The sequence below is a fragment of the Oncorhynchus nerka genome, linkage group LG11 (assembly GCF_034236695.1).
Source record: "Oncorhynchus nerka isolate Pitt River linkage group LG11, Oner_Uvic_2.0, whole genome shotgun sequence".
In the NCBI taxonomy this organism is placed as follows: domain Eukaryota; kingdom Metazoa; phylum Chordata; class Actinopteri; order Salmoniformes; family Salmonidae; genus Oncorhynchus; species Oncorhynchus nerka.
Genome location: NC_088406.1, coordinates 62732217 through 62801682, shown reverse-complemented (window position 1 = coordinate 62801682; position 69466 = coordinate 62732217). Strand labels below are relative to the sequence as shown.

Genomic DNA, 69466 nt, shown 5'->3' with positions numbered 1-69466 from the left:
CCATGAGGCCAACTTTAAAACAGTTACAAAGTTTTAATGGCTGTGATTGGTGAAAACTGACAACATTGTAGTTCTCCACAATACTAACCTAAATTACTTGAGTGCAAAAAAGGCACTTTTCTGCAGGAGAATTACCAAAAACACAAGGCGAAATATACACTGGCGTTGCTTACCAAGACTACATTGAATGTTCCTGATTGGCCTATAGTTACAGTTTTGACTTAAATCAGCTTGAAAATCTATGGTAAGACTTATGTAAATACATAAATATTGTAGATTCCATTTGTACAGATTTTCCCAGAAAGGCTCACAGCTGTAGTTGATGCCAAATATGATTCTAACAGGTATTGACTCAGAATGTGGATACTTATGTCAACGAGATATTTTTGTATTTCCTTTTTAGTAAATCAGCAATCATGTTTTCATTTAGTCCTTATGGGATATTGCGTGTAACACAACAAAATGTGGAATAAGTCAAGGGGTATGACTACTTTCTGGAAGGCATTGTATAATGAAATAATCCTATTATGTCTCATGTCCTTTCTTGAACTGACTTGATATCCTTCTGGATTGATTTGGCAGATATAAATTAATGATGTTAGAGGCCACATGTCTACTTGGTGGCAAGATCATTTCATGTGATATTATTGGATTGGTAAAATATCACTCACTGATGTTGAAAGGCATTTCAATGTTTTAGTCTTCATTACTAGTGTGTAATTTCAAATACATTTCTGTCAAATACCCATTTTGATGACATATGTTGATATTAAGAATTCTTATTCTTTTTCACTCATTTGTTTTTATGGATTTTAAATGTGGAACTGCTATTTTTGATGTTCAGATATATGTGTGTATAAAGTATGCACATAAATAAACAATTGATTAAAATGATGAAATACACAAATACTGTCATGACAATTACATTAGTTGGCTAATGATAGATAACTTTATAAAGTAATGCTATAAAACTAATGCTATGGCACGTTATTTAAGTGTCAGCCATTGTTGCCAGAATGACACAATTTAGCACAATCTGCCACCATCTACCACAAACAATCATGGCATTGGCTCAAAACATTTAAAGGAAGAACAACTGTATCATTCTAACACTAAATTCAGTACCTTGCATGCCAGATTCCACTCACCTGAAGTTGTTGAAATAAATCAATGAAGTTCACTTGAAATTGTATACCGAAAGGGGTCACGGGGTTATGGTCAACCAGGTATACAAGTTGAAAAGTACAGCGTCTTCTCTCTCTATCACCTCACAATCAGTAATGCCAGTAGGACAGGAGGATGCAGGTATGCTCAATCTGAATCTCAGACCATATTTAAAGCCTTACTGTGGCAATTGCTGATCAGCGGGATGGGTGGCGTCTTGTGTTGTTAGGCCCTCTTTATAGGTGACAAAATTCCTAAACATTCCTCCACCCCGGCAAATCCATCTACCCTACCACACTGTGGAAAGACATCATCAATGCCATCCGCCTATCTGTTGTTTTTGTTCATTGTCTGATTGCAAAAGAGGTATCAAAATCATTTTCCATACCGGTTATACCACAAGTCACAGATGATTGCACATAGGACTGGCAATACAGAGATGTATCTGTTACTCACAGATATCTTGGAGGAAAAAAAAGGTAAAGGCGTGGATCAGAAAGCCAGTCAGTGTCTGGTTTTACCTCTGCTTTGTTGATGCAGAGCATTTCGATCAGGCTCAATGGGTGACATGTCTGGTAAGTATGCACGGTAGAACACTGGGACATTTTCAGCATCCAAGAATTGTGTACAGATCCTTGTGACATGGGGCCGTGCATCATCATGCTGAAACACGAGGTGATGTAGGCGAATAAATGGTACAACAATGGGCCTCCAGATTTTGTTTGCGGTATCACTCTGCATTCAAATTGGCATTGATAAAATGCAAATGTGTTCGTTATCCGTAGCTTATGCCTGCCCGTACCATAACTCACTCCCACCATGGGGCACTCTGTTCACAATGTTGACATTAGCAAACCACTATCCCCATGATGCCATAAACGTGGTCTACAGTTAAGGACGTTTAGACTTATTGCCAAAATCTCTAAAATGACCTTGAATGCGGTAAAGTTATGGTAGAGAAATTAACATTCAATTATCAGGGAACAGCTCCGGTGGATTTTCCTACAGTCAACATGCCAATTGAACTCTCCCTCAAAACTTGAGACATATGTGGCATTGGGTTGTTTGCCAAAACAACATATTATAGAGTGGCCTTTTTTTTCCCGCCACAAGGTGCACCTGTGTAATGATCATGCTGTTTAATCTGTTTCTTGATATGCCACACTTGTCAGGTGAATGGATTATACTTGCAAAGGATAAATGCTCAATAACAGGGATGTAAACAAATTTGAGCACACAATAAGATAAATAAGCTTTTTGTTTTGTATGGAACATTTCTCGGCTCTTTTCTTTCAGCTCATGAAACATGGGACTATCACTTTTTTTCAGTGTAGTTAATTACCACCAACCCTGTTAAAACCTGTGGCTAATTATGCGTTTTAGATGGGGTATGCAAAAATTGAAAGACGGTGACAGCAAAAGCAAGCCAGCACGACGGTGTGCATCACTATGGGGTTTTCAGAAAAATGATCTGTGCAAATCAACATCCTCTAAAAATCAACCCTATGGCAGACGACAAAACTATTTTAACTCTGCTGCTGCAGCAGCTACACTTTGACTTTCTGTCTGTTCTGGCCTCTCCACCTGATTCACTGCTACCTGTTCATGCTCTTACCTGTCTCCTTTGGATGAAGTTCCAAAATCCACAGCCAAATCAAATCAAATGTTATTTGTCACATACACATGGTTAGCAGATGTTAATGGGAGTGTAGCGAAATGCTTGTGCTTCTAGTTCCGACAATGCAGTAATAACCAACAAGTAATCTAGCTAACATTTCCAAAACTACTACCTTATAGACACAAGTGTAAGGGGATAAAGAATATGTACATAAATATATATTAATGAGTGATGGTACAGAGCGGCATAGGCAAGATACAGTAGATGGTATTGAGTACAGTATATACATATGAGATGAGTATGTAAACAAAGTGGCATAATTAAAGTGGCTAGTGATACATGTATTACATAAAGATGCAGTAGATGATATAGAGTACAGTATATACGTATACATATGAGATTAATAATGTAGGGTATGTAAACATTATATTAGGTAGCATTGTTTAAAGTGATATATTTTACATCATTTCCCATCAATTCCCATTATTAAAGTGGCTGGAGTTGAGTCAGTGTGTTGGCAGCAGCCACTCAATGTCAGTGGTGGCTGTTTAACAGTCTGATGGCCTTGAGATAGAAGCTGTTTTTCAGTCTCTCGGTCCCAGCTTTGATGCACCTGTACTGACCTCGCCTTCTGGATGATAGCGGGGTGAACAGGCAGTGGCTCGGGTGGTTGTTGTCCTTGATGATCTTTATGGCCTTCCTGTGACATCGGGTGGTGTTGGTGTCCTGGAGGGCAGGTAGTTTGCCCCCTGTGATGCGTTGTGCAGACCTCACTACCCTCTGGAGAGCCTTACGGTTGTGGGCGGAGCAGTTGCCGTACCAGGCGGTGATACAGCCCGACAGGATGCTCTCGATTGTGCATCTGTAGAAGTTTGTGAGTGCTTTTAGTGACAAGCCGAATTTCTTCAGCCTCCTGAGGTTGAAGAGGCGCTGCTGCACCTTCTTCACGATGCTGTCTGTGTGGGTGGACCAATTCAGTTTGTCTGTGATGTGTACGCCGAGGAACTTAAAACTTACTACCCTCTCCACTACTGTTCCATCGATGTGGATAGGGGTATGGTCCGGGCTCTGACTGGGAGACAAGCATTTGCTGAGTGATGACGTTGATCACTAATCACAAAGGTATGGTGATCTGGGTAGAGTCACTTGGATAGATTAGTACATTGAACGTAGGCTGACGATGGAGAAGCAAAGGATAGAGTCGGGGAAGTGCTATCTCGTAAAATTAGGTTTTATTAATAAGATGCAATGTAGTACAGCAACTAAGGGAGTGAAGTGGTCAGGGAACGTTTTAAACACCAGTAGACCACAAACAACGTCTAAAAGTCAGAAAACACTTGACATATCTCCCAGGAGACCGGGTGACGGTAAACGGAAAGTGTCAGAAGGTGGCTGCTTATCAACCGTTGGGACCCAACGTTTACACTGTAACGGGGGTGTTCACGAACGGGTGGGGTGTGGATCGGCCTTGGGATGAGGGATGTGTACCTAAGTTGAGCACATGGAAGTATTATCCACAGGTACCGACTGTAGCAGAACACAGGAGGTCATTGGACTTGTTGGTGGCTAGGGAACCGGGTTTGAGTTGGGAGACATGTAGGGAGCATCTGAAAGGTTCAGTCCTAACAGTGAACAGCGAAGATAATTTTTTAGTTATTTATTTATTTTATTTCACCTTTATTTAAACAGGTAGGCAAGTTGAGAACAAGTTCTCATTTACAATTGCGACCTGGCCAAGATAAAGCAAAGCAGTTCGACTCATACAACGACACAGAGTTACACATGGAGTAAAACAAACATACAGTCAATAATACAGTAAAAAAACAAGTCTATATACAATGTGAGCAAATTAGGTGAGAAGGGAGGTAAAGGCAAAAAAGGCCATGGTGGCAAAGTAAATACAATATAGCAAGTAAAACACTGGAATGGTAGTTTTGCAATGGAAGAATGTGCAAAGTAGAAATACAAATAATGGGGTGCAAAGGACCAAAATAAATAAATAAATTAAATACACTTGGGAAAGAGGTAGTTGTTTGGGCTAAATTATAGGTGGGCTATGTACAGGTGCAGTAATCTGTAAGATGCTCTGACAGTTGGTGCTTAAAGCTAGTGAGGGAGATAAGTGTTTCCAATTTAAGAGATTTTTGTAGTTCGTTCCAGTCATTGGCAGCAGAGAACTGGAAGGAGAGGCGGCCAAAGAAAGAATTGGTTTTGGGGGTGACTAGAGAGATATACCTGCTGGAGCGTGTGCTACAGGTGGGAGATGCTATGGTGACCAGCGAGCTGAGATAAGGGGGGACTTTACCTAGCAGGGTCTTGTAGATGACATGGAGCCAGTGGGTTTGGCGACGAGTATGAAGCGAGGGCCAGCCAACGAGAGCGTACAGGTCGCAATGGTGGGTAGTATATGGGGCTTTGGTGACAAAACGGATTGCACTGTGATAGACTGCATCCAATTTGTTGAGTAGGGTATTGGAGGCTATTTTGTAAATGACATCGCCAAAGTCGAGGATTGGTAGGATGGTCAATTTTACAAGGGTATGTTTGGCAGCATGAGTGAAGGATGCTTTGTTGCGAAATAGGAAGCCAATTCTAGATTTAACTTTGGATTGGAGATGTTTGATATGGGTCTGGAAGGAGAGTTTACAGTCTAACCAGACACCTAAGTATTTGTAGTTGTCCACGTATTCTAAGTCTGAGCCGTCCAGAGTAGTGATGTTGGACAGGCGGGTAGGTGCAGGTAGCGATCGGTTGAAGAGCATGCATTTAGTTTTACTTGTATTTAAGAGCAATTGGAGGCCACGGAAGGAGAGTTGTATGGCATTGAAGCTTGCCTGGAGGGTTGTTAACACAGTGTCCAAAGAAGGGCCGGAAGTATACAGAATGGTGTCGTCTGCGTAGAGGTGGATCAGAGACTCACCAGCAGCAAGAGCGACCTCATTGATGTATACAGAGAAGAGAGTCGGTCCAATAATTGAACCCTGTGGCACCCCCATAGAGACTGCCAGAGGTCCGGACAGCAGACCCTCCGATTTGACACACTGAACCCTATCAGAGAAGTATTTGGTGAACCAGGCGAGGCAATCATTTGAGAAACCAAGGCTGTCGAGTCTGCCGATGAGGATGTGGTGGTTGACAGAGTCGAAAGCCTTGGCCAGATCAATGAATACGGCTGCACAGTAATGTTTCTTATCGATGGCGGTTAAGATATCGTTTAGGACCTTTGACGTGGCTGAGGTGCACCCATGACCAGCTCTGAAACCAGATTGCATAGCAGAGAAGGTATGGTGAGATTCGAAAAGGTCGGTAATCTGTTTGTTGACTTGGCTTTCGAAGACGTTAGAAAGGCATGGTAGGATAGATATAGGTCTGTAGCAGTTTGGGTCAAGAGTGTCCCCCCCTTTGAAGAGGGGGATGACCGCAGCTGCTTTCCAATCTTTGGGAATCTCAGACGACACGAAAGAGAGGTTGAACAGGCTAGTAATAGGGGTGGCAACAATTTTGGCAGATAATTTTAAAAAGAAAGGGTCCAGATTGTCTAGCCCGGCTGATTTGGCGGGGTCCAGATTTTTCAGCTCTTTCAGAACTTCAGCTGAATGGATTTGGGAGAAGGAGAAATGGGGAAGGCTTGGGCGGGTTGCTGTTGGGGGTGCAGTGCTGTTGACCGGGGTAGGAGTAGCCAGGTGGAAAGCATGGCCAGCCGTAGAAAAATGCTTATTGAAATCCTCAATTATGGTGGATTTATCAGTGGTGACAGTGTTTCCTATCTTCAGTGCAGTGGTCACATCTCAGTGCATGGATTTGGACTACGACGCAAATGAGGGATTGTGAAGAATTCGTCATGGGCAGTGTTAGTAATAGCAAGGGTTGTTACTTTGTTGGGATATCATCTTCTGAGGGCATTGATGTTGAAACATATATACAGTGCTGAGTTACCTCAAGATGAGATAAAGTTGATATATCAGGTGCCTATGGATAAGGAAGGAGATGGGGAGCGAAGTGAAAATGAAATGGCTTGGGAACCGCTTTTGTGGCCGGAGGGGGAAGACCGGATGAAAGCATGAGGAGGTTTCTTAGGGCCTTCATTTTTTTGTGGAACCCAGCAGAAAAGTATCCTGAAGGCATAGTCAGGCGAAGAGAGAGTGGGAATTGTCATGTTATCAAAATTTGGTTTTGTCTTTGCATATCTAATTATGCAGAGTTTAACACATTATTAATGCTGTTATGTTTGTTTTGTTTTATATTTTCAAGTCTTGTGCTGTCACTCTCTTAGAAACCAAAAGCACCAGCTGAAATGGAGGAAGTCAAATGCTCCAGCTGAAATGTCATTCTGTTGTCTGACGAGAAAAGGAAATTAGAGTGTGCATAGTGTGATTTTAGAATAGAGGTCATAAGGCCTGGAGTAATAAACATACTAATCAACTGTGAATGTTAATCATGTGGTATTTTTTTCTTCATGTTTTATTTTGTGTTCCTTTATAAGTAGTTTCCAAGTTTAAATAATGTTGAACGGTATGGGTAAATCTTCAAATGGGGGGGACTGATGGTATCTGACTTGTAAAACTGAAAATATGAAATATCCTTAGTCATGGCATTTATTTAACCATTGATTCTGTTCTTTGTTAATATAATGTATGAATGTACACCAACGTAATTATTTGTCATGCCTCATCTTAGGAGGATCAGATGGTGATGGGTCTCTGCAGGGTCAGGTCACCAGGGAAGAACAGTCTGTGACGGCACTGAGGTGAGCTTTTGCAGATACAGCAAAACACTGGACAGAAAACATAGGACAAGCCAGAAGCTTGATCTAAACCATTTTAAGATAGTTTGACAAACCTCTACAGTTGATGGATGGCATAAATGTAAAGTTATCACTAGATTTTGTTCATTACAATATTAAGGGTGTACTGTGCAACTGGCATATCGTCTGAATGACTTATTTGGAATACTGTATGACAAAAGGAGTCTGTATTGAAAACATGTCCACATCAGGGGAAATACCTATTTAAGCAATCACTAGTTGCTGCGCTGCTCAGTCCTGGCCCTGGGGTTGGTTGTCACTGGCCTTGGCCTAACACACCTGAAACCAATAATGAATATTTCACTAAGATCCTAAAGCTGAGTGGGATGTGTGGGGTTTTGGAGCTGCAGGGCTGTGGACCCCTAGCGACAGGACAGGGCGATCCAGCTACAGTATATTGTGTGCAAGTAAAAAAGAGGTATACTGTACAGTAGTATTAGGCCTTTGATAAAAAGTTCAGTGCCCCCTCATAATTATTTGGACAGTGAAGCATTTTGCTTCTTCTTTTGACTCTATAATCCAAAGGTTTGGATTTGAAATCAGACAATGAGTGTGAAATTAAAGTGCAGTCTGTAAGCTTTCGGGCTGTTTCACTGCCTGGTACAGCAGCTGCACCGCGCCCAACCGCAAGGCTCTCCAGAGGGTGGTGCGGTCTGGACAACGCATCACCAGGGGCAGGAAGGCCAAAAATATCATCAAGGGCAACAGCTTGTTGCCACTGCTTGTTCACCTTGCTACCACCCAGAAGGCGAGGTCAGTACAGGTGCATCAATGCTGAGCCTGAGAGATTGAAAAAAAGCTTTTAGCTCAAGGCCATCAGACTGTTAAACAGCTGTCACTAACACAGAGAGGCTGCTGTCTACATACAGACTTGAAATCATTGGCCAATTTAATAAATTAATCACTAATCAATAGTTAATGATGTCACTTTCTTCTTCACCACACTGTCTGTGTGGGTGGACCATTTCAGTTTGTACGTTATGTGTACGCCAAGGAACTTAACACTTTACACCTTCTTCACTGCTATCTTGTCGATGTGGATAGGGGGTGCTCCCTCTGCTGTTTCCTGAAGTCCACGATCATCTCCTTTGTTTTGGTAACGTTGAGTGAGAGGTTATTTTGTTGACAGCCCACTCCGAGTGCCTTCACCACCTCCCTGTAGACTGTCTTGTAGTTGTTAGTAATCAAGCTTACTACTGTTGTGTCATCTGCAAACTTGATGATTGAGTTGGAGGCGTGCATGGCCAAGCAGTCATGGGTGAACAGGGAGTACAGGAGGGGGCTGAGAACACATCCTTGTGGGGCCCCAGAGTTGAGGATCAGCGAAGTGGAGATGTTGTTTCCTATCTTCACAACCTATGGGCGGCCCATCAGGAAGTCCAGTACCCAAATGTCCAGGGTGTGGTTGAGTCTAAGGGCCTCTAGCTTAATGATGAGCTTGGAAGGTACAATGGTGTTCAATGCTGAGCTATAGTCAATGAACAGCATTCTTACATAGGTATTGCTCTTGTCCAGATGGGTTAGGGCAGTGTGCAGTGTTATGGCGATTGCATCGTCTGTGGACCTATTGGGGTGGTAAGCAAATTCAAGTGGATCTAGGGTGACAGGTAAGGTGGAGGTGATAGGATACTTGAGTAGCCTCTCAAAGCACTTCATACAGTCGTTTTTGCTCATCTTTATCAAGGGTGCCAATAATATTGGACCTGACTGCATGTCATACTATATGTAACTGACATATTTCAAATACTTCCGATATTTGACATGTAACTGACACATTGTACATCACTGATGTGATGTACAACTCTAGAGACTCTAGAGAAAACCCCTTACCTGAAATAGAACTATAGACCAATATGCCAGCTTATAGGTTACAAAAAGGTCAAATGCCTAGATGTCAGCATTTTTATGTTTTCCAATAATAACATGTTGGAAAGTACGTTGACCTAATTGATAGTCAAACAGGAAACAGAAGCATAATATCTTAAAACCCACATTCAAATGTTCAGTTTAAAGGTATAATAAAACTTTATAGTCAAAGCTGAATGTTTTAAGAAGTCCTGAATAATTTAACAGCGATCTGGTATGTCTATCCGCATTCCTCTCAAGGTAAACTGGGCGGTAGGTACCTAGTTGTGGTTTCACTAATTGTTGGCTGACAGTGACAGTGTCTCTGTTCCACATTTGTGTTTCTCACGAAAGCATCTAATTGATAATCTGCCAGATCCTGATTTTACTTCCTCAATCCTATCAGATCATTACACTTGGCGCTTAAATACAACATCAAGGTCATTTGAATAGTACCACATGAAAGTAGAAGCACAGTTAAACATGTCTTCCAATATGCTGTGTCTACAAACATGATTATCTTGGTTTGACTAAGAAATAAAGTCAATCATATACATCATGTTTCTATCTGCAACTTTCAAAGCATTGCAACTAAAGGAAAAGACCACTGGGGTATTTTCAGATGAGGACAAATGTTGCAAACAATTCAGAAAGTAGAACAGGAGGCTCTGCATGTCTGTCTTTGGCATGCATTCTAAGAATGCAGTTGCAGATATTGGAACACAGCCATTTCCGATCTTCAACATACAGTTGAAGTCGGAAGTTTACGTACACCTTAGCCAACTACATTTAAACTCAGTTTTTCACAATTCCTGACATTTAATCCTAGTAAAAATGCCCTGTCTTAGATCAGTAAGGATCACTACTTTATTTTAAGAATGTGAAATGTCAAGATAATAGTAGAGAGAATAATTAATTTCAGCTTGTGTTTCTTTCGTCACATTCCCAGTGGATCAGAAGTTTACATACACTCAATTCGTTTTTTACCAATGTTTTTTACTTGCGTCAAAGGTTTTGGGTAGCCTTCTACAAGCTTCCCGCAATAAGTTGGGTGAATTTTGGCCCATTCCTCCTGACAGAGCTGGTGTAACTGAATCAAGTTCATAGGCCTCTTGGCTCACACACGCTTTTTCAGTTCTGTCCACAAATTTTATATAGGATTGAGATCAAGGCTTTTTGATGGCCACTCCAATACCTTGACTTTGTTGTCCTTAAACCATTTTGCCACAACTTTGGAAGTATGCATGGAGTCATTGTCCATTTGGAAGACCTATTTGCGACCAAGCTTTAACTTCCCGACTGATGTCTTGAGATGTTGCTTCAATATATCCACATAATTTTCCTGTCTCATGATGCCATCTATTTTGTGAAGTGCACCAGTCCCTCCTGCAGCAAAGATGCTGCCACCCCCATGCGTCACGGTTGGGATGGTGCTCTTCGGCTTTCAAGCCTCCCCCTTCAATCCTCCAAACATAACGATGGTCATTATGGCCAAACAGTTCTATTTTTGTTTCATCAGACCAGAGGACATTTCTCCGGAAAGTACAATCTTTGTCCCCATGTGCAGTTGCAAACCGTAGTCTGGATTTTTTATGGAGGTTTTGGAACAGTGGCTTCTTCCTTGCTGAGTGGCCTTTCAGGTTATGTTGATATTGGACTCGTTTTCCTGTGGATATTGATTTGATCTTTTCGCACCAAAGTAAGTTCATCTCTATGAGACAGAAGGCTTCTCCTTCTTGAGCGGCATGATGACTGCATGGACCCATGGTGTTTATACTTGTTTACTATTGTTTGTTCAGATGAACGTGGTACCTTCAGTCGTTTGTAAATTGCTCCCAAGAATGAACCAGACACAGATTACAATAAGAAAACCAGCCCCGTCGCGGACCAGGATGCCTAAACAACTTCTTTGCTCACTTTGAGGACAATACAGTGCCATTGACACGGCCCGCTACCAAAACTTGCGGACTCTCCTTCACTGCAGCCGATGAGAGTAAAACATTTAAACGTGTTAACCCTCGCAAGGCTGCAGGCCCAGACAGCATCCCCAGCCGCGTCCTCGGAGCATGCGCAGGCCAGCTGGCTGTTGTGTTTATGGACATATTCAATCAATCCTTATCCCAGTCTGCTGTTCCCACATGGTTAAAGAGGGCCACCATTGTTCCTGTTCCCAAGAAAGCTAAGGTAACTGAGCTGAATGACTACCGCCCCGTAGCACTCACTTCCGTCATCATGAAGTGCTTTGAGAGACTAGTCAAGGACCATATCACCTCCACCCTACCTGACACCCTAGACCCACTTCAATTTGCTTATCGCCCCAATAGGTCCACAGATGACTCAATTGCAACCACACTGCACACTGCCCTAACCCATCTGGACAAGAGGAATACCTATGTGAGAATGCTGTTCATCGACTACAGCTCGGCATTTAACACCATAGTGCCCTCCAAGCTCGTCATCAAGCCCGAGACCCTGGGTCTCGACCCCGCCCTGTGCAACTGGGTACTGGACTTCCTAACAGGCCACCCCCAGGTGGTGAGGGTAGGTAACAACATCTCCACCCCGCTGATCCTCAACACTGAGGCCTCACAAGGGTACGTTCTGAGCCCTCTCCTGTACTCCCTGTTCACCCACGACTACGTGGCCATGCATGCCTCCAACTCAATCATCAAGTTTGCAGACGACACTAAAGTGGTAGGCTTGATTACCAATAACAATGAGACGGCCTACAGGGAGGAGATGAGGGCCCTTGGAGTATGGTGTCAGGAAAATAACCTCACACTCAACGTCAACAAAACAAAGGAGATGATCGTTGACTTCAGGAAACAGCAGAGGGAGCACCTCCCCTATCCACATCGACAGTAGTGGAGAGGGTAGTAAGTTTTAAGTTCCTCGGCATACACATCACGGACAAACTGAATTGGTCCACCCACACAGACAGCGTTGTGAAGAAGGCGCAGCAGTGCCTCTTCAACCTCAGGAGGCTGAAGAAATTTGGCTTGTCACCAAATGCACTCACAAACTTTGACAGATGCACAATCGAGAGCATCCTTTCGGGCTGTATCACAGCCTGATGCGGCAACTGCTCTGCCCACAAGTGTAAGGCTCTCCAGAGCATAGTGAGGTCTGCACAACGCATCACCGGGGGCAAACTACCTGCCCTCCAGGACACCTACACCACCCGATGTCACAGGAAGACCATAAAGATCATCAAGGACAACAACCCCATGAGCCACTGCCTGTTCACCCTGGTATCATCCAGAAGGCTAGGTCCGTACAGGTGCATCAAAGCAAGGACTGTGAGACTGAAAAACAGCTTCTATCTCAAGGCCATTGGACTGTTAAACATCCACCACTAACATTGAGTGGCTGCTGCCAACATCCTGACTCAACTCCAGCCACTTTAATAATGTAAAAATTGATTTAAAAAATGCATCACTAGCCACTTTAAACAATGCCACTTAATATAATGTTTACATACCCTACATTAATCATCTCATATGTATATACTGTACTATATACCATCTACGTCAATTTGCCTATCAGAAGCTTTTTCTACAATGTAAATTAATAGTGAAGACATCAAAACTATGAAATAACATATTTGGAATCATGTAGTAACAAAAAAAAGTGTTATAAAAACAAGTCTGAATAGATTTTAGATTTTAGATTCTTTGAAGTATCCATTTGCCTTGATGACAGCTTGGCCCACTTTTGTCACACTGGTACTGTGTGTGTATGTATATATATATATATATATATATATATATATATATATATGCAACGTTTTTTTTCCCTTTTTTTCCCGTATTGTATTATAGAATTTATTTGGTATTAAATGCACTATTCTTACTGTTGTCACTGTTATTTTCATAATGTTTATGTGTGTCACTTTGCTTTGGCAACGTTGACCTTGTCATTCATGTGATTAAAGGATATTGAATTACAGAGAGAGAGAGAAAGAGAAAGAGAGAGAGCGCGAGAGAGAGTGTGAGAGAGAGAGAGAGATGGAGGGTGTGGTCACCCTGAGGCACAAGTGTGTTTGTCGCATCTTGGTTGTTGAGAAACCAGCCCTCCCATGTGTACTTCATTATATCAGAATGTATACTGGAAAACAATGTGCAACCAGTGGCGGTCGGTGACATTTAAGATGAGGGTCTTATTTCTATTACAACATATTGGGTGACTGTCATTCATATTCCATTCACCTAGCTCAATGTAACATTGTTAGGTTTAGGCTACTACATGATACTCAAATTTTCCCTATACCCATTATGAGGTTGCTACAACCTAGACTATAAATAAAAGTAGCTGCACAGGTCAAGAGAAAAATGATAGAAATCAAGGTGACGTAGCTGCACAGGTCAACGTAGCTGCACAGGTCAAGAGAAAAATGATAGAAATCAAGGTGACAGACAGTGACACATTCAATACCGCCTTGCACACTCTTGCCTGCATATATAGCTGATCTAGGGTATAATCATTAGTCCAACCGTTGCAAACGAGAGTTTCTATTGGACAAATTCAGGAATGTTTATCCCCATTTCGTTCCGTTTGCTTCCATTTAAGAAACTTTTTCCCACATAATCGGCGGAATGAAAACACACCTGATCACAAACAAACACAGTTCACTTTCATAGCAGCCACATAAAAACATAATGCTAATTTTGTATAAGTCTCGCATCTACTTGCTCTCCTCCTCTCAGCTTTTCCCTTGTGGACTTCAGAGGACAACATATCAGCTGTCTGTGACCAGACCAAAAATCATTGTTGTCACCGTATTAGCTAACGTCATAATCAACATCAGACCAGAGACTCGTGTGTCTCATGGTCTGAGAGTCTGAGAGTCCTTTAGGTGCCTTTTGGCAAACTCCAACTGGGTTGTCATGTGCGTTTAGTGGCTTCAGTCTCGCCAATCTACCATAAAGGTTTGATTGGTGGAGTGCTGCAGAGATGGTTGTCCTTTTGGTAGGTTCTCCCATCTGCACAGAGGAACACTAGAGCTCTGTCAGAGTGACCATTGGTTTCTTGGTCACCTCTCTGACCAAGGCTCTTCTCCCCCGATTGCTCAGTTTGGCCGGGTGGCCAGCTTTAGGAAATCTCGGGGGTTCCAAACTTCTTCCATTTAAGAAAGATGGAGGCCACTGTGTTTTTGCGGACCTTCAATGCTGCAGAAATGTTTTCGTACCCTTCCCCAGATCTGTGCTTTGACACAATCATGTCTCGGAGCTCTAAGGACAATTTCTGCGACCTTATGGCTTGGTTTTTCCTCTGACATGGACTGTCAACTGTGGGACCTTATATAGACAGGTGTGTGCCTTTCCAAATCATGTCCAATCAATTTAAATTTCTACAGGTGGACTCCAAGTTGTAGAAACATCTCAAGGATGATCAATGGAAACAGGATGCATCTGAACTCAAATTCGCATCTCATAGCAAAGGGTCTGAATACTTTTGTAAATAAGGCATTTCTGTTTTTTATATTTAATACATTTGCAAAAATGTCTAAAAACTTGTTTTTGCTTCGTCATGATGTGGTATTGTGTGTAGATTGCTGTTGATTATATATTTTTTATCAATTCTAGAACTTTTCACGTAACAAAATGTGGAAAGGGTCAAGGGATCTGAATACCTTCGGAAGTCACTGCATGTGTTTATCATGTAGTCTTAGCTTCACCACAGCTGTTTTGACTGGGATGTTCCTGTGGTACTTTTTGGTGAACTACTTGTTCTGTGGTAACTGTAACAAAATAAATAAGTTACATTTAAACCAATAAAAGCAATTGAAATTCTGTATTTTACAAATATGATGTATAAAACAAGATTGTAAAGAATGAATTAGAACAAAGTCTAAGAAATTAACTCTTAATATTTTTCAGAGACAAGCATTTCTGGTGGGGTTGAAAATGTGTCACTCTGGCAGCAAGACTCCCTCAAGGTCTCCACCTCTGGATGCAGAAGCATTACTTTCTCTGGAAATATAAACTAAGACCGTATATAGATCAGGATTCATACACATTTTGAGAGATGGAATTTCCCTAGCTAATCTGGTCTTTCTGTCATTCAGTGGGAGGTTTGTTGGGGAATGTGCACTTTGTGACTTCAGGGCAACACATGGGTGTCATTCACAAGAGCTCATGTACTGAGAGGATCGGTCAGATTACTAGGGATGTTTACACCAGTTTATTGACAAAGTGGAGTCTTGTGCATTCCAAATATTCAAAAGGTGTAAACGTCATGAAACTACTGATGCTCTTGGTCGAGCTATTGTTGGTGGTGATACTGTATATGTATAACAGCACAAAACTATGACATCTCATGGTGGTAATTTCTGTAACCTGAAACCACATGCCTTGCTGAGAAGGAAATAGACAACATTTTCTGGATCAGGACAATGGCTTTCACTTTGTAAATGTGGAGTAGGTTGTGTCGATCAGTGAAAAAGCCCAATAGGAACTATAAATAGATGTTCTGTCTGTACTATATTATCTACATCATATATTATACTGTATTAGAATACATACATACATACTTTATTTGTCACATGCGCCGAATACAACATGTGTAGACCTTACCGTGAAATGCTTACTTACAAGCCCTTAACTGCACAGTTCAAGAAAGAGTTAAGAAAAAAATGATCAAATAAACTTAAGTAAAAAATCATTTTAAAAAATACAATAAAATAACAATCACAAGGCTATATACAGGGGGTGCCGGTGCCGAGTCAATATGCGGGGGCACAGGTTAGTTGAGGTCATTTGTACATGTAGGTAGGGGTGAAGTGATTATGCGTAGATAACAAACAGCGAGTTCTTATATCTTTAGATATTAAGCTTTAAAATAATGATTCAGCATTCAAGTGTCTACAATTCTACCTCCAAGTGCTCAGTAGGCCTCTGCAAAGAACTACAAGCAACTACAAGGGGTGTACTGTTGAGTTAGATTAGATAGAACCCGTAGAGAAAACACCACCAGTGTTGTGTGCACACACTTAAGGTCTGACACTACTGACCTGTAAGTATGTCAACAAATAATGTAGACTGATATTTTCTTTACTCAGTTAGACAAATAGTTGTATAGAGTATAAAATATAACTTTTATTGTCAGTTATTGATAGCACAGTATGATATCAGTTTATACTCTTTTGTTGAATGGGGGTAAAAGGGGAGTAGTTGTGAAAATACTTCTTACTGTCGCTAAATTGCGTAAGGGGTTCGACAATTGCTTATGACAATAGAGCATGCACCTCAGAATCATAAAACAGGTGACGAGATGTTAAAAACTGAACATTGTGCCAATAGATGGTATGCACTCACATGAGATTTGCCGTGATGTTGACAGAGTGGCATGGGAGGTTTATTTCTTAGACTGTGTTAAGATGTCAATTTTGGGACACATCCTCAGTAGTGTGCCTTCGAATCAGTGGGTTTTTCGGCCTTTAATCACTAAACACCCTCATCAAAGGTGGCCAGCTAAAGGGTGATAAAGCCTTAGCTTTGTGACCCATGCCCAATTAAGATTTCCTACGGGACTATGCAAGGCAGGGGCGTCCTCTTCCCTGAGCCAGCCCTACAGATGACCGCATACCTCATATGCGCTCCTCAAGTTGGAGGGATCTGAATTGGGTTCTCAGGTGGGGGTGGGGGTCATGAAGTTATAGCCCAGCAAGGGTCCTTCCGTTTGATCCAGATCCACTGGCTGCCTCTTTCAGCTGCTTGAGAATCTGCTCTGACGGTCTGCCGCAGAGCCTGTCCATGGATTCCAAGTTCTTTCAGCAACCTGATGGTAGAAGAAGCCACGAACCCTCTGCATCCCACTTCAAGTGGCCAGACTTTTACATTCCAGCCACGCTGAGTTGCGTCTGCTGCCAACTCTGTGTAACGCAGTTTCTTACGCTCGTAGGTCTCTTCAACAGAGTTTTCCCACGGGACTGTGAGCTCTATGATGTACATAGCCTTTTGTGAAGGGGACCAGAGTATCATGTCTGGCCTAAGGTTGGTAGAAGCAATCTCTGGTGGAAAAATGAGTTGCTGGCCAATATCGACAAGCATGTTCCAGTCCCGGGCCATGGCTTGGTATCCAGTTTCTGGCTTCGTAGGAGGATGCTTGGGCCTTTTCTATCCCTCCCGGATGAATGTTGTTGTTTTGACGGGATTGCTTGTTTTTGGAGGTAATGAATTGGTTGCACTCCTCTTGTGCTGCAGCCAGGCTCTTGAGGACCTGATTGTGCCTCCAGGTGTAGCGGCCTTGTGAGAGGCTGGTCTTGCAACCTGTCATTATATGCCTGAGAGTCGCTGGAGCTGGGCAGAGGGGGCAGGTCGGGTCCTCGCCATACCATTGATGTAGTTTTTTTTGTGATGGAAGCACATCATAAACAGCTCTTATGATGAAGCTGATGTTGCTTGCCTCCATTTGCCAAAGCTCACTCCAGTTGATCTTTCTCCTCTCCAGGCCTTCCCACCACATCCATTGCCCTTGTTTAGCAAGAGAGACAGCCTTTGCACTTCTTGCTGTCTCCTCCTGTCTGCACACCTCCTCGACCACCAGCTTCCTGCGTTCAGATGTTGTTGCCTTATGGAACGTTGGTTTGCTTGCTGCCAGGCCAAAGCCTCCTCTTCCATGCTGGATATTCCCCACAATGTCTTGATGTCTCAGGGCTGATGTTGCTTGCTGCACAGCCTTGGATGATGTCCATTTCCGTCCAGTTTGTAGGGGAGGTGCAGCCTTGCTAATGGTCTGGTCTTTGGAGTCATTCAATGTCATCTGAAGTCTTACTTTAGAGCACTTGTACTCCTCCGTTAGACTTGTAAGAGGTAGTTCAAGGACCCCTTTGCCATAGAGGCCGATGTTCCTCAGGCATCGTGGGACACCTAGCCATTTCTTCATGTATGAGGTAATGGTTTGCTCCATCTTCTCTACTGTTGTTATTGGGACCTCATAGACGGTGAGTGGCCACATTACCCAGGGGAGAAGTCCAAACTGTAGGCACCAAAGCTTGAGCTTCCCAGGCAGTCTTGTTGATTTTCTCAAGACCGTCGGCGATGTCCTGCCTACTTGCTGCACTTGATCTTTATCCCGGAGGCTTTCGTTGTACCATCTACCCAGGCTCTTGACGGGTTGCTCAGACACCGTTGGTATCGGGTCTTCTCCAATGCAGAACCTCACATCTTTAAGCTGTCCCTTGACTATGGAGATGCTTCGAGATTTGCTTGGCTTGATTTTCATCCGGGCCCACTTGATGTTATCCTGCAGTTTTGCAAGTAGCTACCTGGTACATGCTGCAGTGGTGGTCAGTGTAGTCATGTCATCCATGTATGCTCGGATAGGTGGGAGACGGAGCCCTTCCTTAGTTCTCTCACCGCCGACCACCCATCTCGATGCCCTGATGATGACTTCCATGGCCATAGTGAAGGCCAGAGGTGAAATTGTACAGCCTGCCAATATGCCTACTTCCAAGCGCTGCCATGTTGTTGTGAAGTCAGGTGTTGTGAAACACAATTGCAGGTCTTGGAATTAGGCCTTTACCAGTGTAGTGATGGGTTCTGGTACGTGGAAAATGTTGAAGGATTCCCAGAGGAGTTCATGGGGAACTGAGCCAAAGGCATTGGCCAGGTCGAGGAAGATGACATAGAGGTCTCTCTTGTCCTTCTTAGCTGTTTGGAGCTGGTGCCAAATCATACTAGTATGTTCCAGGCAACCAGAGAAAGCAGGAATGCCTGCTTTCTGTACATATGTATCAATGTACTTGTTCCTTTCCAGGTAAGTGGACAGCCTCTGTGCTATTAAACTGAAAAATATCTTCCCTTCGACGTTGAGAAGGGAGATTGGTCGGAATTGACTGATGTCTGTCGCATCCTTCTCTTTCGGGATTAGCACACCACCAGCCCTTCGCCATGCCTTTGGTATTATTTCCTTCTGCCACACTATCCTCATGAGCCTCCAAAGAAAGTGTAGAACATCTGGGGCGTTCTTGTAGAGCATGTATGGTACTCCATTAGGCCCAGGAACCGAGGCCGCTCTTGCTCATCGGACAACGTTCTCTACTTCCTTCCATTTTGGAGGGTCAGTGTCCAGATTGAATTCTGGTGGTTGAATAGGTGGGATGTCATGTGGGATGATTATCTGCTCATGCCTTTCCGTGTCCTGGTGGACCTTTTCCAGATGTTCTTCCAGTTCTGGCTTTGGAGTTTTTAGGATTCCACACTTTTCCTTTGCGACGAGGTCTTTGACAAACTTAAAGTTTTTTTATAGAACCGTGTTCTTGAGTGTTCCTTCTTCCTACGAAGTTTCCTAAAGTTTTCCGCTCTTTGCAACGTTCCCAGCCGACATTTGATGTCTGCTTGGAGTAGACTGAGACCTTCTCTCTCTGCATCAGAGGCCTTCTTCCACTGCTTTCTCAGCTGCCTTCTCACCCTGACAAGTATCTTGATCTCTTGCTGCCTCCTAGATTTGGCTGGCGCGGGTGGTGTCTTGCCACTTCTCCTTTCGTTTAGTCCAAAGCGCTCTTCTCCGTAGTGGTAGATAATGTCTCCCATCCTTTCAAGCTTTTACAATGCTGTTCCTACCTGTTGTTCCAAGATTTTTGGCAGGTCGTTGTTGATTGTTTCCCACTCTCTCTTTTCAACAGCTTTGGGCCACTTCACACTCGATCTGTGCCCTTTGATCTTTTTCTATTCTGTGCTTGTGTTATCCTCTGTTACAGGGGTGCTGATGCTCTGCGAACTTTGGTTTGCGTCCCGTCGCTGTGCTTCATTCGACTGATTTGACTGGCTGCTTCGTAAGAGGTACGGGTCAATGCGAGGTCCCTGTCTCTGCTCTCCCAAGCACCTTTTACTCCCTTGATGGATCCTTAACCCACTTGCCGATGTTACTCTCTCCCAACCACAGCTGCACACCTGAAGTGTGTGTCCTGCTGCTGTTATGGTTGTCTCGTGTGCTGTGTTCCTACTCGTGGTCGTTTCCGTTCCTGGGTCCGTAGCCGTGTGTTCAGTCGTTGAGACATCTTGCGCCCCAGCTCTCGCAGGCTCTACGGGTATGTTCCTTTTTTGACTTTCAGTAGTTCTTAGCGGGAGTCTCCAACATACTGAAGCAGCGTCGGAGACTGCCAGCATGGGTAGCTAGCCCATGACAGCCCCAGTGGGGTCTATTCCCTCCGGTCAGCTGTCTCTCCAAGCTGTCACATAGACTTTCCTATGTTGTCAGCTGTCCTTTAACAGCAGTCACTGGACTGGTGAATCAGAATCATAAACACGCGTTCTGCTAAACGCACTGCTATTTCTGCCTTGCGCGTTTCAGACGAAGGTAGGCTCGGTGATTACCAATTTCTCGAGCGAGGACAAAGAGCCAGCCGATTGAAATTCAGGAGATATAAGCTTGACCAGCAATATATATATATATCTCTGTCTCTCTCGCAGTAGACCAAGGCGCATTTCGTTGTTGCCGCGTATTCCGGTTAAAACATCGTCAAAAAAACGCGAAAAGGGTTTGAACATAATACGTTATAAGTAAAACCCTTCCCCTGCCAAGGGAATCTTATGTGCTATGTTGAAATTCCTCCCCCTTCTGGAACAGAAGTCCCGCCCCGGGTAGTTACGTTTGATTTCAGCGTGTGAAATCATTGACTGCTGTAGTGTGCCCAGTATATTCGTTCATGAAAAATTATTCAGGTCACACTCAAGTCATTACTTATGATATCCAGACGGATATCAATGTCTTATCCAATTGAAATAATAAGTGTAAATCTGGAGTTTTCTAAATAGGACATTGTAAACTTTTTCCAAACTAACCTAGATGAATCAACGTCTCAGGTTAATTAAAGTTTAATTCCCAAATAGCCTATACAGGTCTGAAAAACCATTCAGTAATCCAGTACTGACAGAAGCCCCGCACCAGCGGGAATCCCATGTGGCTTCAGCCTTAGGGAGAAGTGTACCATAGTGGTGGTGAATGTTCCCAACATTTGATCTACTGTTTACACTTATGATATCCAATAATCAATGGAGATTGTATGGATTATCGTCTCATTCAATTTAATACATTAAATTGTTGAATATAACTTAATGTTCTTCCAATCTCATGCCCTCTTCACAACTGTGTTGATGAGTTTGGACCATGAAAGGTCCTTAGTGATTGGACTTTGAAGAACTTGAAGCTATCGACCCACTCCACTACAGGATGCCACAATTGCCTAGTTAGAAGTTGAACACATGGGCCTGAAGCTCCTAACTGTCCATATACTTCTCTTGGCTGGGAGGAGGAGGCCAGGATCAAGGGGTTTACTGGTGGTGAGAATTGGTGGTTTCATCATTGAACGTTAATTTGCCCAACAGTTTTGATATATGTTCATCATAATCCATTACACCCCATATTATGCTACTTAGTAATAATATAGAAATATACTTTTCATGCTACAAAAACAAGCATACAACGTTGTAGGAGATTTCTGAACTAAACTTTATTTTCAATTGAAGAAACGTCTTTTGTAGAGTGATTGATACTACTAAAGGACAGAATGAAACTTAAAAACAGACAATTTCATGCCATTAATTAAGGAGCTTGATGGAGGTTTGCTATATATATATATATATATATATATATATATATATATATATTGCGTTTTTGGTTTTGAATAAGAGAGATCTATATCTTTAGTGTTCAGAAGCTATATAGTGTTCATGCAGTGTGTGAGCGGTGTATGATGCAATGTGCTTCTCATTTCTTCCTTTGCATTTTCCCATCTTGGATATATGGATCTATCTACACACTTTCCCCTGCTGTCGTTGATATCCCCATATATTTTTGTACTCCATATGTTGCATTAGGTATTGTATAATTTGAATGACCATATTGCAAAAACACCTCACACATTTTTTTAAACTAACTTGAGGTATTATTCGTATTGATGGTATCGCTCAGAATATGAACTGGTATTTTTCAATGTTGAGTGCAAGTCACCATTTTCTACTGCGTTTATAAATTGGAACACTACTTTCTCAAAGAAAAAAAAAGATTTAATGTTTCATTCAAAACGTTTATTTAATGACAGATAAGTAGATAGATTTACAGGAATACTGAACAAACGTATAAATGCAAGATGTAAAGTGTTCATATGCTAAAACTGTTATGGGGGGGTGGATTATCTTGGCAAAGGATAAATTCTCACTAACAGAGATGAAAACAAATTTGTGCACAACATTTGAGAAAAATAAACTTTTTTCAACCGAATTACATGACCCAAAATAAAATTATCATAAAGGTATTTGGTCTTGGTGAATTTAAAAACAGATATAAAGTAGTTACAATAAGTTAATGATTAAAAATGCAACTATGATCAAATAACACAATAAAAAAAAAATTACAATAGGATTTGGATGTCACATGTTGTAGGAACGGTTTTCTAATCTTTCAGTTATTTTCCGTATTAATCTAACAGATAAAACATGTGCAAGCTGCTATGTGCAAGATGCAAATAAATAAGTAATGTCTATATGGTTAAGCATAAATACAGTCACTTGTAAGCAAAGGTATATGCATTTAAAATTCATTAGCAAAACTATATGATTTCTTAAGGAATGTCACAAATATCATACTTGACATCAAAATGTACAATTAGGTGTGTTTTGTTTTGTTTGTGTATGTACTTGGGGGAATGTACATGAAATACATATATATTTAGCCAATTAACACAGGCACAATCCATTGTGTATTCTTCTGCCAAAGCAGGTCCTTAATCATAAGGCTGTCTCTATGAGAGCTGGAAAACCATTCATTGGTGGAAAAAATGCCATAGGAGCTATGACACAGGCTATTAGTTAGCCAGCAACTGTACCATTAGCAGTGCCAAAGTGAGAGGCAAGAAAGCCAGACAGAAGGCAGTGGGTCGGGGTGCACTTCCTGAATTGACTGATGACTCTGAAAAAGTAGGAAAAATAAAGATATGATTCAGTGAATGATGAAAGTAGATTGTCTTTTCATGTTTCTGTTCAAATGTTGACTTTGCTCTTACAGATGTGTAGGTGTATTGTGACAATTAATACATACCAACATTGACGCTGCCCGGTAGGATGTTCAGGGAGGTGGAACTGATGGTGAAAGTTGCCTGTGCGCTGCATGCGCTGGGAACCGAAGATTTGTTACTGAACACGAGAGTCATGTTGGTAACTACAGATCCACTCCTAGGAAAGAAAATGGACAACCCACAGAAATCATTATCATCACTGTCATAATCAAAGTATTCAAGTCGGTAATGAGAATTCATACTTACTTGAATGAGTTGACAATGGAACGAAGGAAGCTTGGGGTTCTAGCAAAAATCTTGTTCACCTGCATTGAAATATTAAAATATGATTACCAAAGCTTAACATCATTTGCGTAAAAATTAAAACAGGGCCAAAACTCAGAGTCAAAACACCAAGCGCTACAAGAAGGTGCCCTAGACTCTTCTGCTAATTGGGATACTTTAGCTGTTTTTTTCTGAGAGAGGGAAATGGTGTAAATCAAGAGGAGTTAATGTGTTCTGAAAATGAGATGTTGAGGATTATAATAAATAACGCTTTGATGTCATAGAACAAAGCCCAGACTGCTCAAGATTGACCTTGAAATTGGATGCCTGTCCATGTCGTAAAGACATCGGGAAATCCCATAATCCCATAACAACAGATACAAAGGTTGCAGGTTCAATACCAGTTGTAGACACTAGTTTATTATGTTTTTGTTTCAACTCTATCCCAAACATTAACCCTTAAAACCAGTTAAGACTTGGGCTGAATACTGCCCCCTTTGGAGGAAGTGCGTGCCCATAGTAAACTGAAAATATTTTTTCCCAAAATTGCTAATATATGCATATAATAATAATTATTGAATAGAAAACACTCTAAAGTTTCTAAAACCGTTTAAATTATGTCTGTATGTAAAGCAGAACTCTCAGGGCAGCCATTTTCCCAAACTCTCTCTTGGCAACAGAAAAGTTGGGTCAACTTTGACATCATCTCCCCCACCCTTCCCAAGCAGCTATCGATCTGGGAACAGTTTGTATGTGTTCAGCGCGATGTCTGCTTTCAAATGGCGCGTTCATTGTGAGAATCTCGCGCGCCCTCGTCCTTTGGCGGGCTAAAACGTTCGGGTCACTCTCAAATACATGCACTCTATTGCGCACGGCCGATTTGGGGCACTTTCTTTTCCAAGAAACACCAATTGATGTCGGTTTGTCGGTTCGCGCTGATCATTGTTTTACACGTTAAAAACATCATAATGCTCGATTCTGCACTTAGTTTGACCAGTTTAGTCGACATATAATATGTCATTTTGAAGTTTTGATGCGCAAGAGTGCGGGACCAGAAGTAATTTTGGGTGCATTTCAGTTGAAGCTGTTAGCATATGCTAATACAGAGACACACAACTTGAAACCAAACGATGTATTGGGTAAGTATGACTCCTTCTACGTCTTCTGATTGAAGAACATCAAAGGTAAGGGAATATTTATGTGGTTATTTTGGGTTTCTGTGGACTCCAAACGTAGAGGAGACATACTGCTAATATCTGAGCGCCGTCTCATAGTATAGCCTAGTGAACGAATTCTGTAACGTTAAAAATAAATGTAATACAGCGGTTGCATTAAGAAGAAGTGTATCTTTGTAACTATATGTAGAACATGTATATTTAGTCATGTTTATTGCTTGTTATCTGACGTTATCTGTCAGAACTATCATCATTTCTCCGGACATTTGAGTAGCATTTTTTGAAAATGTCGTCATTGTAAACAGAGATTTATGGATATAAATGGCATATTATTGAAAAAAAAATGTATTGTGTAACATGTACTATTACTGTCATCTGATGAAGATTTTCAAAAGGTTAGTGAATGATTTATTTTTTAATAATTTTATATTTTCTGGGACAAAATGGCTGCCTCGTCTTTTGTTTCGGTGGTGGTCTAATATAAATATGTGGTGTGTTTTCGCCGTAAAACATTTTAGAAATCTGACTTGCTGGGTAGATGAACAAGGTGTTTATCTTTCATTTGAGCTATTGGACTTGTTAATGTGTGGAGGTTAAATATTTCTAAGAATATTTTTTTGCATTTTGCGTTATGGTAATGAGCTTGAGCCGTAGTCACGATCCCGGATCCGGGATGTGTGGATCAAGAATGAATGACCTTTCGGAATGAATGCCTAAACATACTGTTTTAACCCTATCCAAAACCTTAACCATTAACCGAAAATCTGTCATGCTATACATGAATGCTGACATGCAATACAACGTCAAATTTCAAAGTTAGGAATACGCCACTCAAAAACAGTCTTTTAGTGTTTGTTTCATAGTCCATTGTTGAAATAATCCCCAAAATGTTTTGAAGATATTAAACATTCAAATACAGAAACACAGCAGGTATGATCCATTTTGCATCATAAGATGCTGCGTTTGCTTCATATGATGCTAAATTCATCACACTGGCTGTATTTCTGCATTTGAAAGTTGTTCAATATCTTAATGACTTGACTACTGACATGCAAAACTGTAAATATTTCCCATGCTGTGCACATTGTACTCTCTGTTGCCCATAACAGCTGTTAGGCAGGCAGAAGGGTTCATAGGCAGGCACATGGGTTCATGTCCACTAAGAAGACCGTAAAAAAAGTCTGGACATTGTTCTCAACAGGGAGGTCCCAGAGTACGATAACTTTGTACTGAATAATCTTTGGTTCATTTTAACAATAGGATGCCAACTCATATCCAGTTTCGTTCCTGTGGTGTGTATTGATGAAAAGGCATTTGGATACTTACCTCTGAGACCACTTTGCCAGCCAGAGCCTTGAATGCTGAAGAGGACGGGTTGGCAAGATCCGAGGTGAATTTCTCATCGAGACTGAACCGAAGAATCAGGGTTCCTTCACTAGAAGATGGAGGGTTAGTTAGTGCGACTGCAGTGGTGGTGGCTGCTGCCGGAACAGCGGTGGTGGTGGTTGCTGCCGGAACAGCGGTGGTGGTGGTTTTGGCCACTGCCGGAGGGGTCGTGGTGACATCTGCAGTTGGAGCAGCAGTTGTTGCAGCGGAGGTGGTTGCATTAGTCATTGTAGTAGCACCTGAAAAATGCAACATTCAATGCAATGTTTACATTTTGCAATTATTAAAATAAAATACACATTTTATTGGTCACATACACTTGTTTAGCAGATGGAGCAATATCTAACAAGTAATATCTAACAATTTCACAACATATTCCGCAAACACACAAATCTAAGTAACGAATGGATTTAAGAATATATAAATATATGGGAGAGCAATATCAGATTGGCATAGACTAAAATACAGTAGAATATTATAGAATACTTTTATAAACATATGAGATGAAATGCCTGATCAGTTGTGTTTTGGGATCTCATGAAGGACAGAATAATAACATAACTGTATCTTTGAATGTATATACAGTATTTCCCAGTTGTCAGGGTTATACCCACATTTTGGGAACTGACATGATTCAATTTGAAACCATTTGTGAGAAGATGTAATGTGATGTTAGACTTCTAAATTAGAGAATTGTTTTTCATATGAGGTCTTAACCAAGCCAGTGGCCACGCCCATGTAAGTACAGACATTACGACAAAAGGAGGGAACACCCCTTTTCCCCCGCGTGCATAAAACCCACTCGTGACAAAATGTACAATTAGTCAAGAAAACGCAGGGACGGCAGTCCCCACGTTTAAATGGAAACTACTCTACAGAACAAGCAGACGGACAGTGTTGAACCGGACGTTGCGAATAGTTAGGAAATCTACAAAACTAAAGATGCACACATTCACAGTCTGCACTCTATATGTGGAATAGTCTAGGAAACTCGACCCGAAGACGAAAGGAGAACATTTCACGATCAAACGACCGAATTGTACTCTGAAAGATCCATTCTGGAGAACATTTCCCTATAGAACGACCATTGGTACATCAGACGTATCCATTGTAACAGAGCTACAACTATGAAAGACTGATCTCTGGTGGACACAGCCAGAAAATTTCTGTCGACCAACTGTCCAGCAGACAGACCGAAGATTTAGTCAAAGAGACAAGAAGACATACGGCGTGAATATATATATTGCAATTATTTTCAAATGAGTTGATGTTCATGTGAAAAGTATAATCATGTCAATGAGCCTAGTTATCAACTGTGTGTAAGTGGGTCCCATTATGTCTTTCCCACTCTTTATCTGTCCCCACCCCTGTCCATGGTCTACCAAGCCGTCATATCGGTTTAGTCCACTAGGGACCCTTTATTGCATTGTGTTAGTAACCAATAACAATATGTCGGTGTCCGCAACATGGCTGGTTTTCCTTTTGTTTCCTCTGTTTTTCCTTTTGTAGTCCATGATTGTCTGTAGACCCTGCCACATACGTATTGAGCCGTTGAATTGTGAATCCACTTTGTCTCTATACTGACGTTTTGCCTTTTTGATTGCCTTGTCGGAGGGAATGACTACTCTGTTTGTATTCTTCCATATTCCCAGTCACCTTCCATGTTTAAATGCGGTGGTTCGTGTTTCCTGTTTTGCACGAATGCTGCCATTTATCCACGGTCTCTGGTTAGGGTAGGTTTTAATAGTCACAGTGGGTACAAAATTCCAATACACTTCCTGATAAACTCAGTTATCGTTTCAGTGAATTCATCCATATTATTCTCGGAAGCTACCCGGAACATATCCCAGTCCACGTGATCAAAACAGTCTTGAAGCATGGATTCCAATTGGTCAGACCAGCGTTGAATAGTCCTCAGCACGGGTACTAACAGTTTGAGTTTCTGCAAATAGGAATGGAGCAGAAAAATTTAGTTGTGGTCAGATTTGCCGAAAGGAGGGCGGGGAGGGACTGGTATGCATCCCGGAAGTTGGAGTAACAGTGGTCTAGTGTTTTAGCAGCATGAGTACTACAGTCAAATTGCTGATAGAATTTAGGCAGCCTTTTTCTCAAATTTGCTTCGTTCAAATCTCCAGCTAAAATAAATGCAGCTTCAGGATATGTGGTTTCCAGTTTGCATAAAGTCCAGTGAATTTCCTTGAGGGCCATCGTGGTATCAGCTTGAGGGGGGATATACATTTGATTGTGAGCTATTCTAGGTTAGGTTGAGTGAACAAAAGGACTTGAGTTCCTATATGTTATCACAATTACATAATTTGTTGTTAATCATCAAACATACATCCCCGTCCTTCTTCTTCACGGCGAGATGTTTATTACTGTCGGTGCGATGTACTGATAATGCAGATTGCTGGACCAACTCCGACAGTATATCCCGAGAGAGACTTTTTCCGTGAAACAGAGTATGTTGCAATCCCTGATGTCTCTCTGGAAAGAAACCGTTGTTAATCAGGGACTGAACATTAGCAAATAATATACTCTGGAGAGGTGTGTCATGTGCGCGCCTTCTAAGATGGACTAGAAGAACTCTCCAAGTACCCCTTTTTTGCCGGCGTTGTTTTGGGTCAGCCTCTGGAATCAGTTCAATTGCCCTCGGTGGTGCAAACAAAGGATCTGCTTGGGGAAAGTCGTATTGCAGGTCGTAATGCTGGTAGTGCTGGTGAGTTACCGTCGCTCTGATATCTAATAGTGCTTCCCAGCTGTAATAAATAACACGTACATTTTCTGGGCTAACAATGTGAGAAAAAATACAGAAAAAAACTAAACACTGCAAAGTTTCCTAAGAACTAGAAGCGAGGCAGCCCTATCTATCGGCGCCATCTAGTGTTTTGAGTGTTTAAGAATAGGTAAAGCGATGTGTTGATGAATTGTCTTACGTGTGACCACAATGGAGGATGAATTGATAGGTAAGGTCAGGCCAGACGTGTTGGAAGTAATGGCAGTTTGTAAAGTTTGTGCTACCAGGCTATCGTTAGGCACTGAGCTGATGTTGTTGAATATCAACGTAGAATCCACCACAATTGACCCTGACCTGAAAATAATATGAGAAAAATGTTAAGAACTTTTACAAGCGTTACTTCAGTAACAACCCACTCCCAAGGCATACTAAATAACAATGCTCATTGAAATGTTATTTTTCTCCATCATCCACACTGTTTCAAAGTCATTCAGATGATAATTATGTACCCACCTGAAACTATTGACAACAGTTCGAAAGAATCTGGCTCCAAATTGAGCCTTGAACAAATTATCCAGCTGAAAAAAAGTGTATACAGAATTTTAATGTATATTATAATAACAATTCAACAATGTAAGGCTGGTATCAACATGCCATATGATGAATTATGATGAAGATGATCATGATTCTGATTTTGTCATGCGTCTTTCAAACAACTAACGACACTGTATTAAATTAAATTAAAGTTACCTGTGTAGTCACATGATTTGCCAAAGCCAGGAACTCTGGTGACCTGCTGTTGCTCAGAGAGATAGTGAAGATAGATATCAGGCTGAACTGCAGTGACAGTTGTGGGCTGGTCAGTGGCGCCTCTGTTGCACGGGATGCCGTTGTAGTTGGCACTTGGATAGTTGGTACTGGGGTAGTTGCTACCGGCTTAGTTGGTAATGGGGTAGTTAGTACTTCGGTCAAATTGGTAGTTGGAGATGTTGTTGCGTTGACTACTGGGGTATTTTGAGTTGCTGTTGTGTTGACTATGGGTGTAGTTGAAGGAACTGTTGTGTTGACTATTGGGGTAGTTGACAACGACGAAGGGGTTGTAGTTGATAGTGTTGAAGTTGTATTGCTTTGTGTTACAGGTCCTGATGTGACATTGACAGAACTTTGGGCTGATGTTAACACATGTATTGGCGCTGATGTTCCATTGGGCACTATGTGTGTTGTTGACATGTTCACAGGATCCGATGCTGCATTGACAACCATATTTGTAGTTGACCTGTTTGAGGGGGCCGAAGTTGCGTTCATGACCGTATATGGTGTTGATATTGGAGGATCTGGAGTAGAAGTAGTAGTTGTAGCTGAGGTTGAAACGACTCCTGGAAGACAGCAAATCATCAGATATCATTATGTGTGTATAACAGAAGATGTATTGATCTTAAAGAAAAAATCAACATTAAGCATCGCACACAGCTTTGACAACATCTGATCACTGTTAACGATCAGAATTGTATTGTGACATGACAAGATAGAATAGATTACTTGATGTCCAATCAACAATCGTTTATAGGAATTTGTTTCAGTTGTTATAATATTCTTCGAATGTTAAACAGTTAAGTAATATAGAGACCAGATAACTCTAATTAATTTAATATATTCAGACAGGAAAGTAAAATGCAGACATATAAAGAAAGTGCAGCTGTATGATAACTTGGTCTTTAAAACACCTGAGGTAGAGAGAGTGCTTGGAAATACTAAGTCATTTAGAGTTCAGAATATTAAGGTTTCTTACTTGTTGCCACGATAGAAGTTGTGTTCAGTGGGAGAGAGATATAAGAGCTGTTGCTTGAGACATTCTCTATCAAGGTTGCAACCACTGCACTGGACTCAGGGACTGAGCTGGCATTGTTAAATATCAGCTTAGCATCTACCACAACCGAACCTTGACTGGAAAACAAAAAAATGAAAAACAATTAATATGATACCATCAGTAAAGCAAATTCATATTTAAATGCTATGGCAAATATAAACACTACCACAATTTAATGATTTCTCTTTAAATTAATTGATGAATACAATGTCTATCTTAAAATGTATTCCAATAATGGCCCAAAATCTAAATAAAAACGAAAGAATAACTAAGTACCTGAAACCTAGAACCTCTGTGCGATTAAAACTGGATCCATATTTGTTTCGATAAACTGTGTCCAGCTGTAAGCGTAATATAAGCAAATTTAGAAATTTGTCTTGAGAACTGAAACATTGACATGAACAATTAGAGGGAATGTGCTTGACATAATGACAAATATGAAAACTTATTTTGGGGGTGAAATGCCCCTTTAAGAAACTGTACAAATGAAGATGAACAGTATTAAAAGAGTGGAAAGTAAAACAGAATTTACCTCTGTAGCCACACTGGTTACTAATGCTTGGAACTCTGGTGAAGATGCATTATTCAACTCTGCTGTGAAGATTTGCTCTAATTTGAACTCCAACTTAACCTCTGGTGGTGGAGGGGCCGGTGTTGTGGTAGTGGTTGAAGAACCAGTTGTAACTGTGGTCAGAAAAGCTGTGGTTGTTGTTAGAGTAGCTGTGGTTGTTGTGGGATCAGCTGTGGTTGTTGTGGGAGCAGCAGTGGTTGTTGTGGGAGCATCTGTGGTTGTTGTGGGAGATTCTGTGGTTGCTGTGGGAGTAGCTGTGGTTGTTGTGGGAGATTCTGTGGTTGCTGTGGGAAGAGCTGTGGTTGTAAGAACAGCTGTGGTTGTTGTTGGAGCAGTTGTGGTTGTTGTTGGAACAGCTGTGGTTGTGGTGAGAGAAGCTGTGGTTGTTGTGAGAGCAGCTATGGTTGCTGTGGGAGCAGCTGTGGTTTTTGAAGTAGCGACTGTGGTTGTGGGGGATTCTGTGGTTGTTGTGGGAGCAGCTGTGGTTGTTGTGGGAATAGCTGAGATTGTTGTTGGAGCAGCTGGGGTTGTTGTGAGAGCAACTTTAGTAGTTGTTGGAGCATCTGTGGTTGTTGTTGGAGAAGCTGTGGTTGTTGTGGGAGCAGCTGTGGTTTTAGAAGTAGCGACTGTGGTTGTTGTGGGAGCAGCGGTGGTTGTTGTGGGAACAGCTGTGGTTGTTGTTGGAGAAGCTATGGTTAATGTGGGAGCAGTTGTGGTTGTCGTTGGAGTATCTATAGTTGCTGTATCCCCAATTGTAGTTGTCGTTGGAGCTGCTGTGGTTGTTGTGGGAGCAGATGTGGGTGTTGTGGGGAAGGATGTGGTTGTTGTGCGAGCAGCTGTGGTTGTTGTTGGAGAAGGTGTGGTTGATGTGGGAGCAGTAGTGGTTGTTGTTGGAGTATCTGTGGTTGTTGTAGCCCCAATTGCAGTTGTCGTTGGAGCTTGTATGGTTGTTGTGGGAGAAGCTGTGGTTGTTGTTGGAGCAGATGTGGTTGTTGTTGGAACATCTGGGGTTGTTGTTGGAGAAGCTGTGGTTGTTGTGGGAACCGCTGTGGTTGTTGTGGGAGCAGCTGTGGTTGTTGTGGGAACAGCTGGGGTTGTTGTGGGAACAGCTCTGGTTGTTGTGGGAGCAGCAGTGGTTTTTGAAGTAGCGACTGTGGTTGATGTGGGAACAGCTGTGCTTGTTGTTGGAGAAGCTGTGGTTGATGTGGGAGCAGCTGTGGTTGTTGTTGTAGTATCTGTGGTTGTTGTAGCCCCAATTGTAGTTGTCGTTGGAGCTGCTGTCGTTGTTGTGGGAGCAGCAATGAGTGTTGAGGGGATGGCTGTGGTTGTTGTGGTTGTATCTGTGTTTGTTGTGGGAGCAGCTGTGGTCGTTATTGGAAGATTTGTGGTTGTGGATGGAACATCTGGGGTTGTTGTCGGACTAGCCGTGGTTGTTGTGGGAACAGCTGTGGTTGTTGGAGAAGCTGTGGTTGATGTGGGAGCAATTGTGGTTGTTGTTGGAGTATCTGTGGTTGTTGTAGCCCCAATTGTAGTTGTCGTTGAAGCTGCTGTGGTTGTTGTGGGAGCAGCAGTGAGTGTTGAGGGGATGGCTGTGGTTGTTGTGGATGTATCTGTGTTTGTTGTGGGAACAGCTGTGGTTGTTGTTGGAGAAGCTATGGTTGATGTGGGAGCAGTTGTCGTTGTCGTTGGAGTATCTGTAGTTGCTGTAGCCCCAATTGTAGTTGTCGTTGGAGCTGCTTTGGTTGTTGTGGGAGCAGATGTGGGGAAGGATGTTGTTGTTGTGCGAGCAGCTGTGGTTGTTGTTGGAGAAGGTGTGGTTGATGTGGGAGCAGTTGTGGTTGTTGTTGGAGTATCTGTGGTTGTTGTAGCCCCAATTGTAGTTGTCGTTGGAACTTGTATGGCTGTTGTGGGAAAAACTGTGGTTGTTGTTGGAGCAGATGTGGTTGTTGTTGGAACATCTGGGGTTGTTGTTGGAACAGCTGGGGTTGTTGTGGGAACCGCTGTGGTTGTTGTGGGAGCAGCTGTGGTTGTTGTGGGAGCAGCAGTGGTTGTTGTGGGAACAGCTGTGGTTGTTGTTGGAGAAGCTGTGGTTGATGTGGGAGCAATTGTGGTTGTTATTGGAGTATCTGTGGTTGTTGTAGCCCCAATTGTAGTTGTCGTTGAAGCTGCTGTGGTTGTTGTGGGAGCAGCAGTGAGTGTTGAGGGGATGGCTGTGGTTGTTGTGGATGTATCTGTTTTTGTTGTGGGAGCAGCTGTTGTTGTTGTTGGAAGAGTTGTGGTTGTGTTTCGAACATCTGGGGTTGTTGTCGGACTAGCTGTGGTTGTTGTGGGAACAGCTGTGGTTGTTGTTGGAGAAGCTATGGTTGATGTGGGATCAGTTGTTGTTGTCGTTGGAGTATCTGTAGTTGCTGTAGCCCCAATTGTAGTTGTCGTTGGAGCTGCTGTGGTGGTTGTGGGAGCAGATGTGGGGAAGGATGTTGTTGTTGTGCGAGCAGCTGTGGTTGTTGTTGGAGAAGGTGTGGTTGATGTGGGAGCAGTTGTGGTTGGTGTTGGAGTATCTGTGGTTGTTGTAGCCCCAATTGTAGTTGTCATTGGAACTTGTATGGTTGTTTTGGGAAAAACTGTGGTTGTTGTTGGAGCAGATGTGGTTGTTGTTGGAACATCTGGGGTTGTTGTTGGAGCAGCTATGGTTGTTGTGGGAACAGCTGTGGTTGTTGTGGGAGCAGCTGTGGTTGTTGTGGGAGCAGCAGTGGTTGTTGTGGGAACAGCTGTGGTTGTTGTTGGAGAAGGTGTGGTTGATGTGGGAGCAGTTGTGGTTGGTGTTGGAGTATCTGTGGTTGTTGTAGCCCCAATTGTAGTTGTCATTGGAACTTGTATGGTTGTTGTGGGAAAAACTGTGGTTGTTGTTGGAGCAGATGTGGTTGTTGTTGGAACATCTGGGGTTGTTGTTGGAGCAGCTGTGGTTGTTGTGGGAGCAGCTGTGGTTGTTGTGGGAGCAGCTGTGGTTGTTGTGGGAGCAGCAGTGGTTATTGTGGGAGCAGCAGTGGTTGTTGTGGGAACAGCTGTGGTTGTTGTTGGAGAAGCTGTGGTTGATGTGGGAGCAGTTGTGGGTGTTGTTGGAGTATCTGTGGTTGTTGTAGCCCCAATTGTAGTTGTCGTTGAAGCTGCTGTGGTTGTTGTGGGAGCAGCAGTGAGTGTTGAGGGGATGGCTGCGGTTGTTGTGGATGTATCTGTTTTTGTTGTGGGAGCAGCTGTTGTTGTTGTTGGAAGAGTTGTGGTTGTGTTTCGAACATCTGGGGTTGTTGTCGGACTAGCTGTGGTTGTTGTGGGAACAGCTGTGGTTGTTGTTGGAGAAGCTATGGTTGATGTGGGATCAGTTGTTGTTGTCGTTGGAGTATCTGTAGTTGCTGTAGCCCCAATTGTAGTTGTCGTTGGAGCTGCTGTGGTGGTTGTGGGAGCAGATGTGGGGAAGGATGTTGTTGTTGTGCGAGCAGCTGTGGTTGTTGTTGGAGAAGGTGTGGTTGATGTGGGAGCAGCTGTGGTTGTTGTGGGAGATTCTGTGGTAGTTGTGGGAGCAGCTTTGGTTGATGTGGGAGCAGTAGTGGTTGTTGTTGGAGTATCTGTGGTTGTTGTATCCCCAATTGTAGATGTGGGAAAAGCTGGGGTTGTTGTTGGAGCAGCTGGGGTTGTTGTGGGAGCAGCTGTGGTTGTTGTGGGAACAGCGCTGGTTGTTGTGGGAGCAGCTGTGGTTGTTGTGGGAACAGCTCTGGTTGTTGTGGGAGCAGCTGTGGTTTTTGAAGTAGCGACTATGGTTGTTGTGGGAGATTCTGAGGTTGTTGTGGGAACAACTGTGGTTGTTGTGGGAGCAGCTGTGGTTGTTGTGAGAGCAGCTGTGGTTGTTGCGGGAGCAGCTGTGGTTGTTGTGGGAGATACTGTGGTTGTTGTGGGAGCAGCTGTGGTTGATGTGGGAGCAGTAGTGGTTGTTGTTGGAGTATCTGTGGTTGTTGTAGCCCCAATTGTAGTTGTGGGTACAGCTGAGGTTGTTGTTGGAGCAGCTGGCGTTGTTGTGGGAGCAGCTGTGGTTGTTGTGGGAGCAGCTGTGGTTGTTGTGGGAACAGCTCTGGTTGTTGTTGGAGCAGCTGTGGTTGTTGTGGGAGCAGCTGTGGTTGTAGTGAGAACAGCTCTGGTTGTTGTGGGAGCAGCTGTGGTTTTTGAAGTAGTGACTGTGGTTGTTGTGGGAGATTCTGTGGTTGTTGTGGGAACAGCTGTGGTTGTTGTGGGAGCAGCTGTGGTTGCTGTGAGAGCAGCTGTGGTTGTTGTGGGAGCAGCTGTGGTTGTTGTGGGAGATTCTGTGGTAGTTGTGGGAGCAGCTTTGGTTGATGTGGGAGCAGTAGTGGTTGTTGTTGGAGTATCTGTGGTTGTTGTATCCCCAATTGTAGATGTGGGAAAAGCTGGGGTTGTTGTTGGAGCAGCTGGGGTTGTTGTGGGAGCAGCTGTGGTTGTTGTGGGAACAGCGCTGGTTGTTGTGGGAGCAGCTGTGGTTGTTGTGGGAACAGCTCTGGTTGTTGTGGGAGCAGCTGTGGTTTTTGAAGTAGCGACTATGGTTGTTGTGGGAGATTCTGAGGTTGTTGTGGGAACAACTGTGGTTGTTGTGGGAGCAGCTGTGGTTGTTGTGAGAGCAGCTGTGGTTGTTGCGGGAGCAGCTGTGGTTGTTGTGGGAGATACTGTGGTTGTTGTGGGAGCAGCTGTGGTTGATGTGGGAGAAGCTATGGGTGTTGTGGGGATGGCTGTGGTTGTTGTGGGTGCACCTGTGGTTGTTGTGGGTGCACCTGTGGTTGTTGTGGGTGCAGCTGTGGTTGTTGTGGGAACAGTTGTGGTTGTTTTGAGAGCAGCTGTGGTTGTTGTAGGACCAGCTGTGGTTGTTGTGGGAGATTCTGTGATTGTTGTGGTAGATGATGTGGTTTTTGTTGGAGCAGCTGTGGTTGCTGTAGGAGCAGCTGTGGTTGTTGTGGGAGCAGCTGTGGTTGTTGTGGGATAGGCTGTGGTTGTTGTTGGAGTAGCTGTGGTTGTTGTGGGAGCAGCTGTGGTTGTTGTGAGAGCAGCTGTGGTTGTTGTGGGAGCAGCTGTGGTTGTTGTGGGAGATTCTGTGATTGTTGTGGGAACAGCTGAGGTTGTTGTGGGAACAGCTGAGGTTGTTGTTGGAGCAGCTGGGGTTTTTGAAATAGCGACTGTGGTTGTTGTGGGAGTTTCTGTGGTTGTTGTGGGAGCAGCTGGGGATGTTGTGGGAGCCGCTGTGTTTGTTGTCGGTGAGGCTGCGGTTGTTGGGAGAGCAGCTGTGGTTGATATGGGAGCAGCTGTGGTTGTTGTTGGAACATCTAGGGTTTTTGTCGGAGCATGTGGCGTTGTTGTGGGAACAGCTGTGGTTGTTGTGAGAGCAGCTGTGGTTGTTGCAGGAGCAGCTGTGGTTGTTGTGGGAGATACTGTGGTTGTTGTGGGAGCAGCTGTGGTTGATGTGGGAGCAGTAGTGGTTGTTGTTGGAGTATCTGTGGTTGTTGTAGCCCCAATTGTAGTTGTGGGAACAGCTGAGGTTGTTGTTGGAGCAGCTGGTGTTGTTGTGGGAGCAGCTGTGGTTGTTGTGGGAACAGCTGTGGTTGTTGTGGGAACAGCTCTGGTTGTTGTTGGAGCAGCTGTGGTTGTTGTGGGAGCAGCTGTGGTTGTAGTGAGAGCAGCTGTGGTTGTTGTTGGAGGAGCTGTAGTTGATGTGAGAGCAGTTTTGGTTGTTGTTGGAGTATCTGTGGTTGGTGTAGCCCCAATTGTAGTTGTCGTTGGAGCTGCTGTGGTTGTTGTGGGAGCAGCAGTGAGTATTGAGGGGATGGCTGTGGTTGTTTTGGATGTATCTGTGTTTGTTGTTGGAGCAGTTGTGGTTGTTGTTGGAAGAGTTGTGGTTGTGGTTGGTACATCTGGGGTTGTTGTCGGAGTAGCCGTGGTTGTTGTGGGAACAGCTGGGGTTGTTTTTGAAGTATCTGTGGTTGTTGTTACCCCAATTGTAGTTGTCGTTGGAGCTTCTATGGTTGCTGTGGGAGAAGCTATGGGTGTTGTGGGAATGGCTGTGGTTGTTGTGGGTGCACCTGTGGTTGTTGTGGGTGCAGCTGTGGTTGTTGTGGGAACAGTTGTGGTTGTTGTGAGAGCAGCTGTGGTTGTTGTGGGACCAGCTGTGGTTGTTGTGGGAGATTCTGTCATTGTTGTGGTAGATGATGTGGTTTTTGTTGGAGCAGCTGTGGTTGCTGTAGGTGCAGCTGTGGTTGTTGTGGGAGCAGCTGTGGTTGTTGTGGGATAGGCTGTGGTTGTTGTGAGAGCAGCTGTGGTTGTTGTGGGAGCAGCTGTGGTTGTTGTGGGAGATTCTGTGATTGTTGTGGGAACAGCTGAGGTTGTTGTTGGAGCAGCTGGCGTTTTTGAAATAGCGACTGTGGTTGTTGTGGGAGTTTCTGTGGTTGTTGTGGGAGTTTCTGTGGTTGTTGTTGGAGAAGCTGTGGTTGTTGTGGGAGCAGCTGGGGATGTTGTGGGAGCCGCTGTGTTTGTTGTCGGTGAGGCTGCGGTTGGTGGGAGAGCAGCTGTGGTTGTTGTTGGAGTAGCTGTGGTTGTTGTGGGAGAAGCTGTGGTTGTTGTGGGATAGCCTGTGGTTGTTGTTGGAGCAGCTGTGGTTGTTGTGGGAGCAGCTGGGGATGTTGTGGGAGCCGCTGTGTTTGTTGTGGGTGAGGCTGCGGTTGTTGGGAGAGCAGCTTTGGTTGATATGGGAGCAGCTGTGGTTGTTGTTGGAACATCTAGGGTTTTTGTCGGAGCATGTGGCGTTGTTGTGGGAACAGCTGTGGTTGTTGTGGCAGCAACTGTGGATGTTGTGGGAGCTGCTGTGGTTGTTGTGGGAGAATCTGTGGTTGTTGTGAGAGTAGCTGTTGTTGTTTGTGGAACCGCTGTGGTTGATGTAGGAGCAGCTGTGGTTGTTGTATCCACAGCTGAAGTTGGAGTTGTGGCTGCTGGGGGTGGTGTTGGTACAATCACCTCTGTAATTATAAAATGGATTGTTAGGTTTTCTATTCTGATTGATCCAATGGTGTTCTATAGGATTCCATTATACCTAAATCTTATTAACTGTACAGTGGCTAAAAATTGTGTACAACTCTAAACAAAGTCTGACATAAAACCCAGTCAACAAAGTTACAGACGTTTCATCAACAGTGCTGAGGACGTAGGGTTACTCAGTTTTGCTTCTTGTTGTTGAGCATAAGATAAGAAGGTACTGTGTTTTCTCTTCAGAATTAAGCACTTTTACAACCACATTTGTTAGTTTGTTTTCTATGTCAAGCAATAATAAAAGACAGATAATCAACTCCAGGCTGCGTAGTTAAATGTAAATGACCTTCGTCACCTGTTTGGGACCGGATCACACCACCTACGTTGTGATTTAATTTTAATAGAATTGCACAGTCTTGAATGAACCATTCCTTGCATATGCAAGTTATAATTAACTGATATGTTATAACAAATTAGTAACAGGAAATCTGTGATGAACAACTAGTGCAAATAATATGTGTGTCTTACTTGTTGCCACAATGGAGGCTGTGTTCACTGGGAGAGAGAAATTAGAGCTGTTGCTTGAAACTGCCTCTGTCATCGTGGCAGCCACATCACTGTTCGCAGGGACTACGCTGGTATCGTTAAATACCAGCTTAGTGATTACCACAATTGAACCTTGACTGGAAAACAACCACAATTTTTATTTTAAATTATGATTTCATCAACAGATCAGATTCATGTTAAAATGCTATGATAAATATGAACAATTAAACAAATGACTTCTACCTTAAATAGAACCCCAAACACGATGTCAGAAAAAAATGCTTAGAATTACTTCTTACCTGAAACCTATAACTTCTATGCGAATGAAACTGGATCCATATTTACTTTTGTACACATTTTCCAGCTGTAAAGAAATAATATGAATATATCATATTTCATACATGAAGATGTCCTGAGACATTGCAAAGGTTTTACATTGAAATATACTTTACAACTCACCCTAACCCTAATTTAAAGGTTTGCTTATCATATTGAAATATTTTCTTCATTACTTGTAAACTACTTCTAAATCAATATATCAATCAATCATTTAAATTCAGTCGAAGCAATCATTGAGCAGACTAGTTTTAGATTTTATTCCCTGATTTAATAACATGATATTTTGTTTATTGAATTGACTAGACTAAACCTTTTTTTTGTTAAGGAATCTAAAAGTATGATATTAAAAGGATTGAAAAAGAAAGTAAAACAGTATTTACCGCTGTAGACACAGTATTTGCTAATTCTTTGAACTCTGGTGAAGAAACATTATTCAAATCTGCTGTGAAGTTTTGCTCCAATTTGAACTCCAACTTAACCTCTGGTGGTGGAGGGGCCGGTGTTGTGGTAGTGGTTGAATAACCTGTTGTAACTGTGGTCAGAGCAGCTGTTGTTGTTCTTGGAGCAGCTGTGGTTGTTGTGGCAGCAGCTGTGGTGGTTTTGGGAGCAGCTGTAGTTGTTGCTGGAGCAGAAGTGGTTGTTGTGGCAGCATATGTTGTTGTTGCTTGAGCAGCTGTGGTTGTTGCTGGAGCAGCTGTGGTTGTTGTGGGAGCAGAAGTGGTTGATGTGGGAGCATATGTTGTTGTTGCTGGAGAAGCTGTGTTTGTTGTGGGAGAAGCTGTGGTTGTTGGGAGAGCAGCTGTAGTTGTTGTGGAAGATTGTGTGGTTGCTGTTGAAGCAGCTGTGGTTAATGTGGGAACACCTGAGGATGTTGTGTAAATAGCTGTCGTTGTTGTGGGATTAGCTATGGTTGTTGATGGAGCAGCTGTGGTTGTTGTGGGAGCAGTTATGGTTGTCGTTGGAGTTTCTGTGGTTGCTGTAGCCTCAGTTGTAGTTGTCTTTGGAGCTGCTGTGGTTGTTGTGGGAGCAGATGTGGATGTTGTGGGGAAGGATGTGGTTGTTGTGCGAGCAGTTGTGGTTGTTGTTGGAGAAGGTGTGGTTGATGTGGGAGCAGTTGTGGTTGTTGTGGGAGCATCTGTGGTTGTTGTAACCCCAATTGTAGTAGTCGTTGGAGCTTGTATGGTTGTTGTGGGAGAAGCTGTGGTTGTGGTTGGAGAAGATGTGGTTGTTGTTTGAACATCTGGGGTTGTTGTCATAGCAGCTGTGGTTTTTGTGTGAACAGCTGTGGTTGTTGTGGGAGCAGCTGTGGTTGTTGTGGGAGCCGCTGTGTTTGTTGTGGGAGCAGCTGTGTTTGTTGTGGGAGCAACAGTGGTTGTTGTGGGAACATCTGAGAATGTTGTGTAAGTAGCTGTCGTTGTTGTGGGAATAGCTGTGGTTGTTGTGAAAGTTGCTGTGGTTGTTGTAAGAGCAGCTGTGGTTGTTATGGGAGCAGCTGGGGTTGTTGTTGGATATGCTATGGTTGTTGTGGGTGCTTCTGTGGTTGTTGTGGGAGATTCTGTGGTTTTTGATGGAGCAGCTGTCGTTGCTGTTGGAACACCTGAGGATGTTGTGTAAGTAGCTGTCGTTGTTGTGGGATTAGCTGTGGTTGTTGTTGGAGCAGCTGTGGTTGTTGTTGGAGCAGCTGTGGTAGTTGCGGGAGCAGCTGTGGTTGTTGTGGGAGCAGATGTGGTTGTTGTGAGAGCAGCTGTAGTTGTTGTGGGAGCAGCTGTGGTTGTTTTTGGGGCAGCTGTGGTTGTTGTGAGAGCAGCTGTGGTTGCTGTGGGAGATTCTGTGGTTTTTGAAGTCGTGACTGTGGTTGTTGTGGGAGATTCGGTGGTTGTTGTTGGAGCAGCTGTGGTTGTTGTGGGAGCCGCTGTGTTTGTTGTGGGAGAGGCTGCGGTTGTTGGGAGAGCAGCTGTCGTTGATATGGGAGCAGCTGTGATTGTCGTTGGAGCAGCTGTGGTTGTTGTGGCAGCAACTGTGGTTGTTGTGGGAGATTCTGTGGTTGTTGTGGGAGCAGATGTGGGTGTTGTGGGGAAGGATGTGGTTGTTGTGCGAGCAGCTGTGGTTGTTGTTGGAGAAGGTGTGGTTGATGTGGGAGCAGTTTGGGTTGTTGTTGGAGTATCTGTGGTTGTTGTAGCCCCAATTGTAGTTGTCGTTGGAGCTTGTATGGTTGTTGTGGGAGAAGCTGTGGTTGTTGTTGGAGCAGCTGTGGTTGTTGTGGGAGCAGCTGTGGTTGTTGTGAGAGCAGCTGTGGTTGTTTTGGGAGTAGCTGTGGTTGCTGTAAGAGCAGCTGTGGTTGTTATGAGAGCAGCTGGGGTTATTGTTGGATTAGCTGTGTTTGTTGAGGGAGCAGCTGTGGTTGTTGTGGGAGCCGCTGTGTTTGTTGTGGGAGCAGCTGTGGTTGTTGTGGGAGCAACTGTGGTTGTTGTGGGAACACCTGAGGATGTTGTGTAAGTTGCAGTCGTGGTTGTCGGATTAGCTATGGTTGTTGTTGGAGCAGCTGTGGTTGTTGTGGGAGCAGGTGTGGTTGTTGTGGGAGCAGCTGTGGTTGTTGTGAGAGTAGCTGTGGTTGTTGTGGGAGCAGCTGTGGTTGTTTTGGGAGCAACTGTGGTTGTTGTGGGAGCTGCTGTGTTTGTTGTGGGAGCAGCTGTGGTTGTTGTGGGAGCAACTGTGGTTGTTGTGGGAACACCTGAGGATGTTGTGTAAGTAGCAGTCGTGGTTGTCGGATTAGCTATGGTTGTTGTTGGAGCAGCTGTGGTTGTTGTGGGAGCAGGTGTGGTTGTTGTGGGAGCAGGTGTGGTTGTTGTGGGAGCAGCTGTGGTTGTTGTGAGAGTAGCTGTGGTTGTTGTGGGAGATTCTGTGGTTTTTGAAGTCGTGACTGTGGTTGTTGTGGGAGATTCGGTGGTTGTTGTTGGAGCAGCTGTGGTTGTTGTGGGAGCCGCTGTGTTTGTTGTGGGAGAGGCTGCGGTTGTTGGGAGAGCAGCTGTCGTTGATATGGGAGCAGCTGTGATTGTCGTTGGAGCAGCTGTGGTTGTTGTGGCAGCAACTGTGGTTGTTGTGGGAGATTCTGTGGTTGTTGTGGGAGCAGATGTGGGTGTTGTGGGGAAGGATGTGGTTGTTGTGCGAGCAGCTGTGGTTGTTGTTGGAGAAGGTGTGGTTGATGTGGGAGCAGTTTGGGTTATTGTTGGAGTATCTGTGGTTGTTGTAGCCCCAATTGTAGTTGTCGTTGGAGCTTGTATGGTTGTTGTGGGAGAAGCTGTGGTTGTTGTTGGAGCAGCTGTGGTTGTTGTGGGAGCAGCTGTGGTTGTTGTGAGAGCAGCTGTGGTTGTTTTGGGAGTAGCTGTGGTTGCTGTAAGAGCAGCTGTGGTTGTTATGAGAGCAGCTGGGGTTATTGTTGGATTAGCTGTGTTTGTTGAGGGAGCAGCTGTGGTTGTTGTGGGAGCCGCTGTGTTTGTTGTGGGAGCAGGTGTGGTTGTTGTGGGAGCAGGTGTGGTTGTTGTGGGAGCAGCTGTGGTTGTTGTGAGAGTAGCTGTGGTTGTTGTGGGAGCAGCTGTGGTTGTTTTGGGAGCAACTGTGGTTGTCGTTGGAGTATCTGTGGTTGCTGTAGCCCCAATTGTAGTTGTCATTGGAGCTGCTATGGTTGTTGTGGGAGCAGATTTGGGTGTTGTGGGGAAGGATGTGGTTGTTGTGCGAGCAGTTGTGGTTGTTGTTGGAGGAGCTGTAGTTGATGTGGGAGCAGTTTTGGTTGAGGTTGGAGTATCTGTGGTTGTTGTAGCCCCAATTGTAGTTGTCGTTGGAACTTGTATGGTTGTTGTGGGAAAAACTGCGGTTGTTGTTGGAACAGATGTGGTTGTTGTTGGAACATCTGGGGTTGTTGTGGGAACCGCTGATGTTGTTGTGGGAGCAGCTGTGGTTGTTGTGGGAGCAGTTGTGGTTGTTGTGGGAACAGCTGTGGTTGTTGTGGGAACAGCTCTGGTTGTTGTTGGAGCAGCTGTGGTTGTTGTGGGAACAGCTGTGGTTGTTGTGGGAACACCTGAGGTTGTTGTTGGAGCAGCTGGGGTTGTTGTTGCAGAAGGTGTGGTTGATGTGGGAGCAGTTGTGGTTGTTGTTGGAGTATCTGTGGTTGTTGGTGAAGTATCTGTGGTTGTTGTGGGAACCGCTGTGGTTGTTGTGGGAGCAGCTGTGGTCGTTGTTGGAGCAGATGTGGTTGTTGTTGGAATATCTGGGGTTGTTGTTGAAGTATCTGTGGTTGTTGTGGGAACCGCTGTGGTTGTTGTGGGAGCAGCTGTGGTTGTTGTGGGAGCAGTTGTGGTTGTTCTGGGAACAGCTGTGGTTGTTGTGGGAGCAGCTGTGGTTGTTGTGGGAGCAGATGTGGTTGTTGTGAGAGCAGCTGTAGTTGTTGTGGGAGCAGCTGTGGTTGTTTTTGGGGCAGCTGTGGTTGTTGTGAGAGCAGCTGTGGTTGCTGTGGGAGATTCTGTGGTTTTTGAAGTCGTGACTGTGGTTGTTGTGGGAGATTCTGTGGTTGTTGTTGGAGCAGCTGTGGTTGTTGTGGGAGCCGCTGTGTTTGTTGTGGGAGAGGCTGCGGTTGTTGGGAGAGCAGCTGTCGTTGATATGGGAGTAGCTGTGGTTGTTGTGGGAGCAGCTGTGGTTGTTTTGGGAGCAACTGTGGTTGTCGTTGGAGTATCTGTGGTTGCTGTAGCCCCAATTGTAGTTGTCATTGGAGCTGCTATGGTTGTTGTGGGAGCAGATTTGGGTGTTGTGGGGAAGGATGTGGTTGTTGTGCGAGCAGTTGTGGTTGTTGTTGGAGGAGCTGTAGTTGATGTGGGAGCAGTTTTGGTTGAGGTTGGAGTATCTGTGGTTGTTGTAGCCCCAATTGTAGTTGTCGTTGGAACTTGTATGGTTGTTGTGGGAAAAACTGCGGTTGTTGTTGGAACAGATGTGGTTGTTGTTGGAACATCTGGGGTTGTTGTGGGAACCGCTGATGTTGTTGTGGGAGCAGCTGTGGTTGTTGTGGGAGCAGTTGTGGTTGTTGTGGGAACAGCTGTGGTTGTTGTGGGAACAGCTCTGGTTGTTGTTGGAGCAGCTGTGGTTGTTGTGGGAACAGCTGTGGTTGTTGTGGGAACACCTGAGGTTGTTGTTGGAGCAGCTGGGGTTGTTGTTGCGGAAGGTGTGGTTGATGTGGGAGCAGTTGTGGTTGTTGTTGGAGTATCTGTGGTTGTTGGTGAAGTATCTGTGGTTGTTGTGGGAACCGCTGTGGTTGTTGTGGGAGCAGCTGTGGTCGTTGTTGGAGCAGATGTGGTTGTTGTTGGAATATCTGGGGTTGTTGTTGAAGTATCTGTGGTTGTTGTGGGAACCGCTGTGGTTGTTGTGGGAGCAGCTGTGGTTGTTGTGGGAGCAGTTGTGGTTGTTCTGGGAACAGCTGTGGTTGTTGTGGGAGCAGCTGTGGTTGTTGTGGGAGCAGATGTGGTTGTTGTGAGAGCAGCTGTAGTTGTTGTGGGAGCAGCTGTGGTTGTTTTTGGGGCAGCTGTGGTTGTTGTGAGAGCAGCTGTGGTTGCTGTGGGAGATTCTGTGGTTTTTGAAGTCGTGACTGTGGTTGTTGTGGGAGATTCTGTGGTTGTTGTTGGAGCAGCTGTGGTTGTTGTGGGAGCCGCTGTGTTTGTTGTGGGAGAGGCTGCGGTTGTTGGAAGAGCAGCTGTCGTTGATATGGGAGTAGCTGTGGTTGTTGTGGGAGCAGCTGTGGTTGTTTTGGGAGCAACTGTGGTTGTCGTTGGAGTATCTGTGGTTGCTGTAGCCCCAATTGTAGTTGTCATTGGAGCTGCTATGGTTGTTGTGGGAGCAGATTTGGGTGTTGTGGGGAAGGATGTGGTTGTTGTGCGAGCAGTTGTGGTTGTTGTTGGAGGAGCTGTAGTTGATGTGGGAGCAGTTTTGGTTGAGGTTGGAGTATCTGTGGTTGTTGTAGCCCCAATTGTAGTTGTCGTTGGAACTTGTATGGTTGTTGTGGGAAAAACTGCGGTTGTTGTTGGAACAGATGTGGTTGTTGTTGGAACATCTGGGGTTGTTGTGGGAACCGCTGATGTTGTTGTGGGAGCAGCTGTGGTTGTTGTGGGAGCAGTTGTGGTTGTTGTGGGAACAGCTGTGGTTGTTGTGGGAACAGCTCTGGTTGTTGTTGGAGCAGCTGTGGTTGTTGTGGGAACAGCTGTGGTTGTTGTGGGAACACCTGAGGTTGTTGTTGGAGCAGCTGGGGTTGTTGTTGCAGAAGGTGTGGTTGATGTGGGAGCAGTTGTGGTTGTTGTTGGAGTATCTGTGGTTGTTGGTGAAGTATCTGTGGTTGTTGTGGGAACCGCTGTGGTTGTTGTGGGAGCAGCTGTGGTCGTTGTTGGAGCAGATGTGGTTGTTGTTGGAATATCTGGGGTTGTTGTTGAAGTATCTGTGGTTGTTGTGGAACCGCTGTGGTTGTTGTGGGAGCAGCTGTGGTTGTTGTGGGAGCAGTTGTGGTTGTTCTGGGAACAGCTGTGGTTGTTGTGGGAGCAGCTGTGGTTGTTGTGGGAGCAGATGTGGTTGTTGTGAGAGCAGCTGTAGTTGTTGTGGGAGCAGCTGTGGTTGTTTTGGGGCAGCTGTGGTTGTTGTGAGAGCAGCTGTGGTTGCTGTGGGAGATTCTGTGGTTTTGAAGTCGTGACTGTGGTTGTTGTGGGAGATTCTGTGGTTGTTGTTGGAGCAGCTGTGGTTGTTGTGGGAGCCGCTGTGTTTGTTGTGGGAGAGGCTGCGGTTGTTGGGAGAGCAGCTGTCGTTGATATGGGAGCAGCTGTGATTGTCGTTGGAGCAGCTGTGGTTGTTGTGGCAGCAACTGTAGTTGTTGTGGGAGATTCTGTGGTTGTTGTGGGAGCAGATGTGGGTGTTGTGGGGAAGGATGTGGTTGTTGTGCGAGCAGCTGTGGTTGTTGTTGGAGAAGGTGTGGTTGATGTGGGAGCAGTTTGGGTTGTTGTTGGAGTATCTGTGGTTGTTGTAGCCCCAATTGTAGTTGTCGTTGGAGCTTGTATGGTTGTTGTGGGAGAAGCTGTGGTTGTTGTTGGAGCAGCTGTGGTTGTTGTGGGAGCAGCTGTGGTTGTTGTGAGAGCAGCTGTGGTTGTTTTGGGAGTAGCTGTGGTTGCTGTAAGAGCAGCTGTGGTTGTTATGAGAGCAGCTGGGGTTATTGTTGGATTAGCTGTGTTTGTTGAGGGAGCAGCTGTGGTTGTTGTGGGAGCCGCTGTGTTTGTTGTGGGAGCAGCTGTGGTTGTTGTGGGAGCAACTGTGGTTGTTGTGGGAACACCTGAGGATGTTGTGTAAGTTGCAGTCGTGGTTGTCGGATTAGCTATGGTTGTTGTTGGAGCAGCTGTGGTTGTTGTGGGAGCAGGTGTGGTTGTTGTGGGAGCAGCTGTGGTTGTTGTGAGAGTAGCTGTGGTTGTTGTGGGAGCAGCTGTGGTTGTTTTGGGAGCAACTGTGGTTGTTGTGGGAGCTGCTGTGTTTGTTGTGGGAGAAGCTGTGGTTGTTGGAAGAGCATCTGTGGTTAAAGTGGGAACACCTGAGGATGTTGTGTAAGTTGCTGTCGTTGTTGTGGGGTTTGCTGTGGTTGTCGTTGGAGAATCTGTGGTTGCTTTAGCCCCAATTGTAGTTGTCATTGGAGCTGCTGTGGTTGTTGTGGGAGCAGATTTGGGTGTTGTGGGGAAGGATGTGGTTGTTGTGCGAGCAGTTGTGGTTGTTGTTGGAGGAGATTTAGTTGATGTGGGAGCAGTTTTGGTTGAGGTTGGAGTATCTGTGGTTGTTGTAGCCCCAATTGTAGTTGTTGTTGGAACTTGTATGGTTGTTGTGGGAAAAACTGCGGTTGTTGTTGGAACAGATGTGGTTGTTGTTGTTGGAACATCTGGGGTTGTTGTTGAAGTATCTGTGGTTGTTGTGGGAACCGCTGATGTTGTTGTGGGAGCAGTTGTGGTTGTTGTGGAACAGCTGTGGTTGTTGTGGGAACAGCTCTGGTTGTTGTTGGAGCAGCTGTGGTTGTTGTGGGAACAGCTGTGGTTGTTGTGGGAACAGCTGTGGTTGTTGTGGGAACAGCTGGGGTTGTTGTTGCAGAAGGTGTGGTTGATGTGGGAGCAGTTGTGGTTGTTGTTGGAGTATCTGTGGTTGTTGTAGCCTGAATTGTAGTTGTCGTTGGAGCTTGTATGGTTGTTGTGGGAGAAGCTGTGGTCGTTGTTGGAGCAGATGTGGTTGTTGTTGGAATATCTGGGGTTGTTGTTGAAGTATCTGTGGTTGTTGTGGGAACCGCTGTGGTTGTTGTGGGAGCAGCTGTGGTTGTTGTGGGAGCAGCTGTGGTTGTTGTGGGAACAGCTCTGGTTGTTGTGGGAACAGCTCTGGTTGTTGTTGGAGGAGCTGTAGTTGATGTGGGAGCAGTTTTGGTTGTTGTTGGAGTATTTGTGGTTGTTGTAGCCCCAATTGTAGTTGTCGTTGGAGCTGCTGTGGTTGTTGTGGAAGCAGCAGTGAGTGTTGAGGGGATGGCTGTGGTTGTTGTGGACATATCTGTGTTTGTTGTGGGAGCAGTTGTGGTTGTTGTTGGAACAGCTGTGGTTGTTTTTGAAGCTGTGGTTGTTGTGGGAACAGCTGTGGTTGTTTTTGAAGCTGTGGTTGTTGTTGCCCCAATTGTAGTTGTCGTTGGACCTTCTATGGTTGCTGTTGGAGAAGCTATGGGTGTTGTGGGGATGGCTGTGGTTGTTGTGGGTGCACCTGTGGTTGTTGTGGGAGATTCTGTGGTTGTTGTGGGTGCAGCTGTGGTTGTTGTGGCAACAGCTGTGGTGGTTGTTGTTGGTGGATATGCTGTGGTTGTTGTGGGTGCATCTGTGGTTGTTGTGGTAGATGATGTGGTTTTTGTTGGAGCAGCTGTGGTTGCTGTAGGAACACCTGATGATGTTGTGTAAGCAGCTGTCGTTGTTGTGGGATAAGCTGTGGTTGTTGTTGGAGTTGCTGTGGTTGTTGTGGGAGCAGCTGTTTTTGTTGTGAGAGCAGCTATGGTTGTTGTGGGAGCAGCTGTGGTTGTTGTGGGAGATTCTGTGGTTGTTGTGGGAGCAGCTGTGGTTGTTGTGGGAACAGCTGAGGTTGTTGTTGGAGCAGCTGGGGTTTTGGAAGTAGCGACTGTGGTTGTTGTGGGAGCAGCTGGGGTGGTTGTGGGAGCCGCTGTGTTTGTTGTGGGTGAGGCTGCGGTTGTTGGGAGAGCAGCTGTGGTTGATATGGGAGCAGCTGGGATTGTTGTTGGAGCAGCTGTGGTTGTTGTTGGAACATCTGGGGTTTTCGTCGGAGCAGGTGGCGTTGTTGTGGGAACAGATGTTTTTGTTGTGGAAGCATCTGTGGTTGTTGTGAGAGCAGCTGTTGTTGGTGGTGTTGGTACAATGACCTCTGTAATTATAAAATTGATTGGTTTTCTATTCTGATTGATCCAATGGTGTTCTATAGGATTCCATTATACCTAAATCTTATTAACTGTACAGTGTCTAAAAATTGTGTACAACTCTAAACAAAGTCTGACATAAAACCCAGTCAACAAAGTTACAGACGTTTCATCAACAGTGCTGAGGACGTAGGGTTACTCAGTTTTGCTTCTTGTTGTTGAGCATAAGATAAGAAGGTACTGTGTTTTCTCTTCAGAATTAAGCACTTTTACAACCACATTTGTTAGTTTGTTTTCTATGTCAAGCAATAATAAAAGACAGATAATCAACTCCAGGCTGCGTAGGTCAATGTAAATGACCTTCGTCACCTGTTTGGGACCGGATCACACCACCTACGTTGTGATTTATTTTAATAGAATTGCACAGTCTTGAATGAACCAATTATAATTGGTTATATTATAATTAACTGATATGTTATAACAAATTAGTAACAGGAAATCTGTGATGAACAACTAGTGCAAATAATATGTGAGTCTTACTTGTTGCCACAATGGAGGCTGTGTTCACTGGGAGAGAGAAATTAGAGCTGTTGCTTGAAACTGCCTCTGTCATCGTGGCAGCCACATCACTGTTCGCAGGGACTACGCTGGTATCGTTAAATACCAGCTTAGTGATTACCACAATTGAACCTTGACTGGAAAACAACCACAATTATTATTTTAAATTATGATTTCATCAACAGATCAGATTCATGTTAAAATGCTATGATAAATATGAACAATTAAACAAATGACTTCTACCTTAAATAGAACCCCAAACACGATGTCAGAAAAAAATGCTTAGAATTACTTCTTACCTGAAACCTATAACTTCTATGCGAATGAAACTGGATCCATATTTACTTTTGTAAACATTTTCCAGCTGTAGAAAAATAATATGAATATATCATATTTTATACATGAATGTGTCCTGAGACATTGCAAAGGTTTTACATTGAAATATACTTTACAACTCACCCTAACCCTAATTTAAAGGTTTGCTTATCATATTGAAATATTTTCTTCATTACTTGTAAACTACTTCTAAATCAATATATCAATCAATCATTTAAATTCAGTCGAAGCAATCATTGAGCAGACTAGTTTTAGATTTTATTCCCTGATTTAATAACATGATATTTTGTTTACTGAATTGACTAGACCCAAACCTTTTTTTGTTAGGGAATCTAAAAGTATGATATTAAAAGGGTTGAAAATGAAAGTAAAACAGTATTTACCGCTGTAGACACAGTATTTGCTAATTCTTTGAACTCTGGTGAAGAAACATTATTCAAATCTGCTGTGAAGTTTTGCTCCAATTTGAACTCCAACTTCACCTCTGGTGGTGGAGCGGCCGGTGTTGTGATAGTGGTTGAATAACCAGTTGTAACTGTGGTCAGAGCAGCTGTTGTTGTTCTTGGAGCAGATGTGGTTGTTGGGGCAGCAGCTGTGGTGGTTTTGAGAGCAGCTGTGGTTGTTGCTGGAGGAGAAGTGGTTGTTGTGGGAGCAGCTGTGGTTGTCGTTGGAGTATCTGTGGTTGTTGTAGCCTCAGTTGTAGTTGTCTTTGGAGCTGCTGTGGTTGTTGTGCGAACAGTTGTGGTTGTTGTTGGAGATGGTGTGGTTGATGTGGGAGCATCTGTGGTTGTTGTAGCCCCAATTGTAGTTGTCGTTCGAGCTTGTATGGTGGTTGTGGGAGAAGCTGTGGTTGTTGTTGGAGCAGATGTGGTTGTTTTTGGAACATCTGGAGTTGGTGTCGTAGCAGCTGTGGTTTGTGTGGGAACAGCTGTGGTTGTTGTTGGAGCAGCTGTGGTTGTTGTGGGATCAGCTGTGGTTGTTGTGGGATCAGCTGTGGTTGTTGTGGGAGCAGCTGTGGTTGTTGTGGGAGCAGCTGTGGTTGTTGTGGGAGTAGCTGTGGTTGTTGTGGGATCAGCTGTGATTGTTGTGGGAGCAGCTGTGGTTGTTGTGAGAGCAGCTGTGGTTGTTGTGAGAGCAGCTGTGGTTGTTGTGGGATCAGCTGTGGTTGTTGTCGGAGCAGCTGTGGTTGTTGGGAGAGCAGCTGTTGTTGATATGGGATCAGCTGTGATTGTTGTGGGAGCAGCTGTGGTTGTTGTGGGAGCAGCTGTTGTTGTGGGATCAGCTGTGTTTGTTGTGGGATCAGCTGTTGTTGTGGAGCAGCTGTGGTTGTTGTGAGAGCAGCTGTGGTTGTTGTGAGAGCAGCTGTGGTTGTTGTGGGATCAGCTGTGGTTGTTGTCGGAGCAGATGTGGTTGTTGTGAGAGCAGCTGTGGTTGCTGTGGGAGATTCTGGGATTTTTGCAGTGGCGACTGTGGTTGTTGTGGTAGATTCTGTGGTTGTTGGAGCAGCTGTTGTTGATATGGAATCAGCTGTGATTGTTGTGGGAGCAGCTGTGGTTGTTGTGGGAGCAGCTGTGGTTGTTGTGGGAGCAGCTGTGTTTGTTGTGGAACAGCTGTGGTCAGCCGTGATTGTTGTGGGAGCAGCTGTGGTTGTTGTGAGAGCAGCTGTGGTTGCTGTGGGAGATTCTATGGTTTTTGAAGTAGCGACTGTGGTTGTTGTGGTAGATTCTGTGGTTGTTGGAGCAGCTGTGTTGTGTTTGTTGTAGGAGGCTGTGTTTGTTGTTGTTGATATGGAATCAGCTATTTGTTGTGTGTGTTGTTGTGGGAGTAGCTGTGGTTGTTGTGGGATCAGCTTGTTTGTTGTGGGAGTAGCTGTGGTTGTTGTGGGATCAGCTGTTATTGTTGTGGGAGCAGCTGTGGTTGTTGTGAGAGCAGCTGTGGTTGCTGTGGGAGATTCTATGGTTTTGAAGTAGCGACTGTGGTTGTTGTGGTAGATTCTGTGTTTGTTGTTGGAGCAGTTGTGGTTGTTGTGGGAGTAGCTGTGGTTGTGATTTTTTGCAGTGGTTTGTTGTGGGAGAGCTGTGGTTGTTGGGGATCAGCTGTGATTGTTGTGGGAGCAGCTGTGGTTGTTGTGGGAGCAGCAGGTGGTTGTTGTGGGAGCAGCTGTGGTTGTTGGATCAGCTGTGGTTGTTGTGGGATCAGCTGTGGTTGTTGTGGGATCAGCTGTGGTTGTTGTGGGATCAGCTGTGGATGTTGTGGGAGCAGCTGTGGTTGTTGTGGGAGCAGCTGTGGTTGTTGTGGGAGCAGCTGTGGTTGTTGGGGAGCAGCTGTGGTTGTTGTGGGAGCAGCTGTGGTTGTTGTGGGAGATGGGTTGTTGTGGGAATCCGCTGTGTTTGTGTGGATTGTTGTGGGAGCAGCTGTGGTTGTTGTGGGAGCAGTTGTGGTTGTTGTGGGAGCAGCTGTGGTTGTTGTGGGAGCTGTGGTTTCTGTGGGAGAGCTGTGGTTGTTGTGGTAGATTCTGTGGTTGTTGGAGCAGCTGTGTTTGTTGTGGGAGTAGCTGTGTTTGTTTTGGAAGCAGCTGTAATTGTTGGGGAGCAGCTGTTGTGATATGGAATCAGCTATGATTGGGAGCAGCTGTGGTTGTTGTGGGAGCAGCTGTGGTTGTTGTGGGAGCAGCTGTGTTTGTTGTGGGAGTAGCTGTGGTTGTTGTGGGATCAGCTGTTATTGTTGTGGGAGCAGCTGTGGTTGTTGTGGGAGCAGCTGTGGTTGTTGTGGGATCCTATGTTTTTTGTGGGAGTAGATGTGGTTGTTGTGGGATCAGATTCTGTGGTTGGTGGTTGGAGAGTTGTGGTTGTTGTTGGAGATCTCTATGGTTTTTGGAGCTGTGGTTGTTGTGGGAGCAGCTGTGGTTGTTGTGGGATCAGCTGTGGTTGTTGTGGGAGCAGCTGTGGTTGTTGTGGGAAGAGCTGTGGTTGTTGTGGGATCCGCTGTGTTTGTTGTGGGAGTAGCTGTGGTTGTTGTGGGATCAGCTGTTATTGTTGTGGGAGCAGCTGTGGTTGTTGTGAGAGCAGCTGTGGTTGCTGTTGGAGATTCTATGGTTTTTGAAGTAGCGACTGTGGTTGTTGTGGTAGATTCTGTGGTTGTTGTTGGAGCAGTTGTGGTTGTTGTGGGAGTAGCTGTGGTTGTTGTGGGAGCAGCTGTGTTTGTTGTGGGAGCAGCTGTGGTTGTTGTGGGAGCAGCTGTGGTTGTTGTGGGAGTAGCTGTGGTTGTTGTGGGATCCACTGTGTTTGTTGTGGGTGCAGCTGTTGGTTGTTGTTGGGAGCAGCTGTGGTTGTTGTGGGATCAGCTGTTGTTGTGGGATGTGGTGGTTGTGAGCAGCTGTGGTTGTTGTGGGATTCTATGGTTTTTGAGCTGTGGTTGTTGTGGTAGATTCTGTGGTTGTTGTTGGAGCAGTTGTGTTGTTGGGGAGTAGCTGTGTTTGTTGTGGGATCCGCTGTGTTTGTTGTGGGAGCAGCTGTGGTTGTTGTGGGAGCAGCTGTGGTTGTTATGGGATCAGCCGTGATTGTTGTGGGAGCAGCTGTGGTTGTTGTGAGAGCAGCTGTGGTTTCTGTGGGAGATTCTGTGAATTTTGAAGTGGCGACTGTGGTTGTTGTGGTAGATTCTGTGGTTGTTGGAGCAGCTGTGGTTGTTGTGGGAGTAGCTGTGTTTGTTGTAGGAGCAGCTGTGTTTGTTGGGAGAGCAGCTTTTGTTGATATGGAATCAGCTATGATTGTTGTGGGAGCAGCTGTGGTTGTTGTGGGAGCAGCTGTGGTTGTTGTGGGAGCAGCTGTGTTTGTTGTGGGAGTAGCTGTGGTTGTTGTGGGATCAGCTGTTATTGTTGTGGGAGCAGCTGTGGTGGTTGTGGGAGCAGCTGTGGTTGTTGTGGGATCCGCTGTGTTTGTTGTGGGAGTAGCTGTGGTTGTTGTGGGATCAGCTGTTATTGTTGTGGGAGCAGCTGTGGTGGTTGTGAGAGCAACTGTGGTTGCTGTTGGAGATTCTATGGTTTTTGAAGTAGCGACTGTGGTTGTTGTGGGAGTAGCTATGGTTGTTGTGGGATCAGCTGTAATTGTTGTGGGAGCAGCTGTGGTTGTTGTGGGAAGAGCTGTGGTTGTTGTGGGATCCGCTGTGTTTGTTGTGGGAGTAGCTGTGGCTGTTGTGGGATCAGCTGTTATTGTTGTGGGAGCAGCTGTGGTTGTTGTGAGAGCAACTGTGGTTGCTGTGGGAGATTCTATGGTTTTTGAAGTAGCGACTGTGGTTGTTGTGGTAGATTCTGTGGTTGTTGTTGGAGCAGTTGTGGTTGTTGTGGGAGTAGCTGTGGTTGTTGTGGGATCCGCTGTGTTTGTTGTGGGATCAGCTGCGGTTTGTTGTGGGAGCAGCTGTGGTTGTTGTGGGAGTAGCTGTGGTTGTTGTTCCACTGTGTTTGCTGGGGAGCAGCTGTGGTTTTGGGAGAGCAGCTGTGGTTGTTGTGGGATCAGCTGTGGTTGTTGTGGGATCAGCTGTGGTTGTTGTGGGAGCAGCTGTGGAGCAGCTGTGGTTGTTGTGGGATCCGCTGTGTTTGTTGTTGGAGCAGCTGTGGTTGTTGTGGGATCAGCTGTGGTTGTTGTGGGATCAGCTGTGGTTGTTGTGGGAGCAGCTGTGGTTGTTGGGGAGCAGCTGTGGTTGTTGTGGGATCCGCTGTGTTTGTTGTGGGAGTAGCTGTGGTTGTTGTGGGATCCGCTGTGATTGTTGTGGGAGCAGCTGTGGTTGTTGTGGGAGAGCAGCTGTGCTTGTTGGGAGAGCAGCTTTGTTGATATGGAATCAGCTGTGATTGTTGTAGGAGCAGCTGTGGTTGTTGTAGGGAGCAGCTGTGTTTGTTGGGAGAGCAGCTGTGGTTGTTGTGGGAGCAGCTGTGTTTGTTGTGGGAGTAGCTATGGTTGTTGTGGGATCAGCTGTGGTTGTTGTGGGAAGAGCTGTGGTTGTTGTGGGATCCGCTGTGTTTGTTGTGGGAGCAGCTGTGGTTGTTGTGGGATCAGCTGTTATTGTTGTGGGAGCAGCTGTGGTTGTTGTGAGAGCAACTGTGGTTGCTGTGGGAGATTCTATGGTTTTTGAAGTAGCGACTGTGGTTGTTGTGGTGATTCTGTGGTTGTTGTTGGAGCAGTTGTGGTTGTTGTGGGAGTAGCTGTGGTTGTTGTGGGATCAGCTGTGTTTGTTGTGGGAGCAGCTGTGGTTGTTGTGGGAGCAGCTGTGGTTGTTGTGGGATCCGCTGTGTTTGTTGTGGGAGCAGCTGTGGCTTTGTGGTTGTTGTGGGATCAGCTGTGATTGTTGTGGGAGCAGCTGTGGTTGTTGTGGGATCAGCTGTGCTTGTTGTGGGATCAGCTGTGGTGTTGTGGGAGCAGCTGTGGTTGTTGTGGGATCCGCTGTGTTTTTTGTGGGAATAGCTGTGGTTGTTGTTGTGGTTGTTGGGAGAGCAGCTGTTGTTGATGTGGAATCAGCTGTGGTTGTTGTGGGATCCGCTGTGTTTGTTGTGGGAGCAGCTGTGGTTGTTGTGGGAGCAGCTTGATATGGCTGTGATTGTTGTGGGAGCAGCAGCTGTGGGGAGCAGCTGTGGTTGTTGGGAGCAGCTGTGGTTGTTGTGGGAGCAGCTGTGTTTGTTGTGGGAACAGCTGTGCTTGTTGGGAGAGCAGCTGTTGTTGATATGGAATCAGCTGTGATTGTTGTGGGAGCAGCTGTGCTTGTTGTAGGAGCAGCTGTGTTTGTTGGGGGAGCAGCTGTGTTTGTTGTGGGAGTAGCTATGGTTGTTGTGGGATCAGCTGTAATTGTTGTGGGAGCAGCTGTGGTTGTTGTGGGAGCAGCTGTGGTTGTTGTGGGATCCGCTGTGTTTGTTGTGGGAGTAGCTGTGGTTGTTGTGGGATCAGCTGTTATTGTTGTGGGAGCAGCTGTGGTTGTTGTGAGAGCAACTGTGGTTGCTGTGGGAGAATCTGTGGTTTTTGAAGTAGCGACTGTGGTTGTTGTGGTAGATTCTGTGGTTGTTGTTGGAGCAGTTGTGGTTGTTGTGGGAGTAGCTGTGGTTGTTGTGGGATCCGCTGTGTTTGTTGTGGGGGCAGCTGTGGTTGTTGTGGGAGCAGCTGTGGTTGTTGTGGGAGCAGCTGTGGTTGTTGTGGGAGCAGCTGTGGTTGTTGTGGGATCAGCTGTGGTTGTTGTGGGAGCAGCTGTGGTTGTTGTGGGAGCAGCTGTGGTTGTTGTGGGATCCGCTGTGTTTGTTGTGGGAATAGCTGTGGTTGTTGTGGGATCAGCTGTGATTGTTGTGGGAGCAGCTGTGGTTGTTGTGAGAGCAGCTGTTGTTGTGGGATCAGCTGTGGTTGTTGTGGGATCCGCTGTGTTTGTTGTGGGAGCAGCTGTGCTTGTTGGGAGAGCAGCTGTTGTTGATATGGAATCAGCTGTGATTGTTGTGGGAGCAGCTGTGGTTGTTGTAGGAGCAGCTGTGTTTGTTGGGAGAGCAGCTGTGGTTGTTGTGGGAGCAGCTGTGGTTGTTGTGGGAGCAGCTGTGGTTGTTGTGGGATCCGCTGTGTTTGTTGTGGGAACAGCTGTGCTTGTTGGGAGAGCAGCTGTTGTTGATATGGAATCAGCTGTGATTGTTGTGGGAGCAGCTGTGGTTGTTGTAGGAGCAGCTGTGTTTGTTGGGAGAGCAGCTGTGGTTGTTGTGGGAGCAGCTGTGTTTGTTGTGGGAGTAGCTATGGTTGTTGTGGGATCAGCTGTGGTTGTTGTGGGAGCAGCTGTGGTTGTTGTGGGATCCGCTGTGTTTGTTGTGGGAGTAGCTGTGGTTGTTGTGGGATCAGCTGTTATTGTTGTGGGAGCAGCTGTGGTGGTTGTGAGAGCAACTGTGGTTGCTGTTGGAGATTCTATGGTTTTTGAAGTAGCGACTGTGGTTGTTGTGGTAGATTCTGTGGTTGTTGTTGGAGCAGTTGTGGTTGTTGTGGGAGTAGCTGTGGTTGTTGTGGGATCCGCTGTGTTTGTTGTGGGAGCAGCTGTGTTTGTTGTGGGAGCAGCTGTGGTTGTTGTGGGAGCAGCTGTGGTTGTTGTGGGATCAGCTGTGTTTGTTGTGGGAGCAGCTGTGTTTGTTGTGGGAGCAGCTGTGGTTGTTATGGGATCAGCTGTGATTGTTGTGGGAGCAGCTGTGGTTGTTGTGGGAGCAGCTGTGGTTGTTGTGGGAGCAGCTGTGGTTGTTGTGGGATCAGCTGTGGTTGTTGTGGGATCAGCTGTGGTTGTTGTGGGATCAGCTGTGGTTGTTGTGGGAGCAGCTGTGGTTGTTGTGGGAGCAGCTGTGGTTGTTGTGGGAGCAGCTGTGGTTGTTGTGGGAGCAGCTGTGGTTGTTGTGGGATCCGCTGTGATTGTTGTGGGAATAGCTGTGGTTGTTGTGGGATCAGCTGTGATTGTTGTGGGAGCAGCTGTGGTTGTTGTGAGAGCAGCTGTTGTTGTTGTGGGATCAGCTGTGGTTGTTGTGGGATCCGCTGTGTTTGTTGTGGGAGCAGCTGTGCTTGTTGGGAGAGCAGCTGTTGTTGATATGGAATCAGCTGTGATTGTTGTGGGAGCAGCTGTGGTTGTTGTGGGAGCAGCTGTGGTTGTTGTGGGAGCAGCTGTTGTTGATATGGAATCAGCTGTGATTGTTGTGGGAGCAGCTGTGGTTGTTGTAGGAGCAGCTGTGTTTGTTGGAAGAGCAGCTGTGGTTGTTGTGGGAGAGCTGTGTTTGTTGTGGTAGCTATGGTTGTTGTGGGATCAGCTGTAATTGTTGTGGGAGCAGCTGTGGTTGTTGTGGGAGAGCTGTGGTTGTTGTGGGATCCGCTGTGTTTGTTGTGGGAGTAGCTGTGGTTGTTGTGGGATCAGCTGTTATTGTTGTGGGAGCAGCTGTGGTTGTTGTGGAGCAGCTGTGGTTGCTGTGGGAGATTCTATGGTTTTTGAAGTAGCGACTGTGGTTGTTGTGGTAGATTCTGTGGTTGTTGTTGGAGCAGTTGTGGTTGTTGTGGGAGTAGCTGTGGTTGTTGTGGGATCCGCTGTGTTTGTTGTGGGAGCAGCTGTGGTTGTTGTGGGAGCAGCTGTGGTTGTTGTGGGAGTAGCTGTGGTTGTTGTGGGATCCACTGTGTTTGCTGTGGGAGCAGCTGTGGTTTTTGGGAGAGCAGCTGTGGTTGTTGTGGGAGAAGCTGTGTTTGTTGTGGGAGTAGCTATGGTTGTTGTGGGATCAGCTGTAATTGTTGTGGGAGCAGCTGTGGTTGTTGTGGGAAGAGCTGTGGTTGTTGTGGGATCCGCTGTGTTTGTTGTGGGAGTAGCTGTGGTTGTTGTGGGAGCAGCTGTGGTTGTTGTGGGAGCAGCTGTGGTTGTTGTGGGATCCGCTGTGATTGTTGTGGGAATAGCTGTGGTTGTTGTGGGATCAGCTGTGATTGTTGTGGGAGCAGCTGTGGTTGTTGTGAGAGCAGCTGTTGTTGTTGTGGGATCAGCTGTGGTTGTTGTGGGATCCGCTGTGTTTGTTGTGGGAGCAGCTGTGCTTGTTGGGAGAGCAGCTGTTGTTGATATGGAATCAGCTGTGATTGTTGTGGGAGCAGCTGTGGTTGTTGTGGGAGCAGCTGTGGTTGTTGTGGGAGCAGCTGTGGTTGTTGTGGGATCCGCTGTGTTTGTTGTGGGAGCAGCTGTGCTTGTTGGGAGAGCAGCTGTTGTTGATATGGAATCAGCTGTGATTGTTGTGGGAGCAGCTGTGGTTGTTGTAGGAGCAGCTGTGTTTGTTGGAAGAGCAGCTGTGGTTGTTGTGGGAGCAGCTGTGTTTGTTGTGGGAGTAGCTATGGTTGTTGTGGGATCAGCTGTAATTGTTGTGGGAGCAGCTGTGGTTGTTGTGGGAAGAGCTGTGGTTGTTGTGGGATCCGCTGTGTTTGTTGTGGGAGTAGCTGTGGCTGTTGTGGGATCAGCTGTTATTGTTGTGGGAGCAGCTGTGGTTGTTGTGAGAGCAACTGTGGTTGCTGTGGGAGATTCTATGGTTTTTGAAGTAGCGACTGTGGTTGTTGTGGTAGATTCTGTGGTTGTTGTTGGAGCAGTTGTGGTTGTTGTGGGAGTAGCTGTGGTTGTTGTGGGATCCGCTGTGTTTGTTGTGGGAGCAGCTGTGGTTGTTGTGGGAGCAGCTGTGGTTGTTGTGGGAGTAGCTGTGGTTGTTGTGGGATCCACTGTGTTTGCTGTGGGAGCAGCTGTGGTTTTTGGGAGAGCAGCTGTGGTTGTTGTGGGATCAGCTGTGGTTGTTGTGGGATCAGCTGTGGTTGTTGTGGGAGCAGCTGTGGTTGTTGTGGGAGCAGCTGTGGTTGTTGTGGGATCCGCTGTGTTTGTTGTTGGAGCAGCTGTGGTTGTTGTGGGATCAGCTGTGGTTGTTGTGGGATCAGCTGTGGTTGTTGTGGGAGCAGCTGTGGTTGTTGTGGGAGCAGCTGTGGTTGTTGTGGGATCCGCTGTGTTTGTTGTGGGAATAGCTGTGGTTGTTGTGGGATCCGCTGTGATTGTTGTGGGAGCAGCTGTGGTTGTTGTGAGAGCAGCTGTTGTTGTTGTGGGATCAGCTGTGGTTGTTGTGGGATCCGCTGTGTTTGTTGTGGGAGCAGCTGTGCTTGTTGGGAGAGCAGCTGTTGTTGATATGGAATCAGCTGTGATTGTTGTAGGAGCAGCTGTGGTTGTTGTAGGAGCAGCTGTGTTTGTTGGGAGAGCAGCTGTGGTTGTTGTGGGAGCAGCTGTGTTTGTTGTGGGAGTAGCTATGGTTGTTGTGGGATCAGCTGTGGTTGTTGTGGGAAGAGCTGTGGTTGTTGTGGGATCCGCTGTGTTTGTTGTGGGAGTAGCTGTGGTTGTTGTGGGATCAGCTGTTATTGTTGTGGGAGCAGCTGTGGTTGTTGTGAGAGCAACTGTGGTTGCTGTGGGAGATTCTATGGTTTTTGAAGTAGCGACTGTGGTTGTTGTGGTAGATTCTGTGGTTGTTGTTGGAGCAGTTGTGGTTGTTGTGGGAGTAGCTGTGGTTGTTGTGGGATCCGCTGTGTTTGTTGTGGGAGCAGCTGTGGTTGTTGTGGGAGCAGCTGTGGTTGTTGTGTGATCCGCTGTGTTTGCTGTGGGAGCAGCTGTGGTTTTTGGGAGAGCAGCTGTTGTTGATATGGGATCAGCTGTGATTGTTGTGGGAGCAGTTGTGGTTGTTGTGGGATCAGCTGTGGTTGTTGTGGGATCAGCTGTGGTTGTTGTGGGAGCAGCTGTGGTTGTTGTGGGAGCAGCTGTGGTTGTTGTGGGATCCGCTGTGTTTTTTGTGGGAATAGCTGTGGTTGTTGTGGGAGCAGCTGTGGTTGTTGTGAGAGCAGCTGTTGTTGTTGTGGGTTCAGCTGTGGTTGTTGTGGGATCCGCTGTGTTTGTTGTGGGAGCAGCTGTGCTTGTTGGGAGAGCAGCTGTTGTTGATATGGAATCAGCTGTGATTGTTGTGGGAGCAGCTGTGGTTGTTGTGGGAGCAGCTGTGGTTTTTGTCGGAGCAGCTGTGGTTGTTGTGGGAACAGCTGTGCTTGTTGGGAGAGCAGCTGTTGTTGATATGGAATCAGCTGTGATTGTTGTGGGAGCAGCTGTGGTTGTTGTAGGAGCAGCTGTGTTTGTTGGGAGAGCAGCTGTGGTTGTTGTGGGAGCAGCTGTGTTTGTTGTGGGAGTAGCTATGGTTGTTGTGGGATCAGCTGTAATTGTTGTGGGAGCAGCTGTGGTTGTTGTGGGAGCAGCTGTGGTTGTTGTGGGATCCGCTGTGTTTGTTGTGGGAGTAGCTGTGGTTGTTGTGGGATCAGCTGTTATTGTTGTGGGAGCAGCTGTGGTTGTTGTGAGAGCAACTGTGGTTGCTGTGGGAGAATCTGTGGTTTTTGAAGTAGCGACTGTGGTTGTTGTGGTAGATTCTGTGGTTGTTGTTGGAGCAGTTGTGGTTGTTGTGGGAGTAGCTGTGGTTGTTGTGGGATCCGCTGTGTTTGTTGTGGGGGCAGCTGTGGTTGTTGTGGGAGCAGCTGTGGTTGTTGTGGGAGCAGCTGTGGTTGTTGTGGGAGCAGCTGTGGTTGTTGTGGGATCAGCTGTGGTTGTTGTGGGAGCAGCTGTGGTTGTTGTGGGAGCAGCTGTGGTTGTTGTGGGATCCGCTGTGTTTGTTGTGGGAATAGCTGTGGTTGTTGTGGGATCAGCTGTGATTGTTGTGGGAGCAGCTGTGGTTGTTGTGAGAGCAGCTGTTGTTGTGGGATCAGCTGTGGTTGTTGTGGGATCCGCTGTGTTTGTTGTGGGAGCAGCTGTGCTTGTTGGGAGAGCAGCTGTTGTTGATATGGAATCAGCTGTGATTGTTGTGGGAGCAGCTGTGGTTGTTGTGGGAGCAGCTGTGGTTGTTGTGGGAGCAGCTGTGGTTGTTGTGGGATCCGCTGTGTTTGTTGTGGGAACAGCTGTGCTTGTTGGGAGAGCAGCTGTTGTTGATATGGAATCAGCTGTGATTGTTGTGGGAGCAGCTGTGGTTGTTGTAGGAGCAGCTGTGTTTGTTGGGAGAGCAGCTGTGGTTGTTGTGGGAGCAGCTGTGTTTGTTGTGGGAGTAGCTATGGTTGTTGTGGGATCAGCTGTGGTTGTTGTGGGAAGAGCTGTGGTTGTTGTGGGATCCGCTGTGTTTGTTGTGGGAGTAGCTGTGGTTGTTGTGGGATCAGCTGTTATTGTTGTGGGAGCAGCTGTGGTTGTTGTGAGAGCAACTGTGGTTGCTGTGGGAGATTCTATGGTTTTTGAAGTAGCGACTGTGGTTGTTGTGGTAGATTCTGTGGTTGTTGTTGGAGCAGTTGTGGTTGTTGTGGGAGTAGCTGTGGTTGTTGTGGGATCTGCTGTGTTTGTTGTGGGAGCAGCTGTGGTTGTTGTGGGAGCAGCTGTGGTTGTTGTGGGAGTAGCTGTGGTTGTTGTGGGATCCGCTGTGTTTGTTGTGGGAGCAGCTGTGCTTGTTGGGAGAGCAGCTGTTGTTGATATGGAATCAGCTGTGATTGTTGTGGTAGATTCTGTGGTTGTTGGAGCAGCTGTGGTTGTTGTGGGAGTAGCTGTGGTTGTTGTGGGATCCGCTGTGTTTGTTGTGGGAGCAGCTGTGTTTGTTGGGAGAGCAGCTGTTGTTGATATGGAATCAGCTGTGATTGTTGTGGGAGCAGCTGTGGTTGTTGTGGGAGCAGCTGTGGTTGTTGTGGGAGCAGCTGTTGTTGTTGTGGGATCAGCTGTCGTTGTTGTGGGAGCAGCTGTGGTTGTTGTGAGAGCAGCTGTGGTTGCTGTGGGAGTTTCTATGGTTTTTGAAGTAGCGTCTGTGGTTGTTGTGGTAGATTCTGTGGTTGTTGTTGGAGCAGTTGTGGTTGTTGTGGGAGTAGCTGTGGTTGTTGTGGGATCCGCTGTGTTTGTTGTGGGAGTAGCTGTGGTTGTTGTGGGATCAGCTGTGATTGTTGTGGGAGCAGCTGTGGTTGTTGTGACAGCAGCTGTGGTTGCTGTGGGAGATTCTATGGTTTTTGAAGTAGCGACTGTGGTTGTTGTGGTAGATTCTGTGTTTGTTGTTGGAGCAGTTGTGGTTGTTGTGGGAGTAGCTGTGGTTGTTGTGGGATCCGCTGTGTTTGTTGTGGGAGTAGCTGTGGTTGTTGTGGGATCAGCTATAATTGTTGTGGGAGCAGCTGTGGTTGTTGTGGGAGCAGCTGTGGTTGTTGTGGGATCAGCTGCTGTTGTTGTGGGATCCGCTGTGTTTGTTGTGGTAGTAGCTGTGGTTGTTGTGGGATCAGCTGTTATTGTTGTGGGAGCAGCTGTGGTTGTTGTGAGAGCAGCTGTGGTTGCTGTGGGAGATTCTATGGTTTTTGAAGTAGCGACTGTGGTTGTTGTGGTAGATTCTGTGGTTGTTGTTGGAGCAGTTGTGGTTGTTGTGGGAGTAGCTGTGGTTGTTGTGGGATCCGCTGTGTTTGTTTTGGGAGTAGCTGTGGTTGTTGTGGGATCAGATGTAATTGTTGTGGGAGCAGCTGTGGTTGTTGTGGGAGCAGCTGTGGTTATTGTGGGAGCATCTGAGGTTGCTGTTGGAGCAGTTGTGGTTGTTGTGGGAGCAGCTGTGGTTGTTGTGGGATCAGCTGCTGTTGTTGTGGGATCTGCTGTGTTTGTTGTGGTAGTAGCTGTGGTTGTTGTGGGATCAGCTGTTATTGTTGTGGGAGCAGCTGTGGTTGTTGTGAGAGCAGCTGTGGTTGCTGTGGGAGATTCTATGGTTTTTGAAGTAGCGACTGTGGTTGTTGTGGTAGATTCTGTGGTTGTTGTTGGAGCAGTTGTGGTTGTTGTGGGAGTAGCTGTGGTTGTTGTGGGATCCGCTGTGTTTGTTTTGGGAGTAGCTGTGGTTGTTGTGGGATCAGATGTAATTGTTGTGGGAGCAGCTGTGGTTGTTGTGGGAGCAGCTGTGGTTATTGTGGGAGCAGCTGAGGTTGCTGTTGGAGCAGTTGTGGTTGTTGTGGGAGTAGTTGTGGTTGTTGTGGGAGAGAAAAAATGAAGAAAGTGGAACATATTATTGATACAGTAGATATGAAGTGGGGGGTTATGGTTGTGTTTAGATAATTCTGGACCCAATAGAAATTTAATGGAAAATAATGTATTGTGTCATTTTAGAGTCACTTTTATTGTAAATAAATAGAATATGTATCTAAACACTTCTACATTAGTGTGGGTGCTACCATGATTACAAAAAATCCTGAAATAATATTGAATAATAATGATGAGTGATAAAGTTACAGACACACAAATATCATACCCCTGGGACATTCTAACCTCTCACCATTTGAATAACAGGAGAGATTAGCATTACTTGGTGGGAGGGGGGGGATAATACTAGTTCATCTATAACTTTCTCACTCATCATCACTAAAAACCCAAGTTGTGCCCCCGCCAATTGGCAATATCAAATGTGCAAAAATAACTTAAGAAATGGGTTAAATTACCAGAGATTCTCACATGGTCCATTATATTAGGCTATCGGTATTAATGGGCTATATCAGATAATATGCTCGATGTAGTTTGAAGAGAGCAGAGTTGGAGAGACTTGCATTTTCTCTTGAGATTTTTTTATAGCCTAACTTTTAGGAGTATGAAGATTTTCAGACTGAGAAATATGGGTCATCAATATTTAGGCCTAATTCTAGGCAATGTAGTAAACTATAGCCTAATCATATTTAGGAAGTACATTTCTTTGGAAAGATATCTGCCCTGTGCTTCTCCGCTTATGCTACAGCCTACTCTATTTAACTGAGACACGCACGTATGGCTACTGAACCTGAAGCAGCAAGAATGATGAAATCGACCCTTGCTACGTTTTGCATATACTGTAGGACACAACCTACGTTTTAGGAGTACATTTTACAGGCAGAGACAAATAAATGGGTAACCGTTACTTATTGAAAACGAAAAGGTGCAACGCTCGCTCGCCATAGTAACCTCCTTTTCAATGATGAAAAATAAAGATTGAACCTTGACCCAAGTTGGTTTGAGCGCCATCGACTTCTTTTCATTATCGATATGTATCTGCAGACACAGTAGGAAACTGCCCCCTGATTCTCCATCCATGTAGAAAGACCACTCTATTTCAATGAGAACACACATACTAGGCACACGTTAACTTGCCCAACTAGGAGAGTGTTAACGTATACAAAGCAAACAATCTGCTGGACATAGTAATCTGTCTGACCACAATGCAATGATCTCTGTCAGGACCTGCAGGCATCCTGCGGAATGCAGCCCTCTATTTGGAATTGTTATCACATTTGAGAATTACCCAGTTGTATTTAAGACTGGTTGCAAGGTAATTGTCACATCAGTAGGTTATGGAGTTGTTAAACTGTGTGGTTGTGGGGAAACAGTGACATTCAGTGGTAATGTAGTATTCACATCTGGTGTCAGTGTTGTCATATTATTGATCCAAAGTTATGTTGCTAATTGGTTGTGGTGATGTCACATTTAAAGACACTGAAGTTGTGTTGGCATCTGTTTGTGGTGGTGTGCAATGCTTCATTTGAGCGTGCTGGAACAGGATCTGGCACCTCCCAGTTTTGTTTTGTTAAGTTCTGGAATCCATTTGCCACGATCCACTACCTCTTGTGGCATGAAAAATAATTGTCACTCTGCAGTGTAAAAATGATAATGAAAGCATTCAGAGTTAATTCATGTTGCCTCCTCTGTAAATATCCTGCCCTCTAAAAGAAAAAGTTATTTCAAAATGTTCCTGATATTCTAAGAATTTATTTGTTTTGGTACGGCCCTGGTTAATGGTTTGCGCAACATTCTAGCGTATACCAATATGTGGCCAACATTCTAGCCTATAGCAATACGTGGCCAACATTCTAGCCTATACCAATATGTGGCCAACATTCTAGCCTATACCAATACGTGGCCAACATTCTAGTCTATACCAATACGTAGCCAACATTCTTGCCTATACCAATACGTGGCCAACATTCTAGCCTATACCAATACGTGGCCAACATTCTAGCCTATACCAATACGTGGCCAACATTCTAGCCTATACCAATACGTGGCCAACATTCTAGCCTATACCAATATGTGTCCAACATTCTAGCCTATACCAATATGTGTCCAACATTCTAGCCTATACCAATACCTGGCCAACATTCTAGCCTATACCAATACGTGGCCAACATTCTAGCCTATACCAATACGTGGCCAACATTCTAGCCTATACCAATACGTGGCCAACATTCTAGCCTATACCAATACGTGGCCAACATTTTAGCCTATATCAATATGTGGCCAACATTCTAGCCTATACCAATACGTGGGCAACATTCTAGCCTATACCAATACGTGGCCAACATTCTAGCCTATACCAATACGTGGCCAACATTCTAGCCTATGCCAATACGTGGCCAACATTCTAGCCTATACCAATACGTGGCCAACATTCTAGCCTATGCCAATACGTGGCCAACATTCTAGCCTATGCCAATACGTGGCCAACATTCTAGCCTATGCCAATACGTGGCCAACATTCTAGCCTATACCAATACGTGGCCAACATTTTAGCCTATATCAATATGTGGCCAACATTCTAGCCTATACCAATACGTGGGCAACATTCTAGCCTATACCAATACGTGGCCAACATTCTAGCCTATACCAATACGTGGCCAACATTCTAGCCTATGCTAATACGTGGCCAACATTCTAGCCTATACCAATACGTGGCCAACATTCTAGCCTATGCCAATACGTGGCCAACATTCTAGCCTATGCCAATACGTGGCCAACATTCTAGCCTATACCAATACGTGGCCAACATTCTAGCCTATACCAATACGTGGCCAACATTCTAGCCTATGCCAATACGCGGCCAACATTCTAGCCTATACCAGTACGCGGCCATTGCACGCGTTCACAGAACCAGCATGATCTCTCTTTCTATGATCTCTCTCTCCTTGCCCTGATAGACATGAGCCTGCAACTCTCATCTGTCCAGCATTGCACTTCATTTATTTCCCCATAGAATCATAGCTGCTGGAAGGGTGCTGAAAGTGCTGAACACCCCTGATGAATAAAAATGTATTTATAGAATTACTGCTCTCCAGAAAGAAAATAAATGATTCAGAATACTACACCAGGAGTAGACCTATAATTTAGCTTATTTAGCTAAAGTTGGGAACACGTGGTGAATATGTCAGTGAACAGCATGAAGCCAAAACAGTCCTTTCACAATATTTCAAAAACAATGGCGGGAAAACACAGGTTGGAAAGCAAATGGCTCCTGCTGAAAAGAGAAGACTAATCTGTCTGTAGGCTACCAAATATGTAATCAACTTCCAATAAGCCTATTGAGTGAAGAACAGTGTTTTAGAAAGTAAAACAAGAGAGATGGGCTTTTGTTTCACCAGCACATGAGTGAGCTGCACATCATTTGGTGAGTCAGTGAAACTGGAAAGCTTTATGAGGACTATAATTTGATTTTAATATTGTACAATATGTGTTTTCCTACACCTAGGCCAGTGACAGATTCAAAACATGGTCTCATTGATCTCAAATTCTCAGTTTGTCAGTGTCAAAGTTGCCTGTCATTTCAATCATTTGTGATGTATTCAAAAAGATGATGCTAATGTCTCCAGCCATCTAAAATGGTGAAGAATTGTGTTTATTAAAGGCCAAGGCTTAAAAAAGTCTGGTTCCAAGGCTTAAACTTTTTTCCCATATGTGCAACTTCTGCAAGAGCCTCTACTCTACTGCTTGCTCTATGCCAGCACACAAAAGGAATGATAATGCATGCAATGCTTTATATAATGTATTTGGATTTTAGATGTTTAGATGCATTTCGGTAATTCAGAGCCCCCCCAGTTCACCCCCCTCCCAGCTCACTTTTTGTTCCGGTACCTCCCTATTTACAAATTAAGCACTGCTGGTGTGGTTGGGTTGGAAACCAATGCATTGGTATCTTGATATGGCATTTTAATTTTGGAGGCACTGAAGTAGCATTAGTGTCTGGTTGTGTTTTCAAATGAAAAGCCACTGAAGTTGTCTGCTTTTGGTGATGTGATGTTTGGTGTTGGTATCTGGTTAGGGCGTTGTTACGTTTGAAGTTGTTGGTATATGATCATAGGGTTGTTATGTTTGAAGTTGTGTTGGAGTCAAATGTTTATGCTAAAGTGGCAGTAAGTTTTTGTCAAAAACTGTATAAATAACTGATAAAATAATTTATATGTTTAAAGATAATGATTAAATAATTATACCCTGAAATTGAACCATTAGGGATTATAGTTGATGTAGCATGTATAAGGAATAATTATAGTATTAAACATAAGTCTAACTAGGTTGGACTGGGAGGAAGAGAAATGTGTGTGTGTGTATGTGTGAGCCTAAGAAAATACAGAGAACAATTAAGCTGTGTTTGAACCGACCTGGCTAGAACTCTGAGAAACGTATGATAGGACAGGGAGTACTTCTCAAGGTTTCCCTAATCCCTAATGGAACTGTCGGCTGGGTAGTGATACACAGTGGTGAGAACTATGGAGAAGGATAAAACTCACCTACTGTTTGTGTGTATGTATGTGGGTAGGATATCTACTGTTTGTGTGAAACCTTAATAGTTAACAGCACTTAGTGCTTTATTCATGTCTGTTTTGCTAAATTAAAAACATCTTATTGTATTATTTATTGTATATATAAATATATTCTCTCCCTTTGCAGCACTAGCGAAGGCTAGCTTTTTCAAGCAGAAATTTGCTTCCTGCAACACTAACTCAAAAAGTTCTGGGACACTGTAAAGTCCATGGAGAATAAGAATACCTCCTCCCAGCTGCCCACTGCACTGAAGATAGGAAACACTGTCACCACTGATAAATCCACCATAATTGAGAATTTCAATAAGCATTTTTCTACGGCTGGCCATGCTTTCTACCTGGCTACTCCTACCCCGGTCAACAGCACTGCACCCCCACAGCAAATCGCCCAAGCCTTCCCCATTTCTCCTTCTCCCAAATCCAGTCAGCTGATGTTCTGAAAGAGCTGCAACATCTGGACCCCTACAAATCAGCCGGGCTAGACAATCTGGACCCTTTCTTTCTAAAATTATCTGCCGAAATTGTTGCCACCCCTATTACTAGCCTGTTCAACCTCTCTTTCGTGTCATCTGAGATTCCCAAAGTTTGGAAAGCAGCTGCGGTCATCCCTCTCTTCAAAGGGGGGGACACTCTTGACCCAAACTGCTACAGACCTATATCTATCCTACCATGCCTTTCTAAGGTCAACAAACAGATTAGTCAAAAAGCCAAGTCAACAAACAGATTACCGACCATTTCGAATCTCATCATACCTTCTCTGATATGCAATCTGGTTTCAGAGCTGGTCATGGGTGCACCTCAGCCACGCTCAAGGTCCTAAACGATATCTTAACCGCCATCGATAAGAAACATTACTGTGCAGCCGTATTCATTGATCTAGCCAAGGCTTTCGACTCTGTCAATCACCACATCCTCATCGGCAGACTCGACAGCCTTGGTTTCTCAAATGATTGCCTCGCTTGGTTCACCAACTACTTCTCTGATAAAGTTCAGTGTTTCAAATCGGAGGGTCTGCTGTCCGAACCTCTGGCAGTCTCTATGGGGGTGCCACAGGGTTCAATTCTTGGACCGACTCTCTTCTCTGTATACATCAATGATGTCACTCTTGCTGCTGGTGAGTCTCTGATCCACCTCTACGCAGACGACACCATTCTGTATACTTCTGGCCCTTCTTCTGTGTTAACAACCCTCCAGGCAAGCTTCAATGCCATACAACTCTCCTTCCGTGGCCTCCAATCGCTCTTAAATACAAGTAAAACTAAATGCATGATCTTCAACCGATCGCTGCCTGCACCTGCCCGCCTGTCCAACATCACTACTCTGGACGGCTCTGACTTAGAATACGTGGACAACTACAAATACCTAGGTGTCTGGTTAGACTGTAAACTCTCCTTCCAGACCCACATCAAACATCTCCAATCCAAAGTTAAATCTAGAATTGGCATCCTATTTCGCAACAAAGCATCCTTCACTCATGCTGCCAAACATACCCTTGTAAAACTGACCATCCTACCAATCCTCGACTTCGGCGATGTCATTTACAAAATAGCCTCCAATACCCTACTCAACAAATTGGATGCAGTCTACCACAGTGCAATCCATTTTGTCACCAAAGC

The 69466-nt window shown here is 45.0% G+C and overlaps 3 protein-coding genes across 3 annotated transcripts; all 3 read right to left on the bottom strand.

Annotated features, from left to right (window-relative positions):
- Positions 1-22453: 22453 nt before the first annotated feature.
- Positions 22454-34402, bottom strand: LOC115137301 (mucin-2-like). The gene is made up of 10 exons (XM_029673544.2): positions 31407-34402; positions 31151-31215; positions 30797-30951; positions 29758-30383; positions 29521-29585; positions 29207-29361; positions 26214-26512; positions 23695-23753; positions 23472-23605; positions 22454-23342 (listed from the first exon to the last, which is right to left on the bottom strand). The coding sequence occupies exons 1-10, from the start codon at positions 34308-34310 to the stop codon at positions 23239-23241; spliced, it is 4566 nt and encodes a 1521-aa protein (XP_029529404.2). The 5' UTR covers positions 34311-34402; the 3' UTR covers positions 22454-23238.
- A 416-nt stretch (positions 34403-34818) lies between these two features.
- Positions 34819-39480, bottom strand: LOC135573894 (mucin-5AC-like). Its single transcript, XM_065024100.1, has 5 exons — positions 39461-39480; positions 37974-38503; positions 37121-37888; positions 35670-36946; positions 34819-35628 (listed from the first exon to the last, which is right to left on the bottom strand). Exons 1-5 carry the CDS (start codon positions 39478-39480, stop codon positions 34819-34821), a joined length of 3405 nt encoding a protein of 1134 aa, XP_064880172.1.
- Positions 39481-39872: 392 nt separating this feature from the next.
- On the bottom strand, positions 39873-60732 carry LOC135573893 (mucin-2-like; the record flags this gene model as incomplete). The annotated part of the gene is made up of 11 exons (XM_065024099.1): positions 39873-40239; positions 40550-40596; positions 40679-44250; positions 44566-45342; positions 45658-46725; positions 46999-48191; positions 48366-48806; positions 50221-50450; positions 52855-53015; positions 55758-55940; positions 60666-60732. Coding segments are annotated over 11 exons (8106 nt in total), but the record flags the coding sequence as incomplete, so codon positions are not given.
- Positions 60733-69466: the final 8734 nt, after the last annotated feature.

What these genes read in the sequence shown, in the direction of transcription:
- LOC135573894 (XM_065024100.1), bottom strand. Translation starts at nt 39,480, where the DNA reads ATGTCTCAGGACATCTTCAT. An exon ending in CTGCTCCCACAACAACCACA is followed by an intron (nt 37,889 to 37,973) that starts GCTTCTCCAACA and finishes CAAAAACGCCAG; the next exon opens with CTGCTCCAACAACAACCTCA. An exon ending in AATCTCCCACAACAACCACA is followed by an intron (nt 35,629 to 35,669) that starts GTCACTACTTCA and finishes CACAACAACCAG; the next exon opens with AGCTGTTCTCACTACAACCA.
- LOC115137301 (XM_029673544.2), bottom strand. Translation starts at nt 34,310, where the DNA reads ATGACAACTACAATTGGGGCTACAACAACCACAGATACTCCAACACCA. An exon ending in TAACCAGTGTGGCTACAGAG is followed by an intron (nt 31,216 to 31,406) that starts GTAAATTCTGTT and finishes TTACGCTTACAG; the next exon opens with CTGGACACAGTTTATCGAAA. An exon ending in AACTTCTATCGTGGCAACAA is followed by an intron (nt 30,384 to 30,796) that starts GTAAGAAACCTT and finishes GCTGTCTTCCAG; the next exon opens with GAGTCGTTTCAACCTCAGCT.